Raw genomic sequence first — 72089 nt, forward strand, 5'->3', positions numbered from 1 at the left:
CTCCATTTTACCCCCCAAAGTGCAAAGTTTATTTTTAAAATTCAACACTTTTTTTCCCCCCAAATATAATTATTAACCTGATATTCTATTTGCTCTAGAACCTCTCACATGCATTATGATGCACTCATTAAATCTACTGCAGTAGTCCTTGGTTGTCTTGCTTTTTCAGACTGTTGAAAAGTCATGTTTCCTTGTTGTTATTTAATCTGAGCATCCCTTGTAACATAATATACATTACAAAGCTAAATAGAAGATTTCATACAAATTCATTTTATTTATTTGTCATTGTTATTGATGTTGGCAGACAATTTTAATTAATTTTTAATTGCCGAAAATGTAATTATTTATCTATTGCAGGGTGATCTAGCCAGGGGAAATTTGTAATGATTTAGAAGGGTGCAGAGCAAAAATCAAAAGGGACTACAATGGGTGCTCACTCATGATATAAATCTCTCTTTTTCATCAAGTTTATACACCTGAAAATACCCTAAATTCTGGGGATTTTACATTTTCTGACTTCAGTAAAACAGACTACTACATATCCCATTGCCTTGCCTCTATGAATCCTAGAAATACATTATTCTGATATTAAATTTAATTATAGAATATGGATGATAAAAACATAGGATAAACACTATGCCCTTCTTTGATCTGCAATGATAAAAAAAACCAAAAACAACAAAACAAAACACAGGGGTCAGAGTGCATGAAGTATGCTACAAAGTTTACATGATCACTTTAATGGCATGATTATTTGAGAATCCAAGACTTTGCAGGATTTCAGTATAACATGACACAGGGCCAGCCTGTTAGGTCTAAGCTGATACTGGTTACTGACAACCAGTTACTTAATAACAATTACAATAAAAGCATAACTAACAAGCAAAACAATAGAAACATTAAGTTAAACTCTGACAAGCACAGGTATGTTTCAAAGGTTTCCTCATTACCTTGTCCGCCTCTGTATTCCTCTATATACACACACCTTACAAGCACAAGAATAAATCATTTTGTATGGAAAAAAATGCACACATTGTTCTTTATTTGTTTCATTCTATCCTTCAAGTTTTCCAACCAATAACAGAATATTGCAATAGTCAGGTTTGTTACATAAGTGTTTATTTTCTCATACAGACTAATACTCATGTCATTCCAAATAGTGTTCCTATGATTGTATTTTAGTGTCTTACATTTGTAATGATTTAACCCACAGACTGCAAAAAAGCAGTACATTAAAGGGCACTGAATGAAAATATCAGTATCTGCAGCATGCCCTACATTCATTTCAGAATTTAGCCGACTTTATATAAGCAAGCACTTAGCATTCATCCTGTCAAAATGAACAAAAAAAAAAAAAAAAAAAAAAGAAATAGCAACTGAAATCAGCTTTAAAATTGGCGGCTGCATCTGAAATGTGAATATGTAATACATATAATATATGGAAAGGCATTCTAGTAGCAGAGATGGCGATAAAATAGTCTATGTGCTATACATCTCATTATCTCTGACATTTTAATGAATCATGTAACGACTGATTCCAAAAATTTATTGCAATGGGATAAAAAAAAAAACAACAGATTTCAACAGTCTAATATTGCGGTCCAACAACAGGTTGTGTTTGCTTGCTTATAAAGGACTTTTTCTTAATAGAAGTGTTGTCATGTTTGCACTTACATAAACGGATCTTCTGTAGTGTGAACCAAAACGTGCAAAGAAGGATTTAATACATACATACATACATAATCAACATACTTTTTGCATTCAAAATGAAATGGCTTAGTAAGCCAAGATCAGCGTCACTTAAAAAACAAATGTAGTGCTATTCTAGATTTTAATAAGAAATTTAGGTACAGAAAATTAGGGTAAGAAAATAGTGTTTCTTTTTTTTTTTCATTATAACAATTAAAAGGTTATTCAGTCACCGTTCCACTTCTGTCAGTTCAATGCTGTTTAGCCTCCAATGCAATGAGCAATTGGATGTGTTTGCGCACATTTAGAGGGAAGAAGCTGTGTGGAGCATTATGACTAAACCTTTGCATTTTGAGTGAGGTATTGCACAGATTAATAAAAAAAGCAAAAGGCAACAAAAATATACAGCAAATTGGTAGACAATTTACATGATAATTTTACAGAATCCATAGACAGAAAGTGTTTAGTATTCATTCTTAAAAAATATATATATATATTATATATATGTATTGATCAATCCTCCCATTCATCATCCTCATCATCAAAGTCTTCTTCTTCATCCTCATCTTCATCGCTATCTAAATACCAAAAAACATAATAGCCATAGTTAGAATCAATTTATGATGATCTGTTACTGTTAGAGCAGAAGTAGCCTTTAAAGAACATGTCAACCCAAAACATAATGTTTTGCCTAATAAAAGAAAACATAATTCTATGCAATGTGTTTATTAACCTATTTAGTGCTTTAAAATGTATTTGTAAATGATTACATTGAAAGCAGCATTCATGTAACTCCTGGTTATATCTTTAAACAATGTTGCAAATGTCAGTCTCTTCCAGCAAGGCAGGGCTGTTAATCTGCTGCCTTGTGTATAATTGTTTCGAAAGACAGAGCCACCAGGGCAGAGAATAGAAAAATACAGACAACCTCTGCTTTTAATAGCAGTTATATATACAAATAACCAATGCCAATAAATGCATGGTTATAATTAATAAGAAAGCATAATATATAAACTAGACATAGGAAACCCTACAGGCATGGAACAACATAGCTCAGAGCAACCTACAGCCTTTGTCTTCCCTAAAACAACAAAGAGCTAAATGTAGTACAGGTATCGCACCCCTTATCCGGAAACCCATTATCCAGAAATTTCCGAATTACGGAAAGCCCATATCCCATGGACTCCTTTTTATTCAAATAATTCACATTTTTAAAAATGATTTACTTTTTCTCTGTAATAATACAACAGTAGCTTGTTCATGATCCCAAAGATGATATTATTAATCCTTACTGGAGCCAAAACAATCCTATTGGGTTTAATTACTGTTTAAATAATTTTATTAGCAGACTTAAGGTAGCAGATCCGAATTACAGAAAGACTCCTTATTCTGAAAACTCCAGGTCCCGGGAATTGTGAATAACAGGTCCAATACCTGTATAGTAACTACAGAATCCCAATCTTACAAGTGTCTGGCATCTTTTAAATGGGTAGTTTACCTTTTCATTAACTCTTAGTATGTTCTAAAATGTTTCATTCCCTCCTAGTGATCAAAAGAGGGTAATGCATGTACTCCTGTATTACTCAAAAAATAATTAAAAATGTGTTTATTTCAATCCACTAAAAGCATCAACAACCCCATAAGGATAGGCTAACACGTTTTATGCTTAGCACTCCTATTGTTGCTGGTGGAAAGGCATTTCAGAGCGCCTTAAAGTCTGTTGCAAATAAAAGAGTTATGCTATTATATACACACCAAAATTGTAGCAGGTGTTAAACAATTATTTTTTCACAAATGGTTTATTAACATGCCTTCATTTGCAAGCATTCCACCAGTCCTGCTCGGCAGCTGGGAATTGCAAATTGCTGAATCATGCTGGAATCATCTTATCCGACCAGAGGCACTTACTAAAGGTTGTGTTGCATATGGATAAAATGGTTAGGTTGAGGAGCTCACAAATAAATAACTAAATATATAAAACAGTAAGCATAAAAGGCTTTAACCCTTTAACGAACAGCTGATTTGACACTAACATAAGTTGATCTGAAGTCATTTTTATACATGTTGTGTTCTTTTACTTTAGTGGCATTTACCAGGGGCAAGATTTAGTTCACCTAAGAAAACTACATTGTTTTTCCTCAAGATAACATTATAAATATCCCCCAAGTATGTGTAATTTAAGTTCTGCAAAAAAAATATGCCTAAAATAAATTTTTAAATTATATAAAAAGTACATTATTGTAATATAATTATAATATAGACAATCAGCCTTTTATAGGACAACCAGAAATCCATAAATTTTGGATTTGGCTAGATACCAAATCCTACACTAAATATCAGCCTGAATTCACAACCGAATCCATCCCCTAATTTGCCTCTTCAAATTTGAGATAAATATTAAAGTTGCATCATCTGCAAACAATAAATGTTGAATTTAGTTGTCCAGAGCCTAAAACATATATGGATTAAACCTTAATCCAAACCCTAAGGGCTCTGGCACACGGGGAGATTAGTCGCCCGCGGCAAAACTCCCTGTTCGCGGGCGACTAATCTCCCCGAGTGCCAGAGCCCTAAGAGTTTGGCCAACTTCTGCAAAAGGTGTTGGATTCTGCCTAATTACAAACCAAAGGAAAAAAAGTAAAAGATTCCCATTAAAAAAAAAAAATAAGGTGACACAGAAACGTCATACACCAAGTGCAGACAGTTTATATTCCTGAAGGCAATACCTGAAGAATGAATGGCTTTACTCCTTTTCTTCATAACTTCCATCAGTGCTCCTACAATTCCTGTGGTGGGTGCAGGTGCAGGGGTAGATGCCACTGTGTCCGACTCATCAGGTACCTGGAAATAGAGCCAAAAAGTCTTTGAGTAATGTGGTTTTAGAACAGCTACAATAAAAAAAAGTATGTTATCCATTAAACATGCCACATGCTTCATGTAGTGCCAAAAGGCTCCACATGTTAATAGTTATAGTGCCTTTTACTCAACATCAAATCCTTCATAGAATTTTTGTTTTGTGAATTAAAAACTAAACTAAAAAAACTAAAGCCGATACATGGGCCAATACAAATTTTAGGCTCAGCCCCTTAAGACCAAATGGTCAGCTTACAGGCCCATTTATAGTGCCAGTCGATCAGTTTGCCTGACAATTTGGGTTTCACAAATTGGCAAAGATCTGCATTAGTGCAACCGCATCAAATAGGCAGATATATTAATGAATGGCCATCTTAAAACTATTTGTGACATTGTTTTATATTAAAAATAAATCAATTAAAACAATGCTCACGGTGCGCATGCGCGAGCCAAGCAAGATGGTCGCACCTTGAGTTGGCTCTGCACCGCCCTTGCACTTAATAGCTAACGGTCGCTAAATATCCCCTTAGCCTGGCTGTTCCTGCCTATCCACGGCTTTGTTAACGACTGGGGACAGCACATGGCCTCTCAGAGATCCCGTCGCAACCGACATAAACGGACTAAAGCAGCTGCAACTCCACCCACGGGCAGTCGGCCGGTAACTGCGTACCTCAATAGGCCTGAAGCCTCAGCGTCATCTCCAGACCCTACACAGATGGCATCTCAAGGCAGCCTATTTTATGACACATCGGGCAGTTCGCCTCTACAGGGAGAGCAGTCTGGGTCCTCGGATGAGGTACTATTAAGTAAATTTAAAATTATGCTGCAACAAGATCTAGATGTAATAGCAACTAAGATATCTTCAGATCTTGCTAAACAAGTCGCGGATCTGGGCACGCGTATAGCCGATACTGAAGCTAAAATAGATGATATTATAACGGTCATTGACTCTCATGAACAGATATCAGTACACTCCAGGCCCAGCTAAAAGAGGCCATGGACAAAATCGAAGACGCAGACAACACGTCTAGACGCAATAATGTGAGAATTAGAGGCCTACCTGAAACCATTATAGATTTTCCAGCCACTATACAGAACCTGATTCAGGCCCTGGTCCCCGAAATCCCAACGGCTAGATTGGAGATGGACAGGGTTCATTGCGCCTTGCGGCCCAGACGGCCAGACGACCCACCCAGGGACATTATATTACGTTTACACTTTCACCAGACCCAGGTGGCGCTCTTGATGGCGGCTAGGAAAGCTACCAATTTAGTTTTTCAGGATCACCCTTACCAAATCTATGCGGACCTATCTCCTTCTACACTACAAAAAAGAAGAGCTATAGGGCCGATCTGCAAGATACTTCAGCAGCAAAATATCCAATACTGTTGGCTTTTCCCTTTTCTCTTGGCCTTTAACCACAACAACAGGCAGCACACAGTAGCTACCCTGGAGGAAGGCCAAGATCTGCTCGCGAAACTGGGAATTATAACTCATGGCCCCCGAGACTCGCCATCTTCGAAAGCGTCGCAACCACATCTGACTCCACTATGGAATAAAGTTAGATCCAGAGCTTCCAGACTGCGGTCATCCCAATCATCCTCCATTCCACCTTGATGGTTGCCGTTTCCAGATTGCATCAACTTAACTCCCATGGGTTAGGCCACACTGGGGCCCAGCATAAATCCGGACATCACCGTGACATTCTACAAAGTTAGACCGCCACTAATCATCTATAAGCACAGTTAATTTTTATTTTTAATTCCCCCCCCCCCCCCCTTTTTTTTTTACGTTTCCCTTCCTTCTCGCATATGGATATATACAAAATTGAGGCCATGCAAGTATCCTCGATCGGGACACTTACACAGGTACTTTTTGTCAGTTAGACTTTGAAACACGACCACTACGTTACAGGTACTATAGGAAATTATTAAATATGGCCACGTTTTTTTTTTTTTCTCCTGTGCATAATCACTATTGGGGATATTGAGTTAGGCTACATAAGTGCAGGCCGGATCATGTGTCTCCCCCTATCCGGTACTCCAAAGTCTCCCCTAACAGGGGTTTCATAGGTTTTTACCGGGACTCACAATTGTATTATTTGTACCTATGGTACAGTGTTTTATTTACGGTTATTTAGTTTTGTTTAGACGGGTTAAGCTAAGTTTTTATAGATGTATATATGTATGTAGGGTCGGCTGTGGGCAATTCCTGGAGGCACTGACACCAATTTATCATCATGGCCTTTAAAATCCTTAGCCTAAATGTTCAAGGCTTTAATTCACCAATCAAAAGAACTAAGGCCTTTACCTTTTTCAATTCTTTACAAGCTGATGTTATATGCCTCCAGGAAACGCATTTTTCTCATACTTCATTCCCTAAGTACTTTCACAGGAAATTTTCGAGGTTCATACTTTCTACGAGCTCTACTAAAACTAAAGGGGTTGGTATATTTTTTCATACCGCTTTAGCGTTGACAATTGATAAAACGCTTATAGATCCTGAAGGTCGCTACATAATTGCAAACGTTTGCATAGGAGACTCCCCGCTAACCATAGTAACTTACTATACCCCTAATATTGACCAGATCGAATTTTTTTCAAAATTATTTGACTTATGTTATAGTAACCAACAAGGTCCATTAATACTTTGTGGGGATTCCAATTTAGTTTGGAACGACAGACTTGACCGTTTATCACTATCTGGTAAACAAACATCCCTTAGCGCTCTCAAGGCAACTCGGTCCTTTAGCGAGCTCCTTAATTCTTTCTCCCTCATAGATGCATGGAGGGAAAAAAAAATCCAGAGGTTAAACAATTTTCTCACTATTCTGCCCCCCATAAAGTTTCCTCAAGAATAGATCATACATTTCTTTCTCCCTCTCTCGTTCCATTGCTCTACTCTTCTAGAATGCTAAATATCAGTTGGTCAGATCATTGCCCTATTTTAACCTCGTTATCTCAACTTCATGAACGCCCAAGAGTTAGATTCTGGAGGCTAAATGAATCATTATTAAGCTTTCCTGAAATAACAGAAAATATCAAAAAGGGCCTGTCACAATATTTCTCCGAAAACTCCCAGTCTGGGCTCACAGCCTCAACACTGTGGGAAGCACATAAACCAGTGATTAGGGGACAATTTATCCAAATTGGTTCCCAGCGGAAAAAGACGAGAGAAAAAGCAATTCAGCTTCTTTCTCAATCCTTAGACCAATTGGTTCTTAAGCAAATGGAAGATCCCCTGGTAGATTATCAGCCCCAAATATCTCAACTCCAAAAAGAATTAGACCTACTGTTGACAACAGCAGCCGAAAAGAAACTTAGATGGGCCAAACATAAACTATTTTACACCTTAGATAAACCGGGTAGGTCCTTAGCACGCAAACTAAATAATTATGATTCCTTTCCCTCCATCCACCGCATACGGACAGCTCAGGGCACCCAAACAGGGAACCCTCTTAAGATAGCAAACGAGTTTGCTTCATTTTACCAAAAATTGTATACCAATCCAGCGCCCATATCCCGTAACACATATGATAAATTTTTCCATGATCTTAACCTCCCCAAACATTCTCAAGAACAATTGGCTTTAACTGAACAAGAGATCACAGCTGAAGAAGTAACTAATGCTATCAGGAATCTCAAATCAGGTACCGCTCCCGGTATAGATGGGTTACCCAATATATACTATAAAAAATTTACTAAGGAACTTACCCCACATCTTACTGCAATGTTAAATAGCCTTAAGTCTGGAGGCACACTAAGACAGGAGTCCCTCCAAGCTAAAATTTCAGCCATACCTAAATCTAACTCAGATCTATTGGATGTTAAGAATTATAGACCCATCACAGTTTTGAACACAGATATTAAACTACTGGGCAAAATCATAGCGTATAGAATCAATACTTTCCTCCTGTCATTGATCCACAAAGATAAAGTGGGGTTCATACCGGGAAGACAGGCGTCCGATGCAATCAGACGACTTACTCTATTAACCCATTACGCTACACAATCTACTGTGCCCTCCATGCTCCTTAAATTGGATATTAGGAAAGCCTTTGATTCCCTATCATGGGACTATTTATACTACATGTTAAACAAATGGGGCTTTGGAACTAACTTGATCTTATGGGTTAAAGCGTTATATAGAGCCCCTACAGCACTGGTTAATATACTAGGCTTCTCTTCTCCCGCTTTCCCCATAGGCCGTGGGACCAGACAGGGATGCCCTCTCTCACCAATATTGTTTGATCTAGCTATCGAGGCCCTAGCAGCAGCGATCAGAGCCAACCCAAATATTATGGGCCTTGAAGTAGGAGAAACCCATCACAATGTTAGCCTTTTTGCAGACGACTTGACCCTGATTGTCTCTAGACCCCTTACCACACTTCCCAACCTATATAACATACTACAGAAATTCGGAACCATATCAGGTCGATATATCCATCATACAAAACTGAAGCACTCAATATTAATTTACCAGACCATGCAGTGAAGCTTTTAAAACTTAACTTTGACTTTCTTTGGCAGCCTCATTATATTTCTATACTAGGGGTAAAGTTAACCAAATCTTACGACTCCCTATATAAATTTAACTACCCGGCAATGTTCAAATCTCTAGTGTCTCTCTTCGAGAAGTGGAACTCTCATAATATCTCCTGGATAGGTCGTATAGATCTGTTAAGATTTGAAGCTCAAATTATTAAGTTTATATGGAATAAGAAACCCCCAAGAGTTAATAAGAGGACACTATCGCCCTCGAATTAAAGGTGGTTTGGGCCTACCAAATTTATTATACTATTACAAAGCAGCGCAACTAGCACAAATCCCCTTAATGCATGACCAAACGGATACACCCCATTGGGTTTCCCTAGAGTCCCATTTTTCCTATCCCCTTTCCCCAACGGGCTTGATATGGAGTCCAAAAGCAAGCAGGCCCCCTACATGTAGCCCTTGCCTTCGGGTGACCCTGAAAACTTGGGACTCGACAGTTAAAACTTTATCTCTCAGTTCACCCCATACCCCGGCCGCCCCAATCTTGGGCAACCCTAAGTTTATCCCAGGTCTCAACTACAATCGATATACATGGTGGACAGCTAACAAAAAATCGGCAATTGGTCATTTGTTAACCAGAACCGGTCCCTTTTTATTACAAACTTTCTTAGACACCTATAAGGTCCCCCTATCTGAATGGTTTCGCACTTTGTACACTCTCAATGGAGTTTATCTAACCAACATGACAAGTCAGAGACCTTTTTTGAGAAGTGGTGTCTAAAAAACCCTAAACATAGGAAATCGGTCTCCATATTATACAGTGCCTTTTTCCCAGATGATAAAGCTACAAGTCTATCATACGTTACGGCATGGCAAACTGACTTACAAACCAGCCTGTCATTAGAAGATTGGGAATCTATATGGTTAACGGTTAAAAGTTTTTCACGCAATGTTTCTCTCCTGGAGGCTAATTATAAAGTGCTCTTTAGGTGGTACCTAGTCCCAGCTCGTATAGCTAAATTTTTGCCCACAGCCGACCCAAGATGTTTCTGGGGATGTGATCAAACAGGCTCGATGTTCTATATATGGTGGTCTTGCCCTAAAGCCCAGAGATTCTGGATAAGAGTTTTTACCACGGTTCATTCTATTTTTGGGACCTCGGTCCCTAAACACCCAACTATTGCCCTATTATGTCACAAACCTGATGCTCTCACAGTAAAACAATTTCAACTTTTAACAGTTATCATGACGGTAGCCAAACGTATTATTGCAAAAGCGTGGAAAACGAAACAAATTCCGTTTGAAGCTCTCAAAAACAAAGTTCATGGATTCATGGCCATGGAAAAAATGTCTAGTATTTTATCAGACTCGCATAAGCAATTTATTAAAATCTGGGAGCCATGGCTCGTGTATAGATATGGAGAAGCCTATCCTACTTCTCTCCTATCTCTGTAACCTTAACATAAAATAACACTATCATAGATATCGCCCACAGACAACTAACAGTTTTTCTGTCTGGTCGGATCCCCGAGTAAAAATCGTAAAAGTCTTAAAATCATAGCTACTTACCCCGTCTATTGTATATAGTTCTAGTTATTCAGTTTTTAAAGATAACAAAGTGAGGGGATCCAGGGTGCCCCATAGAGAACCCCGACGGAAAAATTCAGACTACTTACTAAAGTATGTTTACTACCTGTATCTCATCATAAAGCTTTGGTACACTATGATATTGTAACTATGCTTGTATATACGGTGATATTTGGAAAGTAGCTTGTATGTCTTTTGCTTTTTCAAATAAAAAATATATTGAAATAAAAAAAAAAAACAATGCTCACAACTGACTCACTGACTAGGTGGTGTATTGGCCTGAACACACCAAACCTGCATTTCTCAGTTTTGGCCCTGACCCAGTCACTAAGCCACTGTGCTCATAAACATATATTGAAGAAAATTAAAAAAAAAAAAAAAGTGGGGGGGTAACATGGGAAAAACAGCAGCAATAAAAACTGGAAAGTGCTTGTTTATATGGTAGTAAAATGTGAAGACATATATTTTAAACAATTGTGGTTTATGTTGCTACCCACTGGTTCGGTAATGAATAATAGAGATTGTGCATTTAAAATTATTTGAATACCTTACTCACCACAAAGCATCTCTAATAATTGCCCTAACCTTTCCCCTCTTGTCTTTTTTAAATGCTTCACATAGAATTTTAGTTACAAACTGCTCCATAGCAGCAGGACGAAAAGGCGATGGATGCTTGAATTCCTGTGTGCACGGAACCAGCAGTTGGCTTCAAATCGAAGGACTTTCAGCATTTTAGCTTTTTATCAGTGCATGCAGTTTAAATTTATTATCACAACATTACTCCCCAACTGTCCAAAGAAATAGAAACACAAAATTAAACCACAAGCAATGATAAAAAGCTTAAGTAACGAAGGTCCTCCCATGCAAAGCCAAGACCCGGTTCAGTGCAAAATCCATAGGCACCTTATGCAGTCACCAAAGCTGGCAGCATTGGATGAATCCTTTTCAGTGTACCATCTTCCATTATTCATTTCTGAAACCAGTGGGCAACATGCCTGAAAGTGCTGAAAAACTTCAGAAGGTAGCAAATACGACAGGAATGGATGATAAGGGTGCATCCACTGAAGCCAGCTGCTAGGCCCACTCATGGCATGTATACTAGCATGGCTGCACACTGGTTTCATTAACACAAAAAAGGAAAAGCCTCAGTGCCTGTCATGCTGCCAAATTATTTTTAGAGCATAAAGCAGAAGGCATGTTGGCTCATTCACTACTTTTAGCAACAAACAGAAAACAATTGTTTCAAAATGTGTGCCACTCTAACCATTAAATTACATAGATCAAGGCAAGGGGGGTAAAGTCTGATAGTCTCCATCCCACACAAGCTGTTTGGAACTCTGTGACTTTCTCAAAAGTCCCAAATAACATACAGGCACATATTGGTGTTACTAATGAAGTTACTAACTAAAGATCTATGGTGTATGATTAAATATTCCAGCATTCTTTCCAGCAATAATGCCGGATTGAAGCCTATATTTGTTACAACTTTATTATTGCCTTCTACTAAGATAAATCAACGAATGTGCAGATGACAAAAGATTTGCTAAGGCTAAGCATATGCTGAGTTTGCACTTCAAATAAATAATGGCTACTTGTTCACTTACAGATTTCAGCTGTATGCCCTGTCGAATTTGATCTAGCAGGGCATCTCTTCCAGATGTGGACGTTGGTCGACTTTCTCTGTTGTCTACTTTCCTAAGTGTAGCGCCTCCTCTAATCTGATCCAGAAGTGCAGATTTGTTTGCACCAGAAACAGCAGAGTGATTATCATTTTCTGTAGAAAAATCAGGAGGGGGGCCAGGTGGTGGTGGTGGTGGTGGAGGAGGTGGGGCAGCGGCTCCAAAACCAGATGAAGGTGGAGGAGGTGGTGGAGGTGGGGGACTTGAGGGTGCAGAGGAGGTATGCCCTGGCGGTGGTGGTGGATACATTCTATTAGGAGGTGGTGGAGGCCCCGACTGCCCTGGCCTGATAGGTGGTGGAGGTGGAGGAGCTGTTGTTGGTGCCCTGGATGGAGGTGGTGGTGGGGCGCCTCTGCCCCTTGCAGGAGGTGGCGGTGGTGGTGGTCCTGAACTATGTGGAGGTGGTGGTGGTGGTGGACCTCCTCGAGATGGAGGAGGGGGTGGTGGTGCTAAAGGAAAAAAAAAAAGACAATGCAAGAGATCAAAAATCAATACCTATATTTTTTTTTAATTTTAAGATGTGGTTTAATATGCCAGTAGGCTAAATCAAAATTCTTCACACAAAAAGTCATTTTTAAGAATGAAAATGTAACAGACTACATGCACAAAAAAAATTCACACCAGGACTGGGTCCTTTTCTACACTATACCAAGCTAATAAAAGGGGACCTCCTTTCAAAAACTGGATATGATGAAATACATTTTAAGTAAGTTTTAATTTTCAGTTAATTACATTAATACAAATGTTCATGGTTTGAAAGTTATTTGTAAATGTAATTGCTGTCTGTCTGTTTATATTCTCAGTACTCCTGGTCCTACCTTCTTTACGCAATGTAGCAGAAGCAGCAGATTAACAGGACCTGAAGACTGACTTCTATTACATAGTATTAAGCCAGAACTGGAGAAGAGAAAGGGATAGGTAAGTACTGCTTTCAGTTAAAGTTACATTTCCAAATAACTTTCAAACCACTGAAAAATGGTAATGCTAAACTGATTTTGTATCGGCTCCCCTTTCACTTTATGAATATTAAAGTGGCACTTCCTTAACAACAATACTTATTTAAAATCTACACGTGCTTAAGTGCAAAGGCAAATGGGCGTTTTATTGCATGTGGGAAATCCCACTCTCCACATTCAACAAATCGGGTGAAAATACCTTGCTAAAGGATAATATTAGAGTCCAGAATCCAAACCAACTGAGTCGCAAAATCACATAAAAATGCTTCCTACTGCACTTTCTACAAATCCAACTGGTGATACCACAATTATTTTAGTCTTTAGGAAGATATTTTCACTTCTTTTGCGCTTGGGGAGAGCAATTTCCAGTGAGCTAGAAAACACCCATGTGCCAATACCCTAAAAGAATTTGCAGTGAGGAAAGTTCTACAGGCAGTTACACTTCACGCCATGCAATTTCACAGATGTTTTATATTGTATTCAGCTTCCTATACATACCACTCCATCGTGGTGGACCTAAGGAATAAATGTATTTATTGACGTAATTTATTGACATAATTTATTGATGTAAGACCTTCAAAAATACATACATTATTATTTTATACCAATTAAATGAACAAGCAGGATATATCTTCTGTACATGACTTACTGGTATGTGTTGGATTAAGGAATAAATTGCCTCTAAGAAACTACAAGATGTAACTAACTGTGCGGTGACTTCCTTCAAGCTTCAATAACTCCCTTCAGGTTTGAAGGGCCTCAGCATTGGCAGTAAATTTGCTGACTGGAAAAGGGCACAAAATGAACTGAATGTTCAGTTCAGTGCTGAATCGTCAGATATGGAGGTAGAAACAACAGAAATTCTACCTCCTTCTGCCAATTCAGCCAGGAAAGCAGATTTTGCTCGAGCACCATCTTTTAACCTGGCCGATCGACAAGTTGCCTCATCGAGCGAGGTTTTTTACAATATTATCGGTGTGTGTATGGCCAGCTTTATTGACTGTTTAATAAATTATTCCAATACACTAATTTTTCTTTTTTAAGGACCCTTTAAGACTTTGGTCTGCATCAATTATGGTTTTCATGTAAAATAGTTTCATAAATATTAATAAATGGCTGTAAAAGTTAGGCCAAAAGATTCTTAAAACACTACACTTTTGCTGCTTACAACTAATGCTTTTTGAAACCACACCATGTGTTGGGCCAGTGACAATTACCAATATTCAGACCACCTAAAAACATGCCGGCTAAAAGAAGATTTATTTCTTATGAGGTAGTTATTCCTGAAAATATGAATAAATATTGGTTCTACATTCAGGTCTGACAGATGCAAACTCACCCTGCCTGCGCAACTCATTTTTGACAGCTTCGACACCTCCTGTTTTTTCAATGAAATCATAAATTACTTTTGATGTTTCTTTATCTTTCAGCTGAGCTTCTGATATGCCACATAAGTCAAACAACTTTTTAAGCTCCGGGTCCAAATTGTTGACCTAGGAATAAAGACATCATTTAAATAGATCATTTAAACCATTGTAACATTATTTAAGATTGATACTCGCTTTGGAATTTATGGAACTGCTTATATGGCCTGCTTATCTGCCAAAATTTAGTTTAAAATACAGTAAACATGGCATTGTGTTATTAACAGCAAGTTGAAAATGTGGTAAGAAGGAAATGTAGATACAGGATATTAGCACTGCCACAGATTACAGGTTTGTATAGAATACAGGAGAAGTCTGCATTACAAAATCATTAAAGGCAAAGAACAAACTGGAAAAAAAGTATTTCCTCCAGTATATTATAAAATACTTACATCAAAGCCTGTGTTTGGATCCCAACCCACATGTCCAATGTGTCTAAAAAAATTAAAAAAGCACGGTAAGGATAGCAAAATAAGCACACAGAAGGAATACAAATATAATAACGTAATGTGTACTGAAGTGCATAATTGACTATACTTACAGAACAAAGCAAAAATAAAATAAGAAATTAAGGGGCATAAAGCCGGTAATCAAAAAATCCAGTTTAAAACTATTGGTTACTACTCCTAAAGAAAACTTTACTCCTGTGTTATGCCTAAATTACTTTATTCTCTACTAAATGATGTAATTCAAGTGAAGTCAACACTGCACTTTCCAGGAAGGTCTTTGGACCTCTGCCCTCAGTGGTATGTTCCATGGCCTCAGGCAAATATAAAATCTCTGAAATTACCCCAAAAAATTGTTACCCAACACTCTAACTTGTCTATGGTTTATCATCTTAGTTCTTAGCTGATTTCTTACAAATAAGGGATCCCACAGCTGGTACCACAGGAATTGTACTAATTTATCAGGAAACACATTATCCAGAAATCTCCAAATTACAGGAAGGCCATGTCCCTTAGAGTCCATTTTAAGCAAATAAAACTAATAGTAAAAGAACTATTTCCCTTTTTTTCTGTAATAATAAAACAGTACCTTGTACTAAACTACATGAATCCATATTAGTGGCAAAACAATCCTACTGTGTTTATTTAATGTTTACATGATTTTTAGCAGGACTAACATACGGATATCTAAATTACAGAAAGATCCCTTATCCAGAAAACCCTAGGTCCCAAGCATTGTGCATAAGACTATTATACCCGTAGTGTAAAAGCAATTTAGTTACAAAGGCTATTTTACACATTTTATTCTACATTTAGATTACATACTGAAAGTTACTTGGAGTTCCAATATCAGCTTTTGTAAGTTTTTTCTTCTTAGTTTTTCCCTTTTTCTTGTCATTTTTGTATGGAATGTTGTTCACTTGTGCATTATATCTGTTTGTGATTTCTGGGTTTTTAATGTCAACGGTTGCCATTGGTAGACTTGGCCCTGGAAAGGAAAAAAGTATAATGTAAGTGAAACGATGGCTGGAACAAGAAAGGCAGCAATAAACAGTGCACAGAAGTTAACTGTGGCTTTCCATAGATTATATGCACATAAAGTGATTTTGGAGAGAATTCACTTGGCAGCCTTAAATACCCAGACAACCCTACAACAATCCATCAGAATATTTCATTAGTCTGAGGACAAAGCAGACAGATCATAACTAAGCACCGATTGATTGCTATGGGTTACTACTTCTCAGTACATATACTTCTACTTAAAATGTAAAGTATGACTACATTTAGGTGATTTGCCCTTCTGCCTCATAGTGCTCACTAACAAAATTTTTTAACTTGGTGTGCTCTTTTCTGTAACCAGTGTACTGCTGCTGAATACAAAGTTCATGTGATAAGACTATTATGAAGGCAAACAGATGGAGTGCAGCTAAAATACAAGCTAAATCTTTCTAATGAAATATTACTCACAAATAAACCATACCATTAAAAAATTAAAAGAAATGAAAAGAGCCTAAAATATTTTCACTTTCTTTGATAAGGGACACCTCTGTTTTCTGAGTGAAAAGCTTGCCTTTTGTGTTGATATTAGTGTCTGACTTGCTTCTCCACATCATTAACTTTCTGGCCATGTATGAAAACTGGTGAGATAGCAGAGTAGGTTTAAAAATTCTTTGGGCTTGTTGATGTGTTCTTCTGCAGGCTGGACCGATAACTATTATGCAATTGTTGACCTGGGGTCCAAACTAAAGAATCAGCCCAGAATGTGAATGGCCAAATTGGGTAAAGAACCATTCATTTGGCAAACTTATCAAAAGTTAATCTTCAGTATTCCCCTGTCAGGTTATTCCTTTGTCTGGGAACAGTACTTTTACTTTTTTTTTTTTTTTTAAATAACCAACGCTAACCCAAATCTCATCTTTCTACATGCAGGATTTGTGGCAGTTGATTATTTTTAAAGAAAGAGTTACTTATATTACATCTTCTGGACAAATGTATTAAATGTTCCAATGTACCAAAATTGAAATCCTTCATGTAGAGAGAATGTTAACATTGATTATATTTAGAAAGTTCCTTATTTGCATGAGATAAAGCTTATATTCAATTTTCATTCTAGTGTTAGTTCATCTTCAGGATAATAAAAAATAAAACATCTGATGCCTCGCAGTTGTTCAAGGACTACAACAACTAGCATTTTCATTTGTAAGCTGAAAAGAAGAAGAAAAGTAAGGTTTCTCACTCAAAAACCATAGAAACAAACAAACACCCGCTAAAAGGTTTCTTAGGTAAACCTATAACATACTAGAAGTACAGAATTCCTTAGAAACAAATTACACATTCTACACACCAACCAAGCTTGCAATTAAAGTTATTCAAAATGTGGAAAAGACCACATGACATAACTAGCAATTGTGTGTTAATTAAAAAAACAGCTAAAATTACACAGTTGACTAGGCAATCTAAAGAACAGTAAAATATCAAACTTTTATAAAAAAAGCTTATCTGAAATATGGGCACAGGGCCACAACTCTTCTGTTAGGACATTTTTAGAGCATGTTAAGGGAACAAGATACAAAGGGTTCATTGTTTTTCCAGGATAATATTTAAACTTTAAAATGAACACACTGCTTATAAATCTCTTCCCTAGAACATACAGCACAGTGACAAATTAAACATTTCCTAAAATGTAATGTAAAAGAGTAATGTCACCCTGATAATAAGTTTTAATGAAACTGCAGTGTGTACCCCCTATCTGTCCCACTCATAAGTATAGCTTCATTTATAACTGCCCAAAAAAGCCACAACACACAGGGTCAGACCTAATGTGAATTAAGTGATGGAGAGATGATAGATAGATAGATAGATAGATACAAGTGCATGTAGTGAAATGCACTTGAAAAAACAAAGTCAGCCTGAATGGAAGAATCAGGAAAGTGTCTGGACATAGCAGTGCCATCTTGGAAGTGCCACATGGCATAATATAGAATTTTGCTTAATTGCATCGTTGGGTAGTATGATGTGTGCTGTATATCTATATGCAAATGTGTATAGGTACGCTCAAGTGCAACAAAACATGTATATACGGGTTTATAAAGGTGCAGAAATTCAATCTGCCATCAGTTCTTGAAAGGATGAACTATGTATTAAGGTATTTTAAATTATCAAAACTCCACAGTTCAGCAGTGCACTCCAGGTAGTATAAAAGCCTTTGTGGTCTCTGAGGAAGTACGCTGACACGAAACGCATTAGACCTCGAGCTGTGTAGTAGAGATGTGCTAATAAAGATTGAACACGTTTAAACTTTAACTGTTGCGGCTTTTATACTACCTGGAGTGCGCTGCTGAATTGTGGAGTTTTGACAATTTTGTCTCCCCCTGGCTACGGACTCAGGGCAGGAGCACCCGGGTCAACAGGACTGTTCGGTAAGTAGATCATTTTTTTTTTGTGAGAGCGAGGGATCCGACCCAGTGAGGGACTTAAAGCTCAGATGCAGGGTCCGGAAAAGTTGCACCCGGACCACATCTTTTAACCAGCGAGAGCCCTGGGGGGATCCATAACTGCTGATACCGAATGGATGCCAAGAGTATACTGTATATATATATATTCAAAAATTAAGTGCTGTGAATTAAATGATTTGTTGGGGTTTTTAATGATACTGAGCTCCGATGCTATTTAACTTTAAACCTAATTGCTTTAGAACCAAATGCTGGGTGCAGGCCCATATACCTATCTGACAAATGACATTGTAGAATTAAATACCAATGCTGAAATTCTCAAATGTTTTGCAAGGCAAAAAACAAACAAAAACAATAAGATTTTAAAGCTGTAACTTTACAGCTGTAACTTTTCCCAGACAACACCAGGTAAATCAGCTCAAAACTAATATAGAGAATACGAAAAAAAACCAGTATTTTAAGAATAGTCTTGGAGAAAATACTAAACATTTATAGAGATTTTCAACTGTTTAAGCTGACACAGTGGCCATTTTAATAAGGTTAATATTTTGTTCCTGATTCTCTTTTAATAGGGAAATCACTAAAACAAACATTCTAGAGGCAGACACATGGGATGCTTTGTTGCCCACACTTAATCTTCTCCAGCACAGGCAACAAAACATCCAAAGGTCCCATCTCACCAGCATTAATGTAAATCACAGGTGGGAAAACATATGTATCACGTAGTAATCCTAAAATGCACTATAAGAAAGATTTTTTGGGACCTAAGTAGATGCGGTTATGACTAACATATAACCTATTCCCAAACACTGCTTAATTTAACTGGGATTTGACAATGCTTACCATTTGGAGGTTCTCGCTTCTTATCTGTAGGGGGGAAAAATAAAGCTTGTTTAAGAAATTGGTACAATAAATTACAAATATATTCCATATGTTTATTAACGGAGCCATAATATCCCAATAAAGGGCCCATGCCTCCGTACATAGGGTTTGGTTAAAACTAAAGCCTCAATGCATTCTTGATTTTTTGAATCGCCACATATGTCACATTCTGATATAACGTGGGAAAATATCTGTTATTGTAATCCAAGCAAACCTTAAGATTTTTGTAAGGCAAAGAGTAAAATGTAAGAGTAAAAATGTATTTGCTGTGTAAAATAGCTGGAAAATTACATTACTGTATAAAGGAAATAGTAAGTAAATATCACAGGGTCTAACCAGGTTTCCTTGGTCTTCTTGAAATTAAATCAGTCGTTGCTTTTCGGAATCTTTTTGCTTCTTCTTCACTTGCAAAGTTTAGACCAATCTGACATGTCTGAAAACAAAATATAATTTAGATGAGTTTAAACCCAGCTTTGCAGTGGCACAATAAAATCAAAAGTTTAGTCCACTGTATACAACTGCATTTTTAGCTGCTAGTAAGTCTGTTTCACCTTATTTAGTCATTAGACATTTCATGTGTTATATAAAGAGAAGTAAAAGGGGCAATATAAGTCATATGGGATGTTTGCATACTACTGCTAAGGGCTCTGGCACACGGGGGGGCAACTCGGCGACTTACACTTTCGCCGGTGGGATGGCAGGTGATGGCAACTCGGGGAGATTAGTCGTGTGCCAGAGCCCTAAAATGTTACTTGGGCTCTGATAAACTTCAGTCACACTTTACTCTTGCACTGCAAGTTAGAGTGATATCACCCCCACCTTCCTTTCCCACCCAGCAGCTAATCAGCAGGACAATGGAAGGTAGCAAGACAACAGCTCCCTGACAGCTGCATTGCTAAACATGCTCCCTATAAGAGTAGCACTCAATAGTAAAAATCTAAGTTGGCTCATGACACCTTTAGGGCCGTGGCAGACGGGGAGATTAGTCGCCCGCGACAAATCTCCCTTGTCGTGGGTGACTTATCTCCCCGAAATGCCATCCCACCGGTGAGAATGTTAATCACCGGTGGGATCGCATACGTGGCGCCTATATCGGCGAAGTTGCCTTGAGAGGAAACTTTGGCGATTTCCGCGCCACGTATGCGATCCCACCGGCGATTTGTGACTAATCTCCCCGTCTCTCACGGCCCTTAGTTTTTTAGTAGGAAAAAATAGTAGCTTATCTGAAAGCAGTTCTATTGTGTAGTGCTGGTTCCTTTTGAAAGCTCACCATGCACTGGTCTACACACCAATATCACAGCTAAAAATACATGTATTTGTTCAAGAATACAATTTTAAAATGATAGAAACAATTATTTGCAATGTGAACAGTGTAATATGTTAATAAAAACTATACCATAAAAATCATGACAGAATCCCTTTAAAATAAGGGCATTTAAAATACAGTTACACTGTAAAATGTAAAACTATAAAATTAGCACCACTCCCCATCAGAGTGATGTTAAATAAATTAGCCTTAAGCTGGCCATACACGCACCGATAATATCGTACGAAATCCCATTCCGTGCGATATTCGGTGCGTGTATGGCAAGTCGACGAGTTGACCGATATCGCAGGAGGCTGCTGATATCGGTCGACTCGCCGATCAGCCAGGTTAAAAAATTTTGATTGGGCGCCATAGAAGGTGCCTGATCAAAATCTGCCTTCAGGGCTGAATCGGCAGAAGAAGGAGGTAGAAATCCTATTGTTTCTACCTCCTTATCTGCTGTTTCAGCCGTGAAGGTTAGTGGCGGATTTGACGATCTTTCGTGCGACCGATGGTCGCACAAAAGATCGCAAATCGCCATGTGTGGCCACCTTAAGTAGGCTTGTTTTACTTCTTTAGTCGCCCGTGACAAATTTCCCTTGTTGTGGGCGACTAAACTCCCCGATATGACATCCCACCGGCGAAAAAGTAAATCGGCGGCGTATGCCATCCTACTGCCGATTTACATTCTAGCCGGTGGGATGTCATATCGGGGAGATTAGTCGCCTGCAACAAGGGAGATTTGTCGCGGGCGACTAATCTCCCCGTGTACCAGAGCCCTTACAATTCAGAATCAATTGAATCCGCAGATAAAATGGTGGAGAAATAAATGTGTTTGTTTGTTTCTTGTGAGAAAGGTCACTTGATGTGTTCAAATCTTTTTAAATTTATCATGCCAAGTCCTGTGCTCCCTCTCACAAACACGCACACTTTAATTACATGAGAGAAAGAATGTAAAATCTTCCCCTATCAAGATCATCCAAATGTGCCTAAACAAAATTACTTAGCGTATGACATTTAAATGTCCCCAACATGGGGTTTAAAAGGATGCATGCCAATACATAATTTCAACTTACATCTCCAGGAAAAGTGTGAAAATACGGTCTTGGGCTATTATATACAAAATTATAGTACAGTTCCTGTTCATGGAGTTGTCTACCTTCCTGTAAATAAACAATATAATTACAAAAGACAAATCACAACAGTGGAATATACATAGTTCTCAACTAATTAAGAGTGCAAACTAATGGGGATAAAGTATAATTTTCTCCACAGGCACCCTACTCCATTGGTTTGTGGTTTGGTAAAAATCAATGCAACTCTAAAATTGAGCATGTGTCAGTGAAAGTTGTCAGTAACAACTGTTACATTGATACATTAGTTGCTAACATTACTCTAATGCTTCTGAGAAATGTTACATCCAATGCAGTAAAATGTTACAGTTTAGAAAGTCGGCAACCAGGCTTACTGAGTTACTAATGGGAAACTGAAAATTCATTTTTTTAAAATAGAAAAAATGCAAAAAAAAAAAAATGAACAAACACACTATATCTGGTATAGTAGTTAAAAATAACTAAGAAATATGAGTGTTTGGAAGATGAACTGTGCTTTAAATGTTTTGCAAAAAAAAAATAGGAAAATGGTGCTAAAAATCATACACATCAGAACAAAACAGCAACTGCAATATCAACTGAATAAATCATTTACCAAACAAAAAAAAAAAAAAAAAAAAAACTTTTTTGCAAACCATTATACTGTCAGCCAACAAAATGTAGAAATCCAAAAAGTAGGAAAAAAGCTTCAACGGGTTTGCTGCAAAACATTTATTATGGGTAGTGGTAAGACGACATGTTTCAGGTCAATACCCTTTATCAACGAAATGTAATCATGTTTAAGTCAACATGATTAGTTAGAGAAGTACACGAAATGACAACATTCGTAAGACATGCTTTTAATAGCAAACTAATACAATACAAAGTACCTGAGAAATAACAGCAGACAGAATATATTTGCAATAATACAGAAAATTGCACTTACCTTGATATCATAAACTCTAATAAAATACGACCTTTGTGGATTGTCCTTTACCAGGCACACCACTCCACAGCATTTCTTAACCCACATAGAGTTGCGATCTGACAAAAATACCTGAACAACTGCTGAAGTCATGGTCTAAGGGGGAAAAATAAAGATGGTAAGTGGTCCAGTCATACAAGCAATAATCATTTTGACATTAACGAGTTACACATCGTTTGGGAAGAGACAATTTACTCTTCCTGCAACTGATAACATTTATGAAGAAATGAAAGATTTACCTACATTTATTCCTTATTGCTGTAAATAGTCTTGGTTAAAAAGTCTCCCTGTTTCCACATCTTTAAAAGTAAGCAATATACCTGAACAAAGGTAACGAAGGGATCCCTGCAGCTGCCAAACAGAATGTAATAGAGGGGCCTTTACACCCACAGAAACCATGCAGTGTGTTTTAGCAGCTTTCCAGGCCAGTGAACCCTTGGGAAATATTTCTAAAGGTCACTGAGATTTTGTCAATGGCATGTACCTGAGTAACACATAAAAAACGCATCAGCCAAATAGATTTGCAGACAATCCTATGGGAGTGACATGCTTTCTCCGAGGTCAATGATGATAAGTAGGTTCACTTATATAAGTGATATTGTGGTGTTTATTTAATTTTACTTTTTTTAACCACACCCTTACATTTTTCTTCAAATGCAAAAAAACCCCACAACATAACTACACAGGAGGGATCCCCAATGTGTATAGTAATTTATAAGCATGTTGGTACTGTCTCTTTACTCAGCAGCCCAAAGTGGCACTGGCCTGCAGGAAGATAACATTTAAATCTTGCCTTCATGTGATGATTAATAATATTTAGCTATTAGCTTACTTGTTGATCCATTTTGATATCCATTTTGTTTGTGGTATATATTTGCCTACACACTATAGGCAGCACCAATATCATTTTATTCCATAAAAGCTCAGTAATAAAGGTGGCCATACACGTTACAATAACAATCTTTTCTTGTGACCATTCGTCCACTCCACTAATATTGAGAGTTGAATTTTCAGATATGCAGGTAGAAGCAATAGAATGTGTGCCATTATTGCACACCCTTATCACTAAACATCAGAATATCCAGAAGTTCCCATGTTCAATGATAATTTTTCCTTTATGTGTACAAGAATCTGTATTATTGTCACTATCTCTTTAAGGGAAGTTCTTCACAATTTAAACATACAATGCCAAAACCTCATCAGCTAGTGCAGCACAGGGCATACCTAGTCGGAACGTAACAGGTAAAGGACACTTCAGTGGACTTCCACTTGCCTTCTAAACTTTCTGGCCAAGTTAGGGTTCTTATATAAGAGAGACTCAACTTGGCTGGATATGCACTGCAATGTTTATTAGTTACTGAAAAGAGCACTACAGAGAAATATTTTTCATTGTTTTAAAACTTGGATCACAAATTGATGTATATTAATGGTACAACAATTAGGGAAGTGTGCATCCTCCCAAATGGCCTTAGCAGTTCCCAGCCATTCCTAACTAGATATGGGCATGTACTTTTCCACGTAACATCAACATTCACTCTGATTATTGCAGAAAGAACGGATACAAAGGTATGCTTAAAAAACAAATCAATGTACTACAAAAGCTATGTTAAAGGGGTTCTTTATCTTTAAATTAACTTTTAGCATGGCGCAGAGAGTGCTATTCCATGACAATCTTCATGTTTGGAGTTTCAGCAGCTATCGAATTGCTAGGGTCCAAATTACCTTAGCAACCAGGGAGTGGTTTGATTGAAATATTAAAATATTAATAGGAGGAAACAAATAAAAAGATAAGGTTTAAAAGTAACAATAACAAACCGTATCCTCGCAGAGCTATAGTATTTTGGCTGCTGGGGTCAGTGACCCCCATTAGAAAGCTGCTACGAGTATAAAGAAGAAGGCAAATAATTCAAAAACTATAAAAAATAAATAACGAAGACCAACTGAAAAGTTGCTTAGAATTGGCCATTGTATAACATACTAAAATGTAACTCAAAGGTGAACAACAATTTAAAGTATAAAGTAGCTATCAACTAGTGTTCCGGAGTTGCTGTATACAAACTTCACAATTACTTCAGTAACAGTAAACCAAATAAAAATAAAAAAATATTGAAGAACTTGCTTGAAAAAACTCCTAGTATTGGCATACAAGGTGAGAATATGACCCTTCATGTAGTGAACTCAAATCCTCTTCTCATTGTGTCCTATAGCTAGCTCCCTTATCCTGCTTTAGAGAAGGACAGCCAGGCAGTAAAAAAAGAAAATAACAAAAAACACTAGATCAAAGCAGCCACTTTAAGCATGTCTCCAAATCCAGGATACAATAGCCAGCAGCAACTCTCTGGAGATCTGGAAGCTGGTCTGCAAGAATATATATTAGCTAATATAAATGGCACAAAATAGTTCAAGAATTGCATGTACAGACACATGGAATTATATGCATGTGTAAACACTTACTGCATTCTAAATGCAGCTATGCCCTGACATCCCAACACTGGATTGCCCTTCTCTTCAGATTAAAGAGAGTTAATAGGAAAGCATGCAGAAGGAACAGTACTAGGAGGAAGAAAAAAAGTAGGAAACCTTTACATATTCTACATGCTCTTCCCACTTGACAACTGCAAATTATATAAAACCCACAAGTAGAATACGGAGACCTCTGTTTTGATTTTGCAGAAGTATGCAGCACATGAATACATTCATTCATTTCCCACTGTAGATTGTATGCACTAATGCTTTGCAAGCAAATGCCAAAAGCAAAGTTTAGGACAATTCCAAGCAAAAATGACACAAAGAAAACCATGGAACAGTTGACAACAAAGCCAAAGATGAATATTATGGTGCTTTGACTCCTCCTTTGTAAAGTAAAGGAAATCTAGATTATTTAGCTGATTTACAAAATCTAGTATTTTATTAATTTTTTTTTTTTTTATTTCTTGTGTTTTTCACATACACCATAAACACCACTTAACACTGTTTTGTAAATGCATTTGCTATAAAACCAATATCTGCCTTACAACAAGAAATCATTGAAACAATATATCTCTCCTCTAGAAAAGATTGCAATTCCCACAATGCCCTGCATGTTCTGCAATTCACAGTCCTATAAAAAATAACCAAATGCATGCAAGGTGTTGTGTTAAGTGTTGGCAAAGAGCTGACTACTACAACATTATGACTACATGTACCAGTGAAATAATCAGCAGTGCATTAAAAAAAAACAAAAAAAAACCAAAAAAAAAAACAGATGCCTCTGCTTCAACAGCAATTACATTTATAAACCCCTGGTTCCCCCTATGTTAATGGCCACAGCTCTTAGCACCCTCCAATATAGACTCAATGCATTCTGGGTGTTACTGTTCTGCAACATCTGAAGGACCAAGTTTAAAGGAACAGTAACACCATAAAATGAAAGTGTATAAAAGTAATTAAAATATAATGTACTGTTGCTCTGCACTGGTAAAAGTTGTTTATTTGCTTCAGAAGGCTACTATAGTTTATATAAATACTCTGCTGTGTAGCCATGGGGGCAGCCATTCAATGGAGAAAAGGCACAGGCACATAGCAGATACCAAATAGAACACTATTATATTCTACAGAGCTTATCTGTTATCTGCTATGTAACCTGTGCCTTTTCTCCTTTTTTCAAGCTTGAATGGCTGCCCCCATGGCTACACAGCAGCTTATTATATAAACCAGTGCTGTCCAACTTCTACGGTGCCGAGGGCCGGAATTTCTCTAGCATACATAGTGGAGGGCCGCTAATGGAAGCCAGTTTTGACCACTCCCCTTTTTGAAACCACACCTACTTCAAACCAAACCTATTTTATCACAATGGTGGTAGCACAGCAAAATCCCAAATGCTTGGTCCTTACTGTGGGGATATCAACCATCATTCATATGTGAAAGAATTATGTCATATTAAGATATACCCTTAAATTCCATATGCCTTCTCCCCTGTGGATAGCAGAGCAACCCCCAGTACATAATTACACACCTTTGGGACCATTTAATGGCTATTTCCAACTGCTAAAAAACTCCCACAACAAACCCCTGCCAGGTTCACCTCCCACAAGCAGCATAGGGCAGGCAGAGTATGGCACACACAGGCAGCACTCTGCCTGTCCTATGCTGTCTGTGTGTGCCATACTCTGCCTGTCCTACCCTGCCTGTGTGTGCCATACTCTGCCTGCCCTACCCTGACTGTGTGTGCCATACTCTGCCTGCCCTACCCTTCCTGCCCTATGCTGGCTGTATGTGCCATACTCTGCCTACAGTACCTATGTCTGAGGTGTGAAGAAGTGAACAATGGGAGTGATTACAGTCTGAGCCTAAGGTGTGAACACTGCAGGGGGTGAACAATGCAGGTATTAAAAGGTGTGAAAAACACAGGGGATTACATTTTTAAACAATACAGAGGGATTACAGCCTGAATCTGAGGTGAGAACCATGCAGGGGGCCAGTTAATCTCAGTACTGATACCATTTAAAGTTTACTCAAAGGTAAGCCATCAAAGCAGCCAGACAGGTGCGGCCCGCGGGCCGCCAGTTGGACAGCACTGATATAAACTATAGTAGTGTTACTGTAGAAAACACACCAGTTTTACCAGTGCAGGACAACAGTACGTTATATTTTAATTACTTTAAAGCTCTTTCAATTTTTGGTGTTACTGTTCCTTTAAGAAACAGTGATATACTGGTAAGTTGCTTTGAATTCTATTTAATTTCATTACCGAAAATGTTATACAGGTATGGGACCTGTTATCCAGAATGCTCGGGACCTGAGGTTTTCCGCAATTTGGATCTCCATAACTTAAATCTGCTAAAAATCATTTAAAGATTAATGAAACCCAATAGGATTGTTTTGCCTCCAATATGGATTAATTATAGCTTAGTTGGGATCAAGTACAAGGTACTGTTTTATTATTACAGAGAAAAAAGAAATCATTTTTTAAAAGTAGAATTATTTGCTTATAATGGAGTCTATGGGAGATGGCCTTTTCATAATTCGGACCTTTCTGGATAACGGGTTTCTGGATAAGGGATCCCATACCTGTACTGGGGTTTACAATACTTTAAAGCTTTACTAAATTGTTACAAAGCAACTGTTACAATTTGACTGCTGCTGAAAAAAGACAGCAATTCAAGCAATACCGGGTATCAAATTTGTAACTAATGCAGAGGGACAATCCACAGGACGTGATATATTGGGAACGGCACTTTTGTCCAAATCCCTGTACATTAGGGCAGGGGAGTTTCTGCGTCCCATGCTGCCTGAGGTGTTCTTCCTGATACCACCTCTAGTAAACAGACAAGGTTCTCCCCTGGCCTCATGGGAGGAGTGCCACTGTGCTTGGGGCAGTCAATTTTTTTATTCTCTGCAGTATATCAACTGTAGCAAACCTATCAAAACTCAAATGCTCTTCCTTTGTTATACAAAGTGTAGTGAATGTCCAATATGCTGCCAGTATTTCAGATGTCTTCACTAATTAAATCATACTGTGGCTTGTGTGTGTGAACATGCTGTACATGCTTTAAAAGGTTTTGACATTCCAATCTTTTCTCCCCAAGGACGAAAATTAAAAATATATACTTCCTGTTTCAAATGCTGACTTGCAAATACATTTAATTTGTCCACAGCTTACAGCAGTGCTTTTACACCTTTTTTTATTATTAAGAAACACATATTAAGTGTGGGAGTAGGTTTCCAACCCGAAATCGGATTTAAAAGAAACTACTGACCTACTCTTTACCGAATAATTAAAGGGAAAGGCATAATAAAATAATGAAAGGGAAAACCATGAAGAATATTGAAAGGAAACCATTATAATTTGTCTGTGCTTTTTGAGATCAATTCCCCACCCACTTAGGCTAATAACTATAATTTATTTGAAGTATTATAAGGTCATTTGTGGTGTGCAGATTTCCCATATGACCAACGCATCATATCTGATCCAAAGTGTTGGGCAGCGATAGCCACAGTAGCACTTTGGTGTGGAGTGACAAGCATGCTCCATACTGAGCCTTAGAGATTTAACTTGAATGATGTCACATATCTGTCTCAAAAATATGAATGCTGGAAGCAAAGGTACATGGCAATTATTTAGGGGGCCATTTCTGTGGGAATTAATGTCATTTGCGGCTTAAAAACACATTAGATTTATTTTTATTGATATTTTGGTCACACCATTTAAACCAACTATCTTGTTGCCATTGTATGGGGATCCTAGCAACCAGTTACAATTAAAAAAAAAATCTGATGTTATAATGCCACTGTCTAGATCATAAAATTCATTTCTAAATTTACTAACATACATCCCTCTTAATTGTCCTCTCAAACAATATTCACAGAGAGGTATGAAAATGCTGTTGCAAAAATGTTGGATTGAAGAAATGAATTCCAAATGTTGCATCTCCGCTATTCTAGCTGTTTAAGGAATTCCTTGGAAAAGATTCTGGGAAAGAAGCTGTTTTTTAGAATATTATTGTAACTGAATAATTTCCTAACTTACACAGCTGGAGGAAATAGTCTGGTTTTAATACTTTAAATACATATATTAAAAAAAGAGTGTGTTCTAAAGAGAAAATGCCTTTCAGGAGGGATCTGTTCCACCTGGCAACAAAGGTTAACAAGTACTTGGTAAATGCATTGCTCCGTCAATTAACATTATTATTAACACATATGTATAAAATGCCAACATATTCCACACCTTTGTACAATAAAATATTTTAGACAGAACTGAAGGCCAATTAATTGGCATAACCCTCTATAAAGCTGCAGAAATGTGTAACATTATATAAAGGATACAATATGTAAAAGAAATAAAAACTAAAATATGAAGTAATGGGAGGAAATGGATGATCTTAAATCGTAGAAAGGAATAATCAAATTGGCTTTAAACACAGACCTGCCAACTAAACCATTCCCTTACCCCTATGCATGGTTGGCCATAGAATCTATAGTCACCTATCAAACATGTTGACATGAAAAAAAAAACAAAAAAACACTATATCCCCAAAACCCCTGGACAAAAAAAAAAAGCTTCTTTAAAGCTACATTTATAGTTATTAGCACAGGTATGGGATTTTTTTTTTTCCAAAATGCTTGAGACCTGAACTTTTTCAGATAAGGATTCTCATAACTGTCTAAAGTGTACTGTCACCTCTGTACATATTATACAGCACTTTACAGGGATTACTAATCACATCATTCCATGTTACAACTGAACTCCAAATATGAGTCATCTATCACATTTAAACAATATAAACATAATTAAAAAAAAAACAAACATTCAAACACCTTTTTTTATATAGTACCAACTAAAATAAAACAAACTTGGCACCCCACAAGGCAGCATCCCTATTCACTCTGTCTCTGAGTCAACTGGGACTACATTTCCCAATATTCCAAACGGCAATAAGATGATCAGAATAAAGGTTGGAAAGCACATTCGAATGAGTATTTAGCCTCAAAAGAATTTATTAAAGGAACAGTAACACCAAAAAATAAAAATGTTTTTAAGTAATCATAATACAATGCACTGTTGCTCTGCACTGGTAAAATTTGCACATTTGCTTCAGAAACACTTCTATAGTTTATATAATAAGCTGCTGTGTAGCCACGGGGGCAGCCATTCAAGCTGGAAAAAGGAGAAAAGGCACAGGTTACATAGCAGATAACAGATAAAACACCATTGTATTGTACAGAACTTATCTGTTATCTGCTATGTAATCTGTGCCTTTTCTCTTTTAAATGGCTGCCCCCATGGCTACACAGCGGCTTCATTTACTAAACTATAGTAATGTTTCTAAAGCAAATACACCAGTTGCACCAGTGCAGGGCAACAGTACATTATACTGTAGTTCCTTTTATACACTTTGATTTTTTGGTGTTACTGTTCCTTTAAGTTAAAATATGTGAAAGCGCTGAATGGTACAAGGGTACTAACATTCAAATTCAACAGAATGAAGCAACATGTATATAATCTATCACTCACCTAGCCAACCTAGATGAGGAAAAAATGCACCCTCTAAAATACAAAAGTGTATCAGCTCTCTTTGTCAAGCATTTTGTATTAAATACCCTGTATAACTGATGCCTATAGGGGCTCTTACACTTGGAGTTTTAACTGCATTCCAGAGTGATTGATCCTTGCAAAGCTTATTAGTGATACAAATACTATCAAGTTCAGCTCCTCAGGAAAATCAGGTAGTACGTGTTCCACACCCAGTATCAGCTGGTTGTGCAAGTATGCTGCAGTGAATATCAGGAGGAGGACTAGTAACTAGGTAGTGTGGGGGGGAGGAGCTGCAACATGACTGTTTAAAGTAAGAGCAGCCAGTGTTACATAATCTTTTGGTGCAAAACATTTACAAATTATTCTTTTAAAATTTTTAGCAGGTATTCAATTTACAAGAGTTTTCCTGTTAAGTGTGTCAAAAGAAATGCAGTCTAAAGTGAAAGGATTAATGCAAAGCTTATATAGTTTTGAAAGAACAAATGGCTCCTTGCTGTACTATATGGATGAAACTGTATTTGCAAATGTAAGCATTTAGTAATGCTTTAATGTATTTATTTAACCAGTTATTAAAGAGACATGTAATTGTTGCCTCTGCTGAACTACAGCTCAGAATGACACCTCCAAACAATAAAAAATGTATTACTGTACTAGTTCTGCAACATCAGTAATCTCCCTATACCAGAAATGGAATAGTAATAGTCATGTAACTAAGAGCCACCTTTTAATCCTGTCTCCAAAGATGAAGTGTTACGACACACAGGCATTTTGATAACAGCATAAAAAAAGGCTTACCAAAAGTGCACTAGGCCCAGCACTCTGAATGCACTGCCAAAGCTTCCTTTAAGAATCTTAGATATGAGTTAAGGTGGCCATACACGGAAGGTCGAGGTCAAAATAAAACAGCGGGCATAGGCCCCTTCAGATCAGATACCACATTGGATTGGTTCCCCGATCCGTAGAAAAATCAAACCTAACTGATCGAGATCTGGTTAATTTTAGGCCAGATACCGGTCACGTAGGCCTACTGGGGGGGTGCCTACTGGGGGTTGACTCTACTGCGCATGCGCAAACAGGAATTGCCTTGGACGCAATTCTTTCCTAATTGAAGCAATGGCATGGGGAAGAAACTTAGCGGTTTATCTCAATGGGGGGGCGGGGGGTGTCCTCCACAGGGATTATATATCGTTTAAAGCCTCTGATTATTTACCTACGCCTGTCACAGACTTTACAATGAGATTCTTATTAGAAATTTCATATATGAAAACAAAAAGTGTTATACTGTCCAAAGATGTCTGGAAGTATCATAAGGGGGAATGTGACCACTGCCTGAAATGAACCATATATAAATTTTGTGAAGAAGGAAAGACTGCAGAAGCCTTTACGGCAGGGATACCCTACCTTTTTTTACCCGTGAGCCACACTCAAATGTAAAAAGGGTTGAGGAGCAACACAAGCATTAAAAAATGTTCATGAGGGTGCCAAATAAGGGCTGTGAATAGCTGTTTGGTAGTCTTTATGTGGACTGGCAGCCTAAATGTGGCTCTGTACAACTGGTTTTTATGCAACCAGAGCTTGCATCCAAGCCAGAAATTCAAAAATAAGCACCTGCTTTGAGGCCACTGGGAGCAATATCCAAGGGCTTGGGGGTGCAACATGTTGCTCCTGAACCACTGGTTGGGGATCACTGCTTTACGGTAACTGTAAAACAATGCTAAAAAGAACAAAACAGACAGGTAACAATACCACCAATCAAAAGCATCCTTCTGAATTTCAGCTGCTTTGGACCTACAATATCCAGCATCCTTCTGAAAGCAAAGCCAACCTAGGAATACTGAGTGTATGAGTTCTTTAAAGGAGAACGAAAGGCAAAGTCACTTGGGGGTGCCAAAATGTTAGGCACTCCCAAGTGACTTAAATCGCCTACCTTGTACCCTGGGATGGTGCCCCTGTTCGGAGAGAACAGCACTAGCCTGGGGTAGCTGCAGCGCTTCCTCCTTGCTGCTTCGCGTGCGCAGTAGAGCGAAAAGCCGAACTTTAACAGAAAAGTCGGCTTTTCACTCTACTGCACATGGGCCGACCACTGGCATTTGCCGGAAAAGGAAGCAGGAAGCGCTTGCTACAGGTACCCCGGGCTGTTTTCTCCTAAAAGGGGCACCAGCCCAGGGTACAAGGTAGGTGATTAAAGTCACTTGGGGATGCCTAACATTTTAAGCAATGGAAAGCTAGCTTTCTGTTCCTACAGTAACAGCACTACAGCATCAGATACTGTCAAAGAAACTAGGAAGCAAATCTTTAAAAGATATAATAAAATATAAGTATAATGAAAAAAAAAGCTCCAAGGATTCATTTAATGTGCCATAACTTTTCACAACAACATTGCTGTAAAAATGTCCCAGCATTATCTTCTATCAGAGAAAATGGAATGAATAAATGTCGGTCAAGCTATCACTATTGTACAATGTGGGGGAGATTCACCAGTATAGTGTGCTTTCCAAAAAACTGAGATTCACTGTGATTATTCTGAGACAAATTTCCATGTAGTATTAACTTCCATACAGCTGCCAAGGCTAACACAACAAACACAAAGTTCTGATACAACTAAACAAACATTTATTCAGTGCTAGAACCTTTGTGGGCAACCTACAGTACCATATGAATGCATCCATATTTAGCAATCGGGCAAGACAAAGACAATAAAAGATGTATCATTACTATTTATTATTAACAAGCATCTATAAACAGCCATACATCAAACATACAAAATTTAGAAACAATTACTGAGTGATACAGGAGGTAAAGAGGGACCTGCTCAGTACAGCTACCGAACTGAACCGAAAAGGGGATATGAGATGCAAAGTGATATATACAGAAAATGCCATTAATTACTATATAAAAACTGAGTTTAATAGTACTTAGTACAGAGTTTTAAAAATTCTTAATAGAGTCTTAAATAAAAAAAAATTCTATACCATTCACATTATATTCACACACTAAAGTCAATTCAGTCAGTAGTCAATGAACCTGTATCTATATATTTGTTTATTTTTAAATGATTAAATGGGCACCACAAAAATATGCTACATACAAACAAGAAAAATATCAAAAGAGTAACAAACATTCATTGTCATTTACTGTAATTACCACACATCAATACTATAGCAGAATATCAAAAAACAGCAAATTCGCACTAATGTATCTTGTACAATACAGCACTTTTAACACATTTAGGAACTTTTGCTGTAGTTGTAGTTATAACTTCCTGTGTCTGGCTAGCTAAGAATGCTGGTTATAGCTGGTCAACAGCAGGGCAATTAGGTTATATGTATATCTGGCTACTGAGGAATTCAAACCAAACCATAATTGTGGTTATCAGTAACTCTAAGGTAATAGTTCAACAAGCAGGAAGGGCTTTAGCTAAAGAAAGGGCAATACCTTGGTTAGTAATGGCACCCCAAGCACTGTGTACAGCCAATGGAAATAGGGCAGAAATATATTAGCCGAGTTGCCCTATGCCTGGTATATACCAAACCAGCAAGCTGCCACTTTCAACCTGTTAAATAAAATGACCATCATTCGGCAGCCACTGACTGCTGGGGGGTAAAAGTAGCAGCTGGACAACCGGAGTACTACAGGTTAGAAAAATATCCTAGAATAAAAAGCAGCCCAGGAGGTTTAGACACGGAGGGCAGTAGCCACCCTTGCCCAGCATACAAGGAAACATAAAATAAGACTTGGCACCCTGCGGCCCTCCAGCTGCTAAACTACAATTCCCTGTACCAATCAGCCTACTAGGGGTGGGAGTTGTAGTCCTAAAACAACTGGCGAACTGCCCCCATTTGAATAAAAGACAACCGGGCCGCACTCACCACACACTTCTTGCCCAGGTAACTAAAGAGACTTTCATTTTCCTGCGCGGTGAGCAGTATGGAGCCGCTGTTTGTCACCCTTTTGGTCTGCCTGTTGTTGTTATTATTAGGGCCGATATTGTTACTCATGATTAGTGTTGGCAGGGAATCTCTCCCTTCGGTCCCTGCAGAGATTCTATAAGTCAGTATCGCCCCTCAGCGCAGGATCAGGGCCGCTTCATATCCCGGCCGCTTGTCGTCGTGTTGTGGGAGGATCCGGATGACCAGGCTGGCGCTGCTACTGCCTGTGCAGGAGGTGCTCGGCCCCGTAAAGCACTGCGCGCCCTTACAGTAAACTAGGAAGTGCTCGGCGCATGCGTGTGCGGAGGCCTTCGCAATTATCATTATTTAGCCCTTACAAAGCTTCCGCCAGGCTTCGGAGGCCGTGCGGAGCCGCAAGACATCATGGGAGAATGTTTACTCTGCAGTGTAGGCAATGCAGTTCTGTTCTGCTGTTCAGATGCGGAATAATGTGGAACAGGGCTGACTCTAGTTAACCAATAGTTTTACTCTTCTTACATTAATTGACTTGCATAATGTAACGTCTTACTGTCTAACTGCTTGTCTATAGGAACAAATATAGCAGCCAATTCGTATTTCCTCCATTCCCCTTGTCCATCTACCTAGTGTTCCTTCTTCCCCTGACAGATACATTTTATTAATAAAGTAGCTTCTATTTATTTTCCTTATATGTTTATATTTTTATCCCTTGGCACTCACATGCTCGCACCTGCGGAATTTTAGAGGGTGAAGACACACAGAGCTACTAGAAGCAGCTACTTGTCACTGCTACAAAACTAGACAGTGCTGACCATTACTGATAATTGTCTCTACTTGTGTTTTAGCAGAGGCAATTCTCTGTATTGTCTAAGGCGGGGTATTTTATGCCATTTAGTAGCCCTGACAAGTAGCTGCTACTAAGTAGCTCTGTGTGTCTGTGTAATTCACTTTAAAATTAACGTTTACCTTTACTCAGTGCTATTCTTAGACAATTTGCAATAAGTCTTAGTTTGTTTTTTGTTTTTTTTTTTTGCAGTTTTTGAATTATTTAGTTTTTTGTTGAGCAGCTCTCCAGTTTGGAATTTCAGAAGCTATCTGGTTTGTAGGGTTCAATTTACCCTAGCAAACAGGTAGTAGTTGCTGCAGGGGTATTGGTGCCATCTGTTCTGGAAAAAATGATAACCCTTCTCATGTATTTATCTTTCTTCCCTAATAATAACATGGGGATCAAGCATGATTTTTACCCCTTGGTGCTGCTTTTCAGAAAAAAATACACCACTTTAGGAAACTTTCTTAAGCAGTGCTGCTCCTCCATCTTACTCGATTTTCGAAAGTGTCCCTTCCATAGACTTGGCAGATTGGACTAAGTAATAGGAAGCAAACCAATGCTTAACCTGACCAAAAACAAAAGCTTTACATACATTAGAATTGTTAATGTCAATCAATGTGATATATGTAAATAGTGGTACAGAAATAATCCATAATTGTATATCTTAACTAAAGCTGCTCATTTTTATTAACAGACATATGCTATGCTATACAGTATTTAAAATGATATTTAACATGCATTTATTGCTTTGTTAGTTTATTGCGAGAAATTAGATTGCTCTCAGTTTCAGAACATGGCATATTTGCATGGCAAATGACTAAAACTTTTCACTATTTGTGTGCCAATTTCTGTATTCCAATGTTAGCACTTTTTGTATCAAATCTGATGAGTTTGTTGTAGAAACTTTTAATAGGTTCAGTGATGTCCATAACGCTGAAACGTTTTTGCTTCTGTGATTTGCCAGGGATTACAAGATGTAGCTCTTTGTTGCCATCAACATAAATAAAAATAATCTTTTGGCACAAGTCACAGTAGCAAACAGCCAATGGCATTTAAAGCCATGTTTATGTAATTATAGTTTGTGTTAAGAATGTGGGTACAATACATATTGAATACATATTGAAAACAGACAGAAGAGCTAATCATTCATATAGGCTGATAGATAGACTTACATACACTCATTATTGTGTTTCACTTAATTCTATATCTGTGGGAAGAAGTTGCAACAGCTACTTAAAGTGCCACAATTAGTTCTGCATCACTAACTAAAACAGTATCCTTCCAGTATAATTTATTCCAGTATAATTCATGAATTACAGCAGTTTTGTGGGCCAAATATTGGTGTGGAGGAAGGTACAACTCTGGAAATGTTACATGGGTAGTAAATGGGATCTTGGAGACCCATTGCAAACAACATGGGGACCTATTTTTGAGTCCTAGCCCACTCAGAATACTGGAACTGGAAGTGGTGATCTCCTGTTCTACATGCAATTCTTGATAAGCTTTCATCTGCAGTATCTATGGTAATAAAATTAGGTATTTAATATACTGCTGTTTTACTACAGAGTTCTGTGTAAATTAGGCAAAGGCCATGGGACCAATATATATTAAAATACTGTAGGTGCTGAATTAGAACAGTGCAGTAAGCAATCAATCAGTAATTAGTTTTAATCAGTCTACAGTATGGTATAAAATGAAACATTCTAAAATAAATGCACCTAAACAATATGCACAGTTTGCTTAGTGAAGGGGAAAATGATGAACTTATTGGAAGAAAATTATGGTTACCTATGTTCTTTGTGCATTTTCACATTCTTATGGGTCTTTTCTACTTTATGCCTTAGAAGAAAAGTATGATATACAGTTCTGCCATATTCAAGTTATCTTTATAAAGATGGCTATACATACTCATATTTGGTTAGGCAGCTCGGCTTATTTCTGCTATGTCCACAACAAAAATGTAACCTGCTAATGCCTCTTAGTGCTAATTAGTTACGTATGAGGGATTAAAACACAGAATATTCTACTTTTAGTAGTTTCTGAGATATAAGCAGTTTTAGGGGTGTGTTTACCAGAGATAAATATTGCTGGTGATGTTTCACATGATAACCAATCAACAATTAGATTTGTACAGTCACCTACAAGTTAGAAAACATAACTACATATCTGATTGATTTCTCTGGGCAACATCACTGGTGATATAGATCTCTGGTGTTACATATTTATATAGTCCAAGTGAACCCAGCACACACAAACCTATACTGACCTATCTATACACTCACATACATAAACCTTATATATCAACATCAATACTAAAGGGTAGATTTATCATGCTGTGTAAAAAGTGGAGTAAAGCATTACCGGTGATGTTGCCTAGGGACACCAATCAGCAATTAGATTTCAACAGTTAGAAAACCAAAGCAAAGCATTTGATTGGCTGCTATGAGCAACATCACCGGTAATGTTTTACTTCACTTTTTACACAGCATGATAAATATACCCCTAATTGTATATTTCAGTATCACAATAGCCTTGTATACTATGCTTGTTCAAGAACTCATCCAAGCCCCTCTTAAAACCATTAACAGAATCTGCCATTACAACATCACTAGGAAGGGCATTCCACAACCTCACTGTGAAAAACCAGCTACGCTGCTTCAAATGAAAGTTCCATTCCATGGCCTCTGGTGTGCTTATCCATTTTATGGGAAAAAGAACATCCCCTATCTACTTATAATCCCCTCTAGTATTAGTAAATATTTCCCTTAGACTGCTACCAGGCTTTCGACTTAACAGCAGTCTAAGCCCTAACTGTGCTGCCTGCATAGTCAGTTATTATTAGGGTTACTGCTTTTCTGACTTTTTTTTCCGGTACAGACATCCATGTTGGGGCATATGTATGCGCATAATGAGTGAGTGCCGAAACTAGCTCATTATGTGTGTGACGTAGGAGGGTCATTTACATGCACCGCTCCTACGTCAAGTGCATGCGCAGAGTAATTGAGGGGGGGTAGCCCAGCACTGGAAGCAGTAGTTCTTTTTTTTACAAAAACTATTGTTTCCCCCAACCAAAGTGCAGGCTCTATTATCCCACACCTCTGGTGGGTCAAACAATATAGGGGTGATTGGTGCATTTTAAGAGATTAGACTTACATTAATTCATATTTTTGGGTTTAGCTTCCCTTACATGAAATCTTTAAATCAATAGGCAACCTCCTGCACTAGGCCAACACTCCTCGTCTTTAAAAAGTGCACTGGCTCAGGGTAGTTTTGCACAGAACAGGCAGCCCTCATCTTGGACCAGGCTTCAAAATGTATGCACAGAACAGAAGAAAACTTCTCTAAAATTAGGTGAAATTGTATCTTATTATACTAGGATTGCCCCCTGCCTGTAATTTTACTGGCCTTGCTGGTAAAAGAGATAATTGATGCCAATGTTATTTATAGGGAAAAGGCATAAAAATATAGCAAGGATGGTATTTTTTTTCCAGAAAAGCTGGCAACCTTATATTATGCACATCTTCCCTCTGTGCTTTTGGTTTAACATATTTTTCTTTATTATTTGTACTTAAACAGAGAAATCCTTGCAACTTCCTGATAATTGATTCCTATATAATTCCTTACTGTGTTCATGTGAAAATAATTATTGTTGGGCTGAGAAGATGACTGTTGACCTTTAAATGGCTGTCATGAAATTCCTTGAATGTCCCAAAGGCTAAATGTCTGTGTGTGTGAAAGTAAAGCCTCTTGATACAAAATAAATTAGACAGTGTATTTACTGCTGACATAGAAGTAAGGGAAACATAAACATACATTTCCTGGCATCTTTTAACACTGAAATGGAGTATGGGCGCTATGGGACACAATTAAGAGAGAGGGTGTAATAATATTTATATTAGGTAGATGAAAAAGAGCTAATCAAATGGTATAGTTTTAAGGTATAGATTTGTCTATTAGCTGTGTCTGTTCATCTGTCTTTACTAAAAAAACCTCTTAGACTCATGTATATCTTAGAAAGAATACAAGCAGGCCTGGAAAACATATGGCTTACTTTCTAAAGAACAGGATATAGAGTTTAGGGACCGACTTACATTATACTGTATACAGTGTATACAGTGGATATTAAAAGTCTACAAAAATGAGACAAAGATAAATCATTTCAGAACTTTTTCCACCTTTAATGTGACCTATAAACGGTACCACTCAATTGAAAAACAAACTGAAATCTTTTAGGTGGAGGGAAGAAAACCAAAAAAATTAAAATAATGTGGTTGCATAAGTGTGCACACCCTCTTCTAACTGGGGATGTAGCTGTGTTCAGAATTAAGCTATCACATTCAAAATCATGTTAAATAGGAGTCAGCATACACCTGCCATCATTTAAAGTGCCTCTGATTAACCCCAAATAAAGTTCAGCTACTCTAGTTGGTCTTTCCTGACATTTTTTTAGTCGCATCCCACAGCAAAAGCCATGGTCCACAGAGAGCTTCCAAAGCATCACAGGGATCTCATTGTTAAAAGATATCAGTCAGGAGAAGGGTACAAAAGAATTTCCAAGGCATTAGCTATACAATGGAACACAGTGAAGACAGTCATCATCAAGTGGAGAAAATATGGCACAACAGTGACATTACCAAGAACTGGACGTCCCTCCAAAATTGATGAAAAGACGAGAAGAAAACTGGTCAGGGAGGCTACCAAGAGGCCTACAGCAACATTAAAGGAGCTGCAGGAATATCTGGCAAGTACTGGCTGTGGGGTACATGTGACAACAATCTCCCGTATTCTTCATATGTCTGGGCTATGGGGTAGAGTGGCAAGACGAAAGCCTTTTCTTACGAAGAAAAACATCCAAGCCAGGCTACATTTTGCAAAAACACATCTGAAGTCTCCCAAAAGCATGTGGGAAAAGGTGTTATGGTCTGATGAAACCAAGGTTGAACTTTTTGGCCATAATTTCAAAAAATATGTTTGGCGCAAAAACAATACTGCACATCACCAAAAAAACACCATACCCACAGTGAAGCATGGTGGTGGCAGCATCATGCTTTGGGGCTGTTTTTCTTCAGCTGGAACTGGGGCCTTAGTTAAGATAGAGGGAATTATGAACTGTTACAAATACCAGTCAATATTGGCAATATTCTGCTAGAAAGCTGAACATGAGGAGGAATTTCATCGTTCAGCATGACAACGACCCAAAGCATACATCCAAATCAACAAAGGAATGGTTTCACCAGAAGAAGATTAAAGTTTTGTAATGGCCCAGCCAGAGCCCAGACCTGAATCCGATTGAAAATCTGTGGGTTGATCTGAAGAGGGCTGTGCACAGGAGATGCCCTCGCAATCTGACAGATTTGTAGTGTTTCTGCAAAGTAGAGTGGGCAAATCTTGCAAAGTCAAAATGTGCCACGATAATAGACTCATACCCAAAAAGACTGAGTGCTGTAATAAAATCAAAAGGTGCTTCAACAAAGTATTAGTTTAAGGGTGTGCACACTTATGCAACCACATTATTTTAGTTTTTTTGGTTTTCTTCCCTCCACCTAAAAGATTTCAGTTTGTTTTTCAATTGATTGAAAGATTGATTGATTAATACAGTTTATAGGTCACATTAAAGGTGGAAAAAGTTCTGAAATTATTTATCTTTGTCTCATTTTTATACAGCACAGGAACCTGACATTTTACCAGGGGTGTGTAGACTTTTTATATCCACTGTATATAGAATATAATAATGTCATAATACAAGGCTGATTAGTAAGTAATTTAAATTCTCATTACATGGCAGTTGTGAAACCAATTCAATTAGCATCAGAATTTTATAATCAACCCCGTAGCATCAACTTATATGACAGGCAAACCTAACTTTCTGCTTGGTAATTTGCGACAACCCCTAAGCTCAACGGCTGCAGAGCACAGTGAACATGTGCATGTCCCTGACACTCCTAGCAAAAATCAAAGATGGTGAGGTCCTGGATCATTGCTGTTATCACGATGCTGAATCTTTAGGCAGGTGCCTCAGTATAGGAAATATGGCCTTTCTAGCCATTATTTTGTTTTTTAGGGTTTATTATTATTGTTATTATTATTAACATTTATTTATAAAGCACCAACATATTCCGCAGCGCTGTAAAATAAGTGGGTTTCATATATTGGACATACAGAGTAACATGTTAAGCAACCAATAACTGATGAGGTAAAGAGGTTTTAGTTCTCTTTTAATATTATGGTAGTGCTCCTGTTATTAACTACTGTCTTTTTCCTAAGTACTAATCCACCAACAAAGTTACTTATGCTTAGAACTGCATATGTCTAAGATAGAATAACTATGAACTAGTTCTACATGGTATGATAATTGTAACCCTCCTCACCTTCTTGCTTTCTGTACCTCCCTAAAATATCCTCTTAGAATAGGGCAAATTTACAAAAAAATGATTATGGAAGTGCATACCTTGATGAATTTTGGTGCTCATTTACGATCACCAGTACTAGGTGGAAAGGCACACAGTCAATGGACTGTTAGTGAGTTTAGAATACAATAGAGGGTAAGAGACCATGCATTATTAATTGGATTGTTTCCATCACCTTCCAAACCTCCAAGTTTGTGTATTTGAATAAGGGGAGCTTTCTATGCCCCTGTGTGTGTAACTAGGGTTGCCATATAGAACTGTGGGGCCCAATTGCCCTTATTGCCATACCCCCAACCCAGTCCCAAATTTGCCCAAGCTCTGCCTCTCTCAAAACCATATAGGCACCATAAAATTACTAGGCTCCTGACAGGACTGCCTTCCATCCCCCCGTATGGGGCCCTGTGCATAATCAGTCAAAAAGATTCAACCACAGAGGAAAGCATAACTGTAACGAGAAAGGGAAGTTTGAGAACAAACTTCATGGTGGGTTGAAAAACGTAAAGTCACTGAATGAAATCTGATCTGTTGGGCCGGGCCACTTTTCCTAACCTTGGACCACAGTTATATAGTAAAAGCCACTGTGCAAAGTTTGTGGCCCTGGTTTTAATAGTGTCTAAATGGCAGAAATTTAAATTTCCCGACTGAAATGAGTGAGATATAATTGGCGGTTGGTGTCTCTGCCCATTTTTTCTAACCTGGAACTGCAGTTACCCTGTGACTAACTCTGCAAAGTTTAGGGACCCTAGGATTAATAGTTAAATAACGGCAGCAGTTTAAATTTAAACCAACAAAAGTCAATAGGTAAATTGTGATTGGTGGGTGTGCCCACTTTTTCTAACCTTGAGTCGAAGTCACCCAGCGCGCATATAATAAAACACCAGGTGAAAGAGTGCACCAAAAAGAACGGGACACAAAAAACTTCACAAGCAAAGAGTCTGCGGGGACAAAACGGCAACAGCTGAAAATCGGAAACGGATCAGAAGAGGAAAGAAATCAAGAACAGCCAAATTCTGAACCTTTCAGACAAGGAACTAACTGATAATGAGAAACGATTGTTATCTAAGGGACTCACTTTCTGCCCAACCACAAACTTTAACCTGTTTGAAACACTAATTGATGTGAATAGGTTTGTAAGAAAACTTGTTCTCAAAATGTTTTTTCTTAATAATCAAGAATCTGAAAGTAATACCATTGTAAGCCAAATAGCACCTCTTAGAGAAAATAGCGATGAGATGCACACACTGAGAGAAATGAGAGGCTTACAGTTCAGTTTTAGAGAGGAGGTAACAATTAACCAATTAGAAACTTTAATGAGTGAAAAACAATAACCACAGGTATTACTGAAGCCGACTTGGTCAGAATAAAAGAGAAATCTGATTTCAACAGTTCACTTTAGAGGGAGTGCAGTAGAAACCTTTCAGGAGGTGATAGAATTGGAACTTATGAAATTAGCACAAAAAGTGAATAAACATAAAAATAAAATATCACTTAATTTAACTGAGGGAGAACAACAAGCTTTATCTACTTTAAAAAAAGATACAAATATCACTATCAAAAGAGCCGATAAAGGCCGTCTGATAGTGATATTAAATACAGAAGATTACGTTAAAGAAGTGGAACGGCAGTTAAAAGATCCCCTAACCTATGATACATTAAAAAGAAATCCAACAGAAGTTTTTAAAAAACGACTAACACAATTAGTCCAGAAGGGCTTTCAGATGGGAGTATATAATGAAGAAATCAAACTAGCACTTGTTCCAGAATACCCCGTAATGCCAGTATTCTATCACCTACCTAAAGTGAATAAAGGGTTAATCCCACCTAAAGGACAGCCAATCGTCTCTGGTATAAATTCACTGAATGAACTATCAGAACTAATTGATATGTATTTACAACCTCTTGTATTAAGACTTACATCATATTTGAGAGATATGAAACATGTGATTCAGATATTTAAGGATTTTAAGTGGAGATCTGACTACGTCTGGGCAACAGCCGACGTAACCAGTCTCTACTCTTGTATACCCCATAGAAAGGGTTTGCGTGCTATAGCATATTATTTAGACAAATATAGCGACTATCAAATTGGCACAAAAGAATTTATTTTGGAAGCAATTGAATATTTATTGCATCACAACTTTTTTCAATTTGATGGCATCTACTACCTTCAGAGGTGTGGGACCTCAATGGGTGCGAAATTTGCACCCACAAACGCCAACCTCTACATGGGTTGGTGGGATGAGAACCACATCTATGAGGGTAGCGATGCCTACACTGAATCTATTATTGTCTATAAACGTTATATAGACAATCTTATGTTTGTGCAGAAAGGTGAGGGATCTACTTTTAACTGATTTTTAGAAAGCCTTAATCACAATTATTTAAATCTTAATTTCACGGGTCACTCTAATGAGACACGTATTTCTTTTTTAGATTTAACACTATCACATGTAGAATCAAAAGTGGTCACTGCTATTTTTAAGAAAGAATGCACCGGCAACACGCTGTTACATGCAGCCTCTTGTTATCCAAAGCACATATTTAAAGGCATTCCCACAGGACAATTTTGTAGACTAAAACGCAATTGTAGCTCAGAGTCTGACTTTATAGACAAAGCACATGGATTAAGAAAACTATTTTTGGCGAGAGGTTACTCTAAAAACAATTTAAACAGGGCCTTTAATAAAGCACTGGACAGGAATAGAGGGGATCTACTCAACAACAAAATAACAAGAAAGGATAAAAATAAAAATACTGTTTTGTTCATTACTCCATACAGTAGCCAATTTAATTCGATAAAACACATTATCAAGAAACATCTCCCAATTTTGTACAATGTTCCAAAGTTGCGGCATGATTTGGGAGATGGATGTGAATTTGTAAGTAGGCGATATTTTGCAATTGGGCAATATTTTGTTGCCAAGTGAATTTAAAAGAGATAAATCAGACCGTAACTGGCTACAAGAAAAAGGAATCAAGATGTATCACTTGCTCGAGAGTATATGTATCAAAATGTTTCACAAGCACAGGGAAAAATTACAAAATAAATAGTTACATTAATTGTAACACAACAGCTTCAGTATACTTATTAACTTGTATGAGCTGTAACATCCAGTATGTGGGATGTACAGCTCGACCTTTAAAAAATCGTATACGAGAACATATAAATCAGGTTAATTCCCAAAGTGAGGCAACAGTTGCACAACACTTCACATGTTGTAATAGGGGAAATGTATTGATGCTACGAGTTCAGGGCATAGATAAGGTGACTATACAGAATAGAGGAGGTGACAAACTAAAAAAAACTTTTAAAACTTGAAGCCAAATGGATTTTTATTCTTAATACACGGGAACCACAAGGACTTAATGTCAAATGGGACCTGAGTTGTCATGTATAATAATGTTGGAAATTTTTTTCTCTCTACTCTGTTTTAAGTTATATTTATTTATTTACTTATTTATTTATTTATTTTTCTCTGATAGCTTGTTAATTTCCCCCGTCTTTTCTTTAAAGGGATTTTCTTTAAAGGGATGGGATTTATTATTTTTTTTCCTTTTTCTTTTTCTGACAGCCTGTTAATTCCCCCCTCTGACTGACAGCCTGTTTATCCCACATATTACCTATGGCATATATGTATGCCAATATTAAACATATTAATCGTTAAACTTGTAATAGATATCAGGATAAACTGTCTGAACTAATAGATGCTTACACTGTTTGTATTAATGGATGCTTATACTGGTTTCACTGCTTTATTACTGCTATATGCATATTGTCTAAAATTTCATAAGGAAGTGACATCACGAATGATGCTACGTGTGCATGCCTTTTAAACCTGAATCATTTGTTATTCCATGTACCTATGAATACGTGTGCAGTCACACAAAACATGTTAGGTTTTTATCCTTAATAAAGCTTTTTTTGAATTTTTATCCGCTATCCTGGAGTCCGACGAGTACATGCTGTTTTGTGCTGGCTGTTGAAGTCGAAGTCACCCAGTGACAAACAGTGGGCACCCTGGCATAAATAGTGTGGGAATAACAGCTTTTTACATATAAACCAATAAAATTCAATGGATGAAATCTGAAGTCCCCCAGTGACCAACTTTGCAAAGTTTGGGGACTCAGGCATAAAAATTGTGAGACTGACAGCATTTTACACTCCACCATTGAAAGTAAATAGGTGAAATGTGATTGGCTGTTGGTGGCTCCGTCCACTTTTTTTTCCTAACTTTGAACAGCAAATACCCAGTGACTAACTCTGGAAAGTTTAACAACCCCAGAATTAATACTTAAATAATGGCATCAGTTTAAATATAAACCAATGACATTTAATGTGTAGAAAGGGATTGGCTGTTGGTGGCTCCGCCCACTTGTTCTAACCCTGAATATGTAGTCAGCCAGTGACTGACTATGCAAAGTTTGAGAACCCTGACATAAATAGTGTGAGAAAGGCAGCATTTTAAATTTAAACCAAAAAGATTCAATAGGTGAAGTCTGATTGGCTGTTGGTGGCTCCACCCACTTTTAAAACCTAAAAATTCAGTCCCCTAGTGACCCTGGTGTTAATACTGTGAGAATGGCAGCAAGCTGAATTTCCCCATAGAAAATCAAGTTAAAATCTGATTGGCTGTTGGTGGCTCGACCCACGTTTTCTTACTCTGAACCTCAGTTACCTGGTGACTAGCTCTGCGAAGTTTGGGGACCTTAGTATTAATATTTAAAGAATGGCAGCAGTTTAAATTTAAACATATGAAGTCTATAGGTGAAATCTGATTGGCTGTTGTTGGCCCTGCCCACTTTTCTAAACTTGGAACATAGTCACCCAATGACATATTGTGCAAATGGCAGCAGTAAAAATTTCCCCACCGAAAATAATGAAAGAAATGTGATTGGCTTTTGGCGGCCCCGCCCATTTTTTCCTAACCTTCAGTACGTGGTCTCGCAGTTACTGACTGTGCAAAGTTTGGGAACCCTGGCATCAAACCAATAAAATTCATTAGGTGAAATCAGATTGGCTGTTGGTGGCTCTGCCTACTTTTCAAAACTAAAACTGCAGTCCCCTAGTGACCAACTGTGAAAAGTTTGGGGACCCTGGGGTTATTACTGTGAGAATGGCAGCAGGTTGAATTTCCCCATTGAAAGTCAATAGGTAAAATCTGATTGGCTGTTGGTGGCTCCGCCCACATTTTCTACCCCTGAAACACAGTTACCTGGTGCCTAACTCTGCAAAGTTTGGGGACCCTGGGGTTATTACTGTGAGAATGGCAGCAGGTTGGATTTCTGCCAATTCAATAGGTAAAATCTGATTGGCTGTTCACAGTTCCGCCCACTTTTGGGCATCGAACAATCATCATATTTTCATTTAGGCTGACCCCATGACTATGTGATTCAAGTTTGGGGAGTGTGGCCTCAAAGATGTAAGATTGGCAGCAGTTTCAATTTCCCTATAAATGTCAATTTGATTGGTTGTTGTTGGCCCCTCCCACTTTGGGGTCATCCAACAAATGTCACTGTTTCATTCGGGGTGACCCCATTATTATGTTATTCAAGTTTGGGGGGTGTAGCTTCAAAGCTGTAAGAGTGGCAGCAGTTTGAAAATCTTCCCTGTCAAAGTCAATGAGAAAATTGGGGTGTTTGGAGCAGCGCCACAAAAAGATGGGGGGCGGGATCACTTAGAAAAGCACAAGCAACCTGCTCCGCTATAGGGCAAAGAAGTGTGGAGAGTTTGGGTGTTGTACCCCTAAAATTGTAGGAGGAGTAGCGTTTAGAAAATGGGGGGTGCTAAGAATAAGAAGAAGAAAAAGTGGAAGAATAAGCTGAAGTCGAAGAACAGTATGTTGGGGTTTTCAACCCAATATAAAAATGCAGCTACTATATATGCATACTGTAAAAGGGAAACCTATATCTCTGGGTAAGTCAGACAAAATCAATTTATATTCACTGGGACATTGAAAGAAAACCGGTAGTTTTTACTTTTTATGCTACTGAAAATACAATAGGGCTAATAGCACGCTAAGGGGCACATTTACTAATTCACGAATCCGAATGGGAAAAATTCGGATTGGAAACGAACATTTTGCGACTTTTTCGTATTTTCGCGGCTTTTTCGTAAATTGTCGCAACTTTTTCATAACCGTTACGACTTGCGCGAATTGTCGCAAATTTTTCATAGCTGTTACGATTTGCTCGTATATTGTCGCGACTTTTTCATATTGAGCGCTCGTAAACGCCGGGCAAACCTTTCAGACTTTGCATGATTTTGGAAGCCTCCCATAGGACTCAATGGCACTCTGCAGCTCCAACCTGGCCCAAGGAAAGTCACAATACTGAAGCTTGAATGAATCCGAAACTTTCGTACTCGGCGCGATGGCTACGAAAAAGTCATAACGCTATGAAAAAGTCGTAACGGCTACGACAATTTACGAAAAAATCGCATAATACCGATCATTACGAAAAAAACGCATTCGGACGCTTTTCGGACGTTCGTGGATTAGTAAATGCGCCCCTAAGTGTTTTGTCCACGGCTGATATCCAGCAGGAAACAGCGGACACAAGTTCTCTGATGGCCAGTGGCATGTACAAATAAAGCCAAAATGATCCTGATTTCAACTGTGCATGCTTCTGGCTGGCGACCAAAGAGCTGGAGCAAGGACATCAAGGGGGCTGACACAGCAGCTAGCAACCCTGCTGGAATACTCTTCTTGTATAAACAGGTAAGCAGTACTGAACCTTTGGAGGGGACCTTCTATATAAATGTGCTATATACATTTTCTATAATAAATTCTATATACATTTTCCTTGCTCTTTAAGTGGCCACAAAAAACCCAATTAACCTTGTTCAAAGAACATGAGTGGAAAATACATTCTGTCTATTCTTTTAATGAAAAAGCACCATTATAAAGCACTAATTGGAAAATTTGGTAGTCTTTTTCCACTGAACTACCCCCCCCCGTCCCATTATAAACAAGGCTATTTGATCAGAGCTCCTCATTTGCCTTTGAACAAACAACCCTGTCCCCAAACTATAGCTTTTGATCAGCTCATTATCAGGGGCTTCACTCAGTAGAGCAGTGTGTGGTCTAAAAACTCTCTGCTTTTACAAATATTCGCTCCCCGGAGTCTTTTAGGGTTAACCAATGATCTGCAACTCTGGTCTTACTCGAGGAAGTGTTAAGGTGCCCATACACTATAAGATCCGCTCGCTTGGCGATGTTGCCAAGCGAGCGGATCTTCACCCGATATCCCCACCTACGGGTGGGCGATATCGGGTAGCAAGTACCTTAAAAAAAAAATAATCCGATCGTTTGGCCCTGGGGCCAAACGATCGGATTACATTTGCGGCCATGGGGCATCGGCTCGTTGATGCGGTCCCCGATCCGACTGGATTTTCTAACCTGGCCAATCGAGATCTGGACAATTTCAGGCCAGATATCGGTCGGCCAGGCCGCTCGGTTCTGCCCATACACGGGCCGATTAGCTGCCGAATCGGTCCAAGGGACCGATATCGGCTGCTATAATCGGCCCGTGTATGGGGGCCTTTAGCTACATTTGCTATAGTATGCTAAAAAGGCAATTTTAATGCATTGGAAATGCATGATCCCCCTCCCCTGTAATTTTGGCAAAAACTGGTAAAATACACCATCCCTATTCAGAATCTCCAACGGGGATCCTTAGCCTTAGGGCCTCATCCAATTCAAGCTGCAGCCATCTCATTATGCTTCTGAATGAGCCACGGTTGGATACATTATCTCCATGTTGGAAGGCAAAGCACTAGAAAGGACTACCCCTTCCTTGTGAAAAGAACTCTTCACATATCACTGATGCCAAAGCCTATTGGCAGAGGTTATTTGACAAGTTAAAAGATGACCTTGTCTCTAAAGATCTTCCTCAGCACCTGGAAGATGTTATTGCTCTCAGCATCAAGGTAGACACTTGCCTCAGGGAGTGCCAAGCTGAGAAAGAATGTGGCAAGGGATTCTGGCCTATTTTGGCACTGCAGTTTCAAAGTCCTCTCCTCCCATATCCCTGCTCCTCAGCTGGGTTCTTCTTTGTAGAGAAAAAAAAATGGTGGTCTGTGTCCCTGCATCGATTACAGAGGTCTCAATAAGATTTTTGGCACGAGAAACACATTTTTTGCTTTTTTGCTGTGTCAAGCAGTTTCATTATACATCAATAGAAAGTGTCGTGGACGGTTTCAGGCACTTCTCTACAGAATTAACTTGTACAGCAAAGGCTATATGTATGTATATATATCTTCCTTCTTTATTTTATCACCTCCCAATTAACCCATGTAGCCAGATGGCTTAACCACTCGGCTGAAGATACAGCCAGCATTACGCAGCTTCTGGCTCCTTCAAGTCCTTGGCCAACCACCCTTTTAGACACAAAACCCAAAAGGGATTGCCACTCCTTACTTACCAGGTTGGCATTCTTGCTTGGAAAAAAGCACTTTCTCTGGACAAAATAGCCGTTCAAACAATTTCACCCAATCTCCCTCTATGGCTTAATCCTGCTTTGAAACAATTATTGACTGTCCCAGACCCACGCGTGTGGGCACAATATGAGATTACAAGGAAGTCTGTCATGATGATGCTATCTTGCTATCCTCCCATTGTTCTGTTGATCGGTTTCTTGGGGGGAAAGGGTGGGGGTGATATCACTCTAACTTGGTCACGTGGCTGTGGCACCCTGGGAAATATATTGCTAGCCTCATGTGAAATTTCAAAATTAAATGTAAAAAATTTGTTTGCAGATTTCAATGCAGGATCCAGAAGCTCTATTAACTGATGCATTTTGAAAAAAACATGTTTTCTAATGACAGTATTCCTTTAAAGGACATGTAAACCCCACACACAAAAATTTAATCAGTGAACAGCCTCTTTGAAATCTTTCAATACCTGCCACTCTGGTTGTCCAGAGGTTAATAGTAAGGCTGCAACATCTCCTTAATCACTTAGATTTCCTTCTCCTCCTATAACACACTCGACCCCCTCCCTCAGGAATTTGCTTTGGCTGTTGGCTTGTGGGCATGCTCAGTTGTTCTCAGTTCAGATTACTAAACACGCCGCCCAGTCTAGCAGCCAGTGAGGAGATGGCATTGCTGGTTCCCATAGAAACTCAGCTCTAGCTGTCTGCTTCAATTTTTTTCTCCCAACCAACTCTCCTGAGCTCAGTTCAAACAAAGTAGAACTTTTATCAGACAGTTCTTCCTGTGTGAGCCTGTATTCTTGATGAAATATATGCTGAATAAGGGTCTGTGTGTGTATGCTGTTTGCAGATTTAAATGTGATTATGTATCAGAGGAAAAATGGCCTCTGGTGAAAGCTGCTATTTGCTTTAGGAAAATGTGATGGTGCTGGCAAGGGGTGGGGATATATGCAGTACAAATAATGCCATTTGGGCGGGGGAGACATGCCCAACTAATATATATTGTAGGCAAATTTAGTCTTTACATGTCCTTTAAATACCCAGGCCAACTGCACACACCCCATTCTCTAAAATCATTGGTGGATTTCAGTTACCCCACACATGTTTTTACCAGTACCTCCAAGTCCGCCATGCCCTAAATACGCATTTCAATCCCCAACTAAAATGAAGTCCGTACTTAAGGTACCTGACAAGAAAAAACACTTATCCATTGTATACAATTTACTTAACTCACAAAGGGGTTATCCGTATGCATATTGCCATAATGGCATAATGGCTACAAAACATTCCTACATTATACACTGATGACTGGGATGATATCATTAATACTTTTATCCCAAAGCTGATCAGCAGTGCAGACATTCATATTCAGTATAAAATGATTTACAGGCTACTACACACCAGTCCGCCTTCGCAATATTGGAATGAGTCCTATTGGAATTTAACTGAAAAAACATAAAAATGCCCCCACCTAATGGTAGATATAAATAGAACCCTAGCAGGAGAAATAAGAGCAAAAGCTGAGTTGGTCACAACTGGGAGATAGAAATTGAATAGCTGTCTGAAGGGACTTGCAATGTGCAGTGTTGGCTTTCTCTGAAATCACAGGATTATGTATATTGGCCTGAGATGGCTGTCTACACACCATTATTATAAGAAAGGAACTAAAAAGACGCATCATTTTAAAAAAATGATTCATGAATAAAAACTGTAAGAATATCATTTTAAATGGTAAAATTTACTATTTGCAATGCACACAGTTTGCCACAAGATGGCACTTGCACAGTCTCAATTTAGCGTTGCTGCAGTAGAAGAACAGCCACATGGTGGCGCGTAAACTATAAATTATGGCAGTAAAGAAACAAACATAAGGATACCTCAAGTTCTTTTTTTTAGTGGTGGAGGCATACAAAAGATGTATATAGCGATCAATAGATGTTTAACAAGTACTATTTAGAGTCGTATAAAGGCAGATTGACTTCATGTTATGCTGGTCACAGGACTCAAAGGGCACCTATAAAATGAATATGTGTTTGTATTATTCTGTATTTCTTTGTATTGTATTGATTATTTATATAGCACCACACATGTACACAGTGCTTTACAAGGCATACATATAAACAGGGGTATAGTTATGATAAATTAGGCAAAATCAAAATGTATGGTCAAGGGAACAGTTCCCTCCATTGTCATTGTTCCTCTACAAATCTGTGGGGAATCTTTGGGGTATAGATTAAAATGATAATAATATTATCAGAAAGTGATGCAAAAATCATTAATAAATGATTATGATGATAAATAGAAACTAAGGTGCTTCTTTGTCCATACCTGCAGAACTGCAGCTGTGGAGTCTGTTTAAGCCTGATTATTTTGTTGGTATATTTCAAAAATATTTTTAATTATTCTTAATGTTGTAAAAAGTTTGAAGTGCCTCCTTAGCTGTATTTTGAGCATGTTAGAAGAATATCAGTTTGTATTACTAGCATTTTATTTATACAGGGCTCATTGTGGAAATGAAAACTGAAATGCAAGCATTGTCATGTTCCATTGAATTACCTTCCTCTTCCTGCTCATGCTCACAAATTTTTAAATCTGAAAAAATGTATACATTTTTTTTTAGATTTCAACATTTTTTGTCATTTAAACTGGGCTGCTTGAGAACTATATTTGATTGCGAACAATGTATTTTCCTCTTAAAATGTCCACAAAATTCAAGAAAGAATTACATTTTTTCTTTGCACACACTTATAATCTTTTCCTATGTGTATTGAGAAGAGTTAATGAATCCGTAATTGTTCACTGATCACAAAAGACTGGGTGTAGCTTTGTTTAGACAGAAAGATAAGGATTGCCAGTGCAATAAAACAGGGATCCTGCCTGAAAGGGGAAAGGAGAAGTTCAGTAAATGCAAAATAATAACTTTAATTTTTAATGTTAATCTGGTCCTGACCATATTGCTGTGTCTGTATTAGGGATCTGGTACAAGTATGGGATCTGTTATCCAGAAAGTTACAAATTACAGGCAGGCCATTTCCCATAGACTCAGTTTTAATCAAAAGATTCATAATTTGCAAACATATTTTCCCTTTCTCTGTAATAATTGAACATTACTCGATCCCAACAAATTAATCCTATAGGCTATACAATACTATTGGGGATATTTAATTTTTAGAATTATTTTTTGGAATAATCCAAGTCCCAAGCATTCTGGATAACAGTCAAATTAGCGCCAAACCTGACTGACTTATGTCATGTTTTCCCCCCTAATGGAAGCCTCCACAGGGAAATGATGAATCAGTCTATACAGATGACTTTCCTACATTAGCTTTAGAACCCAACCAGTCGAGCCTCACTTCATCCTTAACTGCTAATCTAGGTATAACAGACCCAACACACTTGATTCCAACAGAATCAATCTAGTTACTTATTTAGGTTGGGTTGAAAAAAGTCCAAAGTCCATCCAATCAAATCAACCCTTCCAAGCAAACCCAGCACACTCACATAAGACCCATACTAACATAACTATACACTAGCATACTTTATTTATTAACATCAACACTAATTATAGATTTTAGTATCACACTAGCCTTGGACATTATACTTGTTCAAGAAATCATCCAAGCCCCTCTTATAGGAGCAGTTCAGTGAAAAATTAAAAAAAGGGAAAATAGATAGACTGTGCAAAATAAAAAGTGTTTTCAATATAGTTAGGCAAAAATATAAAGGCTGGAGTGAGCAGATCTCTAACATAATGGCCATAACACTACTTCCTCCTTTACAGCTCTCTAAGCTGTTAGCCGTCAGTAGCCAATCAATGACTTGAGGGGGAGCATATGGGACATAACTTTTCAGTTAGTTGCTTCAAATGAAAGCTCTGTTCCTCTAATCTAAAGGGGTGGCCTCTGGTGTGCTTATTGTTTTTAATGGGAAAAAAGAACATCCCCTATCTGCCTATAATGCCCTCTAATGTACTTGTACAGAGTAATCATTTTCCCTTACAATCTTTTTTTTTTCCAGAGAAAACAACCCCAACCTTGACAGCTCATTAATATCCTTCTTAAGGACTGGAGCCCAAAATTGCAGTGCATAGTCAAGATAAGGCATTTCCAGCAACGCAGAGCTAATAGACAACACTTTATTTGCTTTAGTAGCCACAGAATGACACTGCCTAGAATTAGACAACTTATCTACAAAAATCCCCAGATCCCCCCCAACACACTACCATTTAGTGTGTATGTCACATTTATATTATTTCTGCCATTTCTAACTTTGCATTGAACTTCACTGAACTTCATTTTCCATTTTGCTGCCCAATTTTCCAATTTTGCCAAATCTCTCTGCAATGTGGAAGCATCCTTCATGTTTTGCAAAATTTAGTATCATCTGCAAAAATAGAAACAGTACATTCAAAGCCCACCTCCAGGTCATTAATAAAAAAGTTAAATAGCAGACCAAGGACTGACCCCTGCAGGACTCCACTAACAACACTGGTCCAATTATAAAATGTAACTTTTACCACCACTCTTTGTATTCTATCCTTCAGCCAGTTTTCTACTCAAGTACAAATATTATGTCCCAGGCCAATATTGCTCAATTTTATCATTAACTTTCTGTGCGCTACAGTATCAAATGCTTTAGCAAAGTCCAATCCTAGAGTCAAGCTCAAAATATTATAATATTATAATATGCAATGTATTCAAGTATCCTATCTCTTATCACCCCTTTCAAAAGCTTTCCTACCACTGAAGTCAGACTAACAGGCCTATAGTTCACAGGCTGAGAACGGTATCCCTGTTTGAATAACGGCACAACATTAGCAATTTGCCAGTCTCTCAGCACTTTGCCAGACCTCAATGAATCCTGAAGAATTAAGTGAAGAGGTTTGGCAATCACAGAGTTAAGCTCATTTAATACTCTGGGATAAATACCATCCAGTCCTGGACCATTGTTTACCTTTACATGTTCAAGTCTCTTTTTAATTTTGCCCTGAGTAACCCATGCACCATTAGTTATTTTACTAGAATTGGGTCTGTTAAAAAGAAATAAGTGGCTGAATTAAGGGGCTGATTCACTAAAGGTCGATAAAATGAGCGCTATTAATAGCATGCGTTAAAAATTTTATCCATTCTTATGTTTTGTGACTTAACGTTAGATTCACTAAAAGGACACGTGTCATAATTAAGAAGCGATGTTCTTTGCGTTATTTAACTTATTTAACTTGCAATGAGCAATTTTCTTTCGGTATTTTAAGCCGCATGCGTTATTTCCCACCGCGCGTGATATGTTTTGCCGTGTGAGATATTAGCACACGATATTACGCATGTAACCATTAACATTACATGTTTAAAAAATAATTTTGGATGCCTTTTACTCCTAGCTGCAATACCCCTTTCCATCTCTAGTTTAGCTTGCCTGATAGCTTTTTGCATACCCCCCAACTGTCCCGCTTTGCGCGGGACAGTCCCGCTTTTAATAGCGCATCCCGCTGTCCCGTATATTTCCACGAATGTCCTGCATTTTCATAATAGATTACGGAAATGCGGGACATTCAAGGAACTATCCAGCACAGCGGGATGCGCTGGTTGTAGCCGGCTTCTTCTGCGGCTCCTCTACTTATGCAGCTTCTTGCGCGGCGGTGACAGGCCCTTTTATAAGGTTGCGCTTCGTGCGTACTGACGTCACACGTATGCACGGGGCGCAACCTTATAAAAGGGCCTGTCGCCGCCTGACAAGGAGCAGGAGCCACTGAAGGAGCTTGTATGGGGCAATTGTGGGTACTGTGTATGGGGGAACTGTGTATGAAGGGTACTGTCTAAGGGGGCACTGTGTATGGGGGGGTACTGTCTATGGGGTCACTGTGTATGGGGGTATTGTCTATGGGGGCAATTGGGGGCACTTTCTATGGGGGCATTGTGTATGGGGGGGGTACTTTCTATGGGGGCACTGTGTATGGGGGCTACTGTCTGTCTATGGGGAAATTGGGGGCACTGTCTATGGGGCAATTGGGGGCATTGTCTATGGGGTCAATTGGGGGCATTGTCTATGGGAGGGGTACTGTCTATGGGGGCGCTGTGTATAGGGGGTACTGTCTATGGGGGGTACTATCATTACTAGTAGGTTTTTGCACTGCCTGAAATAACAAGTTGTCTTTTAGCCCATATACAAACCTGCTAGTTTTTTCTGACATGGCCACCCCATTACTCCAGTCAATGTATGAATAATTTAAGCTCCCCATAATAACAACTTGGACTAGTTGTGAGGCCTCCTCCTCCTGTTGAAAAGTGACATCTTATTGGTTGCTGTGGGTTACTGCACCTGGGCAAACTTAGTTCATTTTATCATTTTATCACAGACAGAAACTTAAAGGAAAGCAATATGCAAGGGAATGTCCAATCTGGTTCTTTTCTATATTCCATTGCCATATACCTATGTACCCTAACCTAAACCATACTTGCCATCTTACCAACTTAACCTGTACTCCAGTAGCACCAGCCACAATTGTGACAACTAATACAATAAGCTCAACACTAACCCCACTAGGACAAGTTTGTCTGACCCAGGTATGTGCCTTATAGCTGTAATTTGCAGCTCCAGGTTAGCTTTGGAAAAAAAGGGTGTGATTTGTCAAGAGAGTGCACACTTGAGGCACAAACTGCATTAGGCCATGTTAGATAAGTATATATGTTTACCAGTAGCATTTCCTAGGACACCCAGCAAGTACCGATCCCATTTTCTCCCAAATTGATTCTGTTGTACAGTAAAATTAAGTTACACTTTCTGGCCATTCTGGCCAAAGCAAGCAGTTTAATTATTACTTGATTTACATGCCCCTTCCATGAGAGATCCATTCCAGTAGTCAAAACAATGGACTTAAGTCCTTGACTTTGATTTTAGATATTTTTACATGTTTCTCAAGTAGATCTGCCAGAATTAACAAACTACATATCATTCCATCTGTGCTAATGAAATATTAATTTTAAACTTGCGGGCGATCGTTTGAGGATTTTTACTTAAAAGATCTGCCGTGTATACAAAAAAAAAAATGTTTTCTTGCTTCTGTATAATTTGTAGAAATGATGTGCCCTATGTATTAAAATGAAATTTGGAACTTTTCACAGTCTATCAGAGGAAAGTTTCACAGCTCTTTTATGGGGCTTTAAAAGACATAATTTTCAAAGCGTGAATGTGATAATTCAACCTTTGATATAAAAAATCCCATACAAGTGGAAGAATTTCTCTTTGGCTGCCAGTAGTGAGCTGTATCTCACCTTCTGATAAATATGCCCTTATAACTGAATCTTTTTCTTAGACCGTCACAGTCCAACGTGTTCCTTGTAGTAGCACAATTATCCATTATGGAATTTTTCATGAAAAATAATATGACAATTCTGAAGTTATAAAATTAAGTTAATACAGCTGAAGTTAATACAGCTGATGGCAGGCTATGGGCCATAAAAATCTCTATTAGGTGTTGAGTTAGACAGCACTATGTTAATGGCATACCTGTAGTTTTCTGAGACAAAATGACAACATGTCAGGAACTGTCTTAAAGCACTTCTGATGGGCGTGCTGGTGCTCAGGAATGTTATATCTTTTAGTGTGTGTCACTATCTCACTTCTACCACACAACATTATTTTGGAGGTAAGACACTTTAAATAGATGTACTAGCCCTCCCTCTGTGCCTAAGCTGGCATCCTTTTAAAGTAGAACCTGCTAAAACCTGTTGTTTCCTTAATTTAATGGATTGCTAAGTTTAGATTCCTGCCTATTTTTTGCAATTTGTTGTTATGCTTCCAACCCTACCTTTGCCTTGGACTTTTGACATTTCTAATTAAATGTTGTTCTTCAAATGGGTTGGATCCCTGTAGGTGCTGCTGCATAAAGCCAGGGGCCCACAATGGAGCTGAATACTCCAAAATGGAAGCAAACACCAGTAGCTGCAGGGCTCCCCAGGCATGCCGCATAAGCCAGACAGACAGGTACAGTCTCCCTACTGAATCCTTTGTTTTATAAGCATTAGATACTTATGATACTTATGGCAGAAGTGTAAATACTGATGAAAGCGCATATGCATTTTGGGCAATAATTAAAATCTGAAGAACATAAGTTAGTTTCTGACATTTGATTGCTATGTTGTTCCCTTCACTCCCCTATCATTTTTCTTTTGCTGTTGTGTTCCAGTATTACAAATGAATGCTTAGCTATAAAAATACCATTTTTCACAAGGGCCAAATAAAGAACTCTCTGCATAGCGAAAGAGGAAAATAATGTTGAGGGAAAATTCCAGAGATATTGAAGAGCCATAACTTAATTTTCTTAGATGCCGTACAATATGCCATGCAAAGGAACTCAACATCTGCAGACAAGCTGCAGGTTGGAAGTTGTACTTTCATTCATCTTATATAAAAATTCTTTTTTTTGAAGAAACAGTGTGAACATTACTCTTTCTAAAAGCGTTCCTCTTTTTCACCTGGAACCCTTTCTGGCGCTGTAAAGGTAATGCTCTTAACTTAATCTTAAATTAATGTGGATTGGCAAAAAGATACCACAGTACCACAGAGAGTAAAGTGTATTCAGTTTTTCTGAGAAGGATAAGAAAAATAGTATGTGAGGAACTCTGCACATAATCAGTCATTTGGAAGCTTTTCATCACTAGTAATTACATTTTCCAATACACCAGTGAGGTTTTTTAAAGAAATTAGACATTTTTGGTTCCTTTAAAAAAAAAAAAAAAAAAAAATGCAATGTCTTGATACAATGTACAATAGTAATCAAAATTAGTTGAAAAATTACCCTGCATTTCTAAACCAGGTTTTAGATCAACAAATACAAAATTGCAGTCAAGCTTTGCCATAAGACCACTAGTCCAGCAAATATACTGTAGATATTGGTTAATCTCCTTCTGCGTTTTTCCCTTCCGCATTTTAACAATTTTATCAACTCATTTAATCTCTAATACTGATATATTTTCTCTTATGTACTGACTATAGCACTCACATATAAAATATTTTTGCCCACAGTGCCCATCCTGTGGATTGCATTGTTGCTTTAAAGTGTTGAGGTCCTTGGTTCAGTTCCTACGTGGGCACACTTAATGGACTGCATTAGGAATGTCTGCATTAGGAATGTCTGTAATGTCTGTAAACAACCTCTGTATAGCAATGCCTAGCATGTGAGTACTACATAAATAACAGGTAATACATATGGAGGAAGTGTAAAAAAAAGTAAAGGAACAAACAAGCACAATATTCCTTTGCACAAATGTAATAAAGCTAAACCTGATTTAGTGACCCATCTGCCAGGTGAAAAATGTATTTTGCCTTTTATAATTTGAACCAGTTTGCAAAATATATAATTAAACTTACTATAAAGTCTATATTTTTTTGTACAATAATTGTCACCTTTAAGCAGGTCTTAGCAAAATTTGTAATGCACAATTAAAATGTACAATGTATTATTATTCAATTCTTTTCCCCCTTTATTACTTAGATTGCATTTCCAAAACAGGCTTCTATTTTCAGCCCTAGTGGATAAAAGTGATGAGCATGCAAATAAAATAATATTAAAAGAACGCTGGAGTAATATATACTATTTGCTGTTTTGCTCAAATGTAGGGGCAATTAAATATAAACATCATGTGGTGGCTATAAAGGAAAAGCTCAGTTACTTTCTGTAGGTAGACACTCTCTGCCAGTGACTGAATACTCCAGGCTGCTGTGAAACATGATCCTAAGAGGCATTTGTTCCCAACATTTGGAAAACACACCCAGAATACAAGGAGGAGTCAATTAGGATTAAAGCACAGATTGAGAACTAGGCAAAACATTCCCTTTCCAGGTGAGACGGTAAGTGGGATCATTTATTATAATTATTTATATAATATGCTTGAAACTTAGCAACTGTCTTTTTTTGTGTATCATAGTTAAATATTTGTTCAAGTATTGGTTACCTAGTCATTTAAAAAATGGAACAAGAATAAAATAAACAACATGAATACATTTTTTTGTATTCATACTTGGGGTACATTAGACGAATGATTTTCCATGTAAAAAAAGCATGTTTCAGTTAAAAAAATTTGTGTGTCTCCTAGATTCTACTACATATTTATGATTAATGCTTAGTGCAAAATATCCTTTCTACCCATTGTTTCTAACATCGTACATGCTATAGTGCTGTTTGGTAGAGCTGTTTGCCTTTAATTTCAGATGTTGTTTTATAAACAAATTAATGTCAATCTACAGAGAAGTCTACGGGTTATTTTTTTCTTATGTTCGCCTGGTTTATTAGACTTGTCTCTGTGGCTGCTGCAACATGTTGTGATCTTCCATCCTTTTATGTAGCTCTAATGACTTCAGCATGTCCAGAAAGCAGACGTTATGGCCCTCCTTGGACTTTAAGCACTCTTCACACGGTAGTCAAGCTTTTAGTTTAAATGAAAAACCATATGTTTCCATTGCTAGGCACATATTGCAGTCCTTGCATGGGGTATAAAAGTTGGTCAAGGATGTTTTTAATTACAAAACATATTTAACAAAATGCTTTAAAATATATGTACATTTCATACACATAACAGCACGTACTGTACCTTAAGCAACAGTGATGCATATTTGTACAGTGCTTTACCTATTGTATATGTTTTTAGACAGTAGTCAGCGGACAAACTGGCTGAAAGGTACTTACTGCAATAGACCAATTAGGCAGTTACTGGATTGCAGGAAACTGGGAGTTAGGATAGGAATCTTAGATTTTAAGCTGCATTGGGGCCGGGACTGATGTATAATCCCTGCAAAGTGCTAAAATATTTGTAGTTGCTATATAAATATAGGATATTTATCATAATATGTTACTCAAAAAATCCTGTGACTCAAAGTACAGTTCTGAAAAGTACCTTGAAACATAGATCAGTAGAGAATGCCACAGTTTTGTGCTATGCCTAGATACATTTGCATAATGAGAAAGCTGAATATTAGCACTATACTCGATATGCGATATGGTTCAGTGCAATGGCAGACAAGGAGATTTGCCACACACAGGAAATCTACACAACCCATAGGAGACGTATATCCAGCAAATGCCAATCCATCCACATTTATTAGAATCACTGCATGTAAATCACTGTACATATGGTGATCCTTTGTAATAGAAATAAAAATTGTACCCTATACGATCCTTATTACTGGTTATTCTTTTTTTCCTCTTGTCTTACTTTTATTTTCCATAAATATATATAGTAAAAAGAACTGTATCTCCCCACTGCTAACATTTTCTCCAATATCATTATATATACAGTACTTGTATAAAAAATTATTTTTTAATTATGTGAATAGTAAAAAAATGAAGCAAGAAGGGGTGGGAACCTTATTATCATGGGGGGTAAGTTGGTTGATGAGAACGGGGAAAAAGCTGAAATTTTGAACTCTTATTTTTCATCTGTCTATACATCTGAGGAGCCAGATAATGAAGGCTTCCCTTTTAATATGCCCAGTTCTAGTAATTTAGCTACTGACGCATGGGTCACTCGGGAGGAGATTCAAAAGAGACTTGAACATGTAAAGGTAAACAAAGGTCCAGGGCCGGATGGGATTCATCCCAGGGTATTAAATGAGCTGAGCGCTGTGATTGCCAAACCTCTTCACTTAATTTTTCAGGATTTATTGAGGTCTGGCATGGTGCCAAGAGACTGGCGGATTGCTAATGTGGTGCCGTTATTTAAAAATGGATCCCGTTCTCAGCCTGAAAACTATAGGCCTGTTAGTCTGACATCAGTAGTAGGAAAGATTTTGGAAGGGTAATAAGGGATAGGGTACTTGAATACATTGCAGTTCACAATACTATTAGTTTGTGCCAGCATGGTTTTATGCGTAACAGATCTTGCCAGGCTAATTTAGTTGCCTTTTATGAGGAGGTGAGTAGGAACCTCGATGCTGGAATGGCAGTTGATGTCATCTACTTGGACTTTGCTAAAGCGTTTGATACAGTACCTCATAGAAGGTTAATGATCAAATTAAGGAATATTGGCCTAGAACATAATATTTGTAATTGGATAGAGAACTGGCTGAAGGATAGAGTACAAAGAGTGGTGGTAAATGGAACATTTTCTAATTGGACCAGTGTGGTTAGTGGAGTACCACAGGGGTCAGTCCTTGGTCCTTTGCTTTTTAACTTGTTTATTAATGACCTGGAGGAGGGCATAGAGAGTACTGTTTCTATTTTTGCTGATGACACAAAATTGTGCAAAACTATAAGTTCCATGCAGGATGCTGCTGCTTTGCAGAACGATTTGACAAAATTAGAAAACTGGGCAGCAAACTGGAAAATGAGGTTCAATGTTGATAAGTGCAAAGTTATGCACTTTGGTAGAAATAATATAAATGCGAACTATCTACTGAATGGTAGTGTGTTGGTGGTATCCTTAATGGAGAAGGATCTAGGGGTTTTTGTTGATAACAAGTTGTCTAATTCCAGGCAGTGTCATTCTGTGGCTACTAAAGCAAATAAAGTGCTGTCTTGTATAAAAAAGGGCATTGACTCAAGGGATGAGAACATAATTTTGCCCCTTTATAGGTCCCTGGTAAGGCCTCACCTTGAGTATGCAGTGCAGTTTTGGGCTCCAGTCCTTAAGAAGGATATTAATGAGCTGGAGAAAGTGCAGAGACGTGCAACTAAACTGGTTAAGGGGATGGAAGATTGAAACTATGAGGTGAGACTGTCGAGGTTGAGGTTGTTTTCTCTGGAAAAGAGGCGCTTGCGAGGGGACATGATTACTCTGTACAAGTACATTAGAGGGGATTATAGGCAGATGGGGGATGTTCTTTTTTCCCATAAAAACAATCAACGCACCAGAGGTCACCCCTTTAGATTAGAGGAACGGAGCTTCCATTTGAAGCAGCGTAGGTGGTTTTTCATGGTGAGGGCAATGAAGTTGTGGAATGCCCTTGCTAGAGATGTGGTAATGGCAGATTCTGTTAATGCCTTTAAGAGGGGCCTGGATGAGTTCTTGAACAATCAGAATATCCAAGGCTATTGTGATACTAATATCTACAGTTAGTACTAGTGGTTGTATATATAGTTTATGTATGTGAGTGTATAGATTGGTAGGTGTGGGTTAGGTGTGCTGGGTTTACTTGGATGGGTTGAACTTGATGGACACTGGTTTTTTTTCAACCCTATGTAACTATGTAACTTGTGTCACAATTGTTATGGAAACATTTTTCTTTTTTATTCTTTTTAATTTAAAAATTACAAAATGAATAAGAATCATTGAAAATAAGAAATAAAAATCGTATTTTCTCCTGATCCCTGCATGTATAGTGTTCTACATCCACAAGTTCTAATGGATCTGGATGACAAGGCATATCCTGGCACTGTGTCTCCTGCAAGACCTTGATTGCATGGAAGTGAGTTTTATAGAGGACAGGGTTTCCTCCAAGTGCAAAATATGCCCACCTTTACTTAACACTTTGAGCTGCACCATGCTGGCAAGTACAGCTTTCGCTTCTGCTCGGCTCCATTTCGTGATTGGCCCGATAATTCCTGCTTTCACCTTTTGAGGCTGATCCCCACTTGGCCCTACTTCATGTAGCTGAGTTCAGAAGGAATCTGTACATGTCAGTTTTACTGAGGTGTGTAAGGTAGCGGTTCTGTTTCTCTCAGCCAGCAAAAAAAGTGCAGGGTGAGAGCAGTGGAGCCAGCATGCTGTGTGCCCTCAGCCTTAGCTATACCTTGCCTAAAACAACCATTAATTTCATGTGTTAAATGAGGCAAACCCCACCCAATGTATGTTTACTTTGCCTCAAGCAGTCTCTTACCTTATTGAAGAGCAAATGTGGAATGAAATTCCTTTTCCTGTCCAGTTGTTTTAGACTCATTATCTGAAGTGAATCAACAATAATGTATGACCCCAGTCAAACAAATGGAATACAGGATATAAAGCTGTAAACATGCAACAACTTTCCACTCTCCCAGAGAGAAACCTGGATAAATTCTACATTAGGAATTTATCATTGACAATCTATCCCTTGGCTGTCCTTAATTTTTCCCACTGTTCCTACTCTAACCTTTCCTTTGCCCTTTCAGTTTATAATGGTATCATGTAAACTGGCATTTAAACAGACTATGTTCATATCCTATTTGAACCTTCATGCTTTCAAGGCTAAAACCTCCAAATGGCAGCCACATTAGTGGCCCTTTGGGATCACCTGACTGTAGTTGGGTGGCGACCATTTGGGAGTTTTAGCCTTAACAGCAAGCAAGTTGTAGGTATAGCTCAGTTCCTTTGTTAAATGTATATTGAAGTAGTAGAGGCTTGTACTCCTCACAGTATATGTTTTGAATATTTATTAAATATATAAACTGCAACATTAAAGTCCAAATACCCATACAGTGGCACTGTGAAAATGGCGTTTAACCAGCACACTGGTTGTTATAGTAACCGGTGTAAACAAACCTAGGAAAAGTAACTGTGCAGATCCACATACTTTTCCCCATGTTTGCAAGTATTGGATTCTTTGCCTGTCTCTAAATTGGGATCATGCTCTCTGCCTGCCGAGACCTGTTCCTGGTCTCTTTCGTACCTTGCCTTGATCATTGCCTTGTTACCAGTACAAGCAGAATCTACAATGCCTTCCCTGTCTGCAATCAGTGCCAACTTTCCCTTCTTTACTCCCACATTTCTCTTCCTTACCTACTACCAAAATTTCTTGTTCATGCTCTACCTGCCTTTTATTCAGTAAAGAGTAAATCAATCTGCTAGTACCAACTTGGTCTGTCTACTAGTGCCTGCTTCCTCCTCAGTTCCTAATCTAGAGGCCAGTGAATTTATCTATATACATATATCTTTAATTTTACCCAGAAATCTTCTTGGTTGCAAAAAATAGGAAGCCATTCATTGTTGCAAACAATATTCTGACAATTTTAACTGAGAAATATAATTAACTTCTCTCCATTTCATTGGTATTGTCTACATAAATAAATTGAAGGAGATCATTTCTGTCACAAAATGGATCATTGTCACCATCCCTAGAAGGCTTGCAAGCTATATTTATACTTTTACTTCCTAGGGAGTCCAGTTACTGCCTATTATTTACCACTGGTCCACCAGTTTTTTCTTCAGATGTAGGATAATGTCAAACATTATAATGTCATTTAGCAACTTCCTGTTTGTCTGAATGGGATATTTCTTCCTGTGGCAACCAGTAGTGCCATTAATCATGTGTTTAGAATTGCTGTATTATAGAAATAAACAATTTAAGCAGGATTACAAATATTAGTGAATGCTTTGCAATATATACATTAATACAGTTTCATTTTAGGTGGCTAATGATCCATTACAGAATTTAAGTCATCTCGGTAATCTTAAAACCTAGCTTGTTTACTGCCATGATTGCCAAGGCATTATATAACAGACTCTGTCTACTCCTGGGACAGTTTACAATATTCCCTTAAGCCATAATATACCATGTGTATTTCATTAAAAGCAGGCACTTTTTAAAGCCATACTGCAATGTTCAGCAAAACCTGAAAATAATTTTGTGTACCCTTCTCATTATAACATCAAACATTTAATATGTAACTGCAAGTTTAATTTTTCATATTATTTTTAAACAGTTCATGATTGGTTACAACAGATTACATTTTCTCCTATAACATCAAAGTTGAACAAGCTAGTTTAGTGGTGTCCAACATTTTCTTTTAAAATGGGACACATATTCAATTAGTCACATGTGGACTGGATTTTGAAAAAGTGTTATACAAAAACAATCTATGCACCCAATGGCCAGGGGCCCCTTAAGTCCCTTGGAGGGCCACAGCTGCATAGCATTGCACTAGTAAATATTTTAGGGTGAATTAAATTATATAAACTTAATTAAGAGCTTGAACATTTTGCAGCCAGGATTCCCTGTTGAAAGCATCTTGGCTTGTAGTTATTAAAGTTTATTATAATTGGCTATAACTTATCTCCAATTAACCATGAAAATTGTTTGCTCCAAAATTACCACAACTCCTACCCATACCTAAGTGTGATGCACTGAATTTAACTTGTGATAGTTTATGTTATTTACACAAATGTAACATCTAATTTCAGCTTTATTTCTGGGGAGTTGCAAGTTTTAGCACACATTTAGGTGCCACTGAAAAAACAATATGGGGTTAAGTCTAAAACAACTGTACTTCTCTGAGTACACTCATCCGAGTGGCTTCTTCAAGAGTTTAAATACCGGGTAATTCCCTACCAGTCATTTGAACTGAAGAAGCCACTTGGATGAGTGGTGAAACATTTTCAAGAAAAACTCAGAGAAGTCCAGTTGTTTTAGACTTAATTCTACTAGATACTGTATATCATGACCTGGATGAATGAGAATCTTCATAGACAATATGGGGTTGATTCACTAAAGTGCAATAATGCTTATTGCATGCTTTTTTTGCGTTAAAATTGATGCAAAAATAACGCGCGATTTGCTAAAGTATTATCGCATGCGTTAAGTCGCATATCGCATGCGTTAAGTCGCATATCACATGCGTTAAATAGCGTGCAACCGCATTCTTTAATTTTAGCGCATTGCGTTAATTAGCGTGCAGAAATAATACTAACGCATGATTCACAAACACTTAGATGCGCTAAATATCGCATTAGTCTGTGCGAAAATTAACACCTGCAGTGTTATTTATTCAAGTATGTGTTGGCCCTAGAGTGATGCAGCCTCCAGTTTGCAGGGAAATGGTCATTTTCAGAACAGTAGTTTTCTGAAAGTAATGTCGTGTATGGCTAATATGGCGTGTTTTTTTTCACACGTGGTGACAATTAGTGCGCGTTGCGTCAAATACCGCACGAAAATAGTCTTCACGACTTACATAACGCAAACAGCATCACGTCTAAATTAACGCAAGTATCCTTTTAGTGAATCATGCGTTAAGACGCAATAAAATTTTTAACGCATGCTATAAATAGCGCTCGTTTTATCGCACTTTAGTAAATCAACCCTTATATTCATTATAAAAAAAATAAGTATTTATTACGAATTTATCAATGTATAAAATGTATAATCACATTACATTATAGTTAATTAATATATGTTATTTGTTCATTTTTATTAAGTATTATGAACTATATTTCTACATTTCCACGTAATCTTCCTTATTTAGATATGCTGGTCATGTTCATCAACTCTATACCAAGGCAGTCCCTGATTTATATAAAATAAATTGAAATATAAACTAATTGCAAAATAGTTTTCAACATTAGCACATATCCCTATTTTGCTACAAATATGACTGCACTTGATCCACACAAATTTTTTACTATGTGTAACAGTGGTTTTTACCCAAATCTTACCCTCACTGACCTTCACTGTTGGCTTTCGGGTGTACAGTGTATTTACAACAGCAAACAGGAAATTTCCCAAATGTCCTCTAGCCAACCATTGAGTCACAAAATGTAAAGTTTTAATAAAAAAAACTTTGGCCTTCTTAAATTTAAAGCAAAAATTAACACAATTGTGAGCTGCATTCAGGATCAGTATGAACTCTGTGGCCTTTTTACAGAGATACAGTTTCTGGTCTCAGTAGCTTCAGTGTTCCAGCTCTAGCTGCTGGTAGCTAAGATTACACAGCACAGTTGGGAGGGGAAGCAAATTCTTATGGGAGGGGAAGCAAATTCTGATGGGAGAGGGAGGAGGAAAAGGGGCAGGGGGTGAGGAAGAAAGGAGCAAACTGAGCAGACTCGTGCCCATTCCCTGAAGGATTTTTTTGAAAGAAGGAAGTCTGATACTGAAGAACATGTGTACAAAAAAGAAGAAACTAAATGCTGTGTTTCTGTGAGTGTGTATGGCTGTATTTACATAGACCTTTCTGATAAGGCTTACTTAGTTTTTACCTTTCCTTCTTCTTTTAGGACAGTCAGGTCTAATACATCATTGGCTGTTCTTACTGATCCTTTATAATCATACAAACTAACTACTAACTCCCAGTTGCTACACATTTACTTGGTGGCATGTGCAGACTGTGACTATATCCATCACCAGTGAGATTAGAAAAATATGTAAAGGAACATCCAACATGTGCATGAACTGTCCTTTGCTACCATCCAGTCTTAGTGCACATTTTGCTCTAGTTATTTAAAAATATATTCAGTGATTTGTTTGGATTATTCATAGTTAAGATCTTTTTATAACAACACAGCCATACATAAAAAAATGTTTAATAGGTCTCCTTTTTAAAAAATATTTATTCATTAAATAGTTTGCATTTTGTTTGATTTTTCAAGGTAACAAACAAGCTGTTCGGACCTTTAAGTATGCGTACAATTGGAAGCAAACAGATGATGATATGGCTTGTGATAACTGTACTCTACATAATCACTGCAATGAACACAGCTCAACAGCTAAAACAAGCAAGAATACCTTTTATACAGAATAAACCTTTCCTCGCAGTATGGAATGCACCCACAGAACAGTGCAAACAAAGATACAAAGTTGACCTTGACTTAAGTATCTTTGACATTGTTGCTAACCCAAATGAAACCTTAATAGGGTCCAATGTCACTATATTTTACCATACGCACCTTGGGCACTATCCCTATTTCACAGATGAAGGAGAGCCTGTGAATGGAGGTGTTCCTCAAAATGAGAGCCTCAAAAAACACCTAAATAAATCAGAACATGATATAAACAGACTTATACCTAATTTGGATTTCAAAGGCCTGGGAGTAGTTGACTGGGAAAACTGGAGACCACAATGGGATAGGAACTGGGGAAGCAAACTTATTTATAGAAACAAATCCATAGAACTTGTTAAAAATCATCACCCAACATGGTCTGATGAACAACTAAAGAAGAAGGCAAAAGAAGAATTTGATAATGCAGCCAAGGAATTCATGACTAAAACCATTGCTCTGGCCCAGGAAAAAAGATCAAAAGGTCTCTGGGGGTATTATCTCTTCCCTGATTGTTACAACTATGATTACAAAGAAAATCCTCAATCCTATACAGGCAGATGTCCAGATATTGAAATGACACGTAATGATTTGCTCAAGTGGCTGTGGAAAGAAAGCAATGCCCTTTACCCTTCCATATATTTAGACTATGTACTTAAATCTTCTCCAAATGTACTTAAGTTTGTTCATCATCGTGTAAAGGAATCCATGAGAGTGGCATCAATGGCGAGAAAGGACTACAGTTTGCCTGTTTTTGTCTATTCAAGGCCATTTTATTCATACACTCTTTATACTTTGTCAGAGGTAAGAGAATATAATGCCATATTGGTCTGTAGTGTTCTGGTAAAGTGTTTAAAGTGCATTACTTTTCATCCAGACTAAGGTACCTCACAACTTCTGTGGTGTTGATGCTCTCTTCTTTTCACTCTTCTACTATTGCTGCATTACAGGATAAGCAAATTGAATAGATACTGTACCCTCTATTTTGACTTAATAACTGTCTTTCTGGACTAGTACCAGTAGAATCTGGGTTACACTGGACTCTCTTACCCAGAATGGGCCTTCACTAAGTGAAAGAGGAAGCTGAGGGTGCAACTACACCTCTCTTACTGCTATACAGAAACATAAAGACTTGCAAACAACAAAACAGAAAAAGTTTATTGAACATCAACAGGGTTTACTCATAACATGGCTTCTCAGAGGCAAGTGGTACAGGCAAAATCCCATACAGAGTGTAATACAGTCTGACACTCCCCTGAGGACAGACTTAGCAGGAATCTCACTTCACCTCTGCAATACCATGTAATAGCCTGGATAACCTCAGGAAATTCTTTTTTCTGCTTCCCCATCCACTGGAATCCCTACACTACAGGCAAAATGGCCTGGGAGAGATAACTCCAAAAGTGCCATTCATATGTTTCTAGCTCAATCATGACGGACTTACACTCCTAGGGGCACATTTACTAATCCACGAATCCGAATCACGAATGGGAAAAAATCGGATTGGAAACGAAAATTTCTGAAGATCGCAAATATCACAAAAATGCTTACGAAAAAATCGTATTAGTCACGAAAATATCGTATTGGCGATCCGAAAGTCACGAAATTTTCGTACCGAACAATTGTAAACAGTGGTAAAACCTTTCCAATTTTTTCGTGCAAGCGTCCGAAAAAGTCGTGCTGCGTACGAAAAAGTTGTGCGGCGTACGAAAAAGTCGTCCGGACGCCTGAAAAAATCGACGAAAATACGCTCGGAGCGTTCGCATGAACGCTCAAGCATTCGTGCCTTTGTAAATGTGCCCCCTAGAGTGTACTGGTATGGGAGCTATGCCTGCCACTAATGCCTCATTCACGGGGTCCTATTCCCTGACTTTAACTGGGCCTGTGCCCAGGCTCACAGCAACATCCACCCTGTACCTCAGGTGGAAACCAAAGAAAGGTAGTGCCACTCCTTTACCAGCACTATATTAAAGTGAGGCAGGAATGGCCACCCTACCTGCTAGCCAATACATTCCCTTCTGCCCAGCAACAAAGGGAACAGGGAGTCCCAATATGCAAATCTGGGCCTGTCCCCAAAAATCTACAGTGTCAGTTAGTAGAGTAGAAGTAGGCAGGCTGAGTTCTTAAATTTTACAAAATTGGTTCCTGTTAGTAGGAAATAGCAGCCAATGCAAAAGAGCATGCTGACAATCACTTAGCAAGCAGCAATACAGGTGGCCATGCACAGACTTCATATGGCCAAAAGACCGATTTCAGATACAATAAAATAGTTAAATTATTGTAAAACTAATGCTGGACAAACAATTGTATATTTTACTGGTGGCCCAATAATAACATCCTAGAATAAGTTGGGAAACAATGAAGTCGGCCAGTGTATATGAATGGGACATTCGAAATAAATATTGGTAAAAAAAAGTCACAAAATTGGTCACAAAAGTTTTAAAATAAAACCTTGCTTGCAATAACAGCAGAAACAAAAAAAAGTAGATGTTGCAATTTCGCATATAAAATTATGAATATACATACAAGTTACATACATGCACAGAAATTGATAAAAAAAAATTGGTTTTCCTACAAACAATGTGAAATTTGTGATTAAAATGTTTTTAAAGCTACAGAATATGAATGGTCACCTGAGAACAAGAAAATATTACATTGTACGGCCACCTTAACATTGCAAAAATCAATCAATCAATACGGTCAGTTACTGAAAGAATGCTAATTAATGGGCCAAATGTGAAAGGGTTTGTAGTTCTTTTTCATGTAAGCATGCTTTGATGATAGCTTCAGACAAGCCGCAGCATGTTGAAATTGGCTAAAATCGAGAATGGAGAACAAGAATTGTCTTGCAGAGGCAAAGAGTGACTAATGCAGTAAAAGAGAGAGATAGCTCAGGGAAATATAACAAACATAAGCACCATCACAGAGGAGATACAATCATAGGGACAAGCCAAAGATCAAAGGTGGGGCAGTACAGCACTCTCACAGATACAGTCTACAGTTTGAAGTGTGAGGTAAGGAATCAATAGCCAGAAAATATAATAAACCAGAAGTACAGTGCTTCCTGAGGGTCCCCCACCCCAGTAGGTAGCTGCTACACTTTGGTGTACGTAGTCCCCCCAGCCTCGTACCACACTTCCTCCTCACGGCTGCAGTGGGAGGGGGAGTGCCAGCATCTGCAGTTACTGGTGAGGGGGGATTGGTGGGCCCTGAGTTGGTGGGGGCTG

At 38.1% G+C, this 72089-nt stretch overlaps 2 protein-coding genes across 2 annotated transcripts in view; one reads left to right on the plus strand and one right to left on the minus strand.

The window, feature by feature from the left end:
- Positions 1-1690: 1690 nt before the first annotated feature.
- On the minus strand, positions 1691-34964 carry wasl (WASP like actin nucleation promoting factor). The gene is given in 11 exon segments (NM_001001206.1): positions 1691-2267; positions 4416-4530; positions 12227-12750; positions 14597-14750; positions 15074-15116; positions 15953-16115; positions 19423-19446; positions 19798-19894; positions 21844-21930; positions 22805-22939; positions 34727-34964. Coding segments are annotated over 11 exon segments (1536 nt in total). The 5' UTR covers positions 34856-34964; the 3' UTR covers positions 1691-2202.
- Positions 34965-58357: 23393 nt separating this feature from the next.
- Positions 58358-72089, plus strand: part of hyal4 (hyaluronidase 4) — a gene marked incomplete at its 3' end in the record, with an annotated part of 17743 nt that continues 4011 nt past the window's right edge. Inside the window, 3 exon segments of the mRNA NM_001097327.1 lie at positions 58358-58411; positions 60109-60277; positions 68695-69666. Of these exon segments, the coding sequence (NP_001090796.1) occupies positions 68794-69666 (873 nt within the window). The 5' untranslated portion in view covers positions 58358-58411; positions 60109-60277; positions 68695-68793.

Source organism: Xenopus tropicalis, chromosome 3 (assembly GCF_000004195.4).
Source record: "Xenopus tropicalis strain Nigerian chromosome 3, UCB_Xtro_10.0, whole genome shotgun sequence".
Lineage (NCBI taxonomy): Eukaryota > Metazoa > Chordata > Amphibia > Anura > Pipidae > Xenopus > Xenopus tropicalis.